At 44.7% G+C, this 72,089-nt stretch overlaps 2 protein-coding genes across 2 annotated transcripts; both read left to right on the top strand.

Moving 5' to 3' along the window:
- Positions 1-31,873: 31,873 nt before the first annotated feature.
- LOC101758631 (putative disease resistance RPP13-like protein 3) lies at positions 31,874-36,349 on the top strand. Its single transcript, XM_022829088.1, has 2 exons — positions 31,874-33,116; positions 35,252-36,349. The coding sequence occupies exons 1-2, from the start codon at positions 32,293-32,295 to the stop codon at positions 36,258-36,260; spliced, it is 1,833 nt and encodes a 610-aa protein (XP_022684823.1). The 5' UTR covers positions 31,874-32,292; the 3' UTR covers positions 36,261-36,349.
- Positions 36,350-58,663: 22,314 nt separating this feature from the next.
- Positions 58,664-65,984, top strand: LOC101757810 (putative disease resistance RPP13-like protein 3). The gene is made up of 5 exons (XM_022829507.1): positions 58,664-59,520; positions 62,020-64,003; positions 64,685-64,960; positions 65,432-65,498; positions 65,590-65,984. The coding sequence occupies exons 1-4, from the start codon at positions 58,664-58,666 to the stop codon at positions 65,474-65,476; spliced, it is 3,162 nt and encodes a 1,053-aa protein (XP_022685242.1). The 3' UTR covers positions 65,477-65,498; positions 65,590-65,984.
- Positions 65,985-72,089: the final 6,105 nt, after the last annotated feature.

The following is a 72,089-nucleotide window of genomic DNA, read 5'->3' as shown; positions in this document are numbered from 1 at the left end:
GACCAACCTATCTGATGTGGAGCCATACATGATGTAAGTTCTCAACAAACTTGTTTTGAACTCACCATTCTTTTGCCTAATCGCATATTTCTCATTGCTACAGGCAATTTCATCGTCAATTCTGGCGTAAATCAAGGCAACCGTACCCGCACGAAGCTGAGACTCTTCTCAGAGAGGGTGCAGGAAATGGAATGCCCAATTTCATTTCTTGGTTCAAACAGAAGGTACAATCCAATTTTATCGCCAATTCTCGTACATACGATTAATATAACGAACCGCCCTGCTTGAACTTGCAGGGCCGAACCGAAGCGTCTATGAATGTCGAGTTGAGACAGGTTGCCGATGGCTGTGACTATAGGGTTAGGTCGTTTGCCGGTTATGACGTCAACGGATATCGTTTTCACACAACAAGGCACGAGCAGAGTCGGCCCAATCAAAGAACCACAAATACCGGAGTTTTCACGCCAGGCTTTGATGGGGTCAAGTACTATGGAAGAATTGAATAAATATACGAACTAACTTTTCATGGTTGCAAACCTCTTAATCCAGTCATATTCAAATGCCATTGGTTTGATCCATCTATCATGAGACGGGCCCCTAATCTTGGGCTAGTCGAAATTCGACAATCATCCATGTTACCAGGAGACGATGTCTATATTGTGGCTCAACAAGCCACGCAAGTTTATTATTTGTCATACCCGTGCCAAACCGACAGCCGTCTTAAGGGTTGGGATGTTGTGTACAAGGTATCGCCACACGGTAAACTACCTATACCAAACAATGAAGATTACAATATAGACCCCAACATGTACGAAGGAGAGTTATTCCAAGAAGATGGGCTCGAAGGGAGTTTTGTGATAGATTTAACCGAAGCGATCGGAATGGAAGTAGACAACGAAAGGGTTGCTGAAGAGGACGCTGGAGACAAGGTTCAGAATGTGAACGACTTAGAATTACTTCAATGATTTTAGTTAGCCAATGACAGTGATGATGACATTCCTCCTTCGGAGCACGGGCTTGACTATATCGACACGCGTGATAGTGATGATGAGACTTATGATCCAGCTAATCCCGATCATGATGATTATTTCTAGTACATGTATGAGTCGTACTAATTTTTTTATAATTTACATATCTTTCTAATTATGTTTTGTTTATCTATGCTGATTGATTTACTCTTTTTAATTGTAGGTCATTGAGCAATGGTGGGCGGTATGAGGAAGCTCACGGCAATTTGCGAGAGACTGGCTGCTACAGGGACTGGTTTAGGGTCAGGGTCACGTTCAGGGAGCAGTCGACGGAGGCGTGGAGGTAGACCTTGACGCAGGGTTGAGGAGGAAGAGGAGGAGGAGGAGGTCCAGAGGCCTCAAGGGAAGGGTAAAGCGGCGAGGCCCCTGTCGCCTGAGGAGGAGGAGGAGGAGGAGGAGCTACCTTCCGCACACGCCTCTGGTGACGACGAGCAGGAGGAGGAGGAGGAGGAGGAGTAGCAGGAGCAGGAGGGGGATGGGGAGGCAGGAGATGCCCAGTCCAAGATATGGTTGCGAGGTCCCTCATCCCTCCCGAAGCATCCGATACCTGAGCATTTACGCCCGTTGATTAAACCGAGTGGGATCAAGTAAGTAACTTTAAATATTCTCAATAATGTTCTTATGTTGAAAGTTAAAAAACTAATAATTTATATTAATCACTTGTGCAGGAGTTGGATTAAGCTCAGTGGGGGTGGCCACAACCATAAGGCCAACGGGATCCTTGGCCTTTTGTGCAAGCTTCACTTCCCTGGCTTGGTGGTGTACGTCGGACAGCAGCAGCCGGCCTACACGTGGGACCACTACGTCACCGCCCCCGACGTCCCTGATCGTCAATAGAGGAGATTCCCCAACATAGCGGAGCGGGTGAAGGCCGAGCTGTGGGTAAGTACTCCTCGCACTACATTGCTCAATACATCACCTACGTTTGACATTCTTGAAATAATAACTGTATACATCGCGTCTATATGCAAGATTTCTATAGATGCCAGGAGGGATTCGAGGCCAAGGCGAAGGCCGTCTCTGATCTAGCCGCCAAGAAGCTCATGAAGGACATGCATTACGAGGCGCGCATCAAGGCCATCATCGAATTCTACGCTCAATACAGACGGATGAAGGTTAGAAAAGAGGAGGCAAGGACAATGAACCTGACCAAGGATCAATTCATGAGGGTAAGTAAAGAACGTTGATACTTACTTTATTTAAGATTAATTAGGCTCAATTTCCTTTTTCATATGTCACACGCTTGATGATGTAGGTGCCTCCATGGTGGTGCCGTGCGCATATCCGGTGCTGGGAGGTGATGGTGGACGTGTGGTTGGAGCCCGGGTGGTTGGAGAACCACCTTTCTTGCCGGCAGCAGCGTTTGCAGATGCCGACTGCACCACACCATCAAGGCAGCCTAAGCCTTGATGAATATAGAGAAAAATGGTTACGCGACTTCAATTCTTTATTCTAACGTTCAATTCTGCATAATTCCTAATAATTTTGTATTTTTTTCCGCAGTCGTCGTCACATGATGGCCGACCTTGCTCCCAGCTCAAGGCATGGGTCCTCTCCAAAAAGGGCAAGGCGACGGCCAATATCGATTTCGACCCGGATGACCTGTCCGAGGCGTACAGCCATCCTAGCATACACAGTCGCGTCACCGAGTATACAACGATGGCTAGGAAGGTTCACGGGCTAGACTTTCATCCGAGCTCCGAGGACATTGATGGAGAAATCGTAATGAGGGTGGGAGGAGGCAAGAAGCATGGCCGATATTGGATTGGCGACGGTGTAATCGACACGGCCTCTACTCCCACTCTCTCCCAGATCCGAGCAAGGAGCACGAACTCGAGCCCGGTGATACGGCCATGACCAACCACTGCACAGTTCCAGATGGAGGCTCTCCAGGTTCTTTCTCTTCCATTCATCGTTCATTCGTTGTTATACTTTAGCTTTGTATTATAACATTGCAATGAAATATTGTATGCCCAGGTGGAAGCAGCAAGGAACCAACAAGAGGAGATGGCGGCGCAGATGGAGGAGATGCGGCGGAGGATGGAGGAAGAAAATTAGATGAGGATGGACCAGATGTTCCGGTACATGCAGAATTTTACTTCGAGCATGGGTCAATCTTTGCCTCTGCCACCGATGTTGTTCCCTCCGCCTCAGCCACCCACAGCTACTCCTGTGAGTCACTTGACACATTGTGCTTAAGATTGAATACTTTAATTTTAACAACTTTAGATGTTAGCTCAGAATGTCCTATCCTATGTGCAGAATCAATCGGCGGCTTCGAATAAGGAAGATCAAGATTTGTCACAGTGGTACCACCTCCACGGAACTAGACTTAGTTGTGAACTTGGATAAAACTTAGTTGTGACTTGAACTTGGATTTATGGCTTGTTTCATGCTTATGTTGGACTATGCCTGTGATGTTTATGAATAATGCTTGTAATGGTGGTTGTGAATTATACCTGTGATTGTTTATTACAAATGCATGTGATGATGTGTATTGTGAATTGAGAGGGGTCCGTTATACGTGACAAAACGGGTAAAAAAGGGGAGTATTGTCCACTTTGCCGAGTGTTACACTTGGCAAAGAAGGGTTTTGCCGAGTGTTTTGGCTTTAACACTCGGCAAAGGGGGCAGTTGTACCACCATGGCACTCGGCAAAGCTCCACGTATTTGCCGAGTGCCGAGGCTCTGGCACTCGACAAAGCTCTACGTATTTGCCGTGTGCCTCAAGGCTGACACTTGGCAAAGATGCATGTTTTTGCCGAGTGTCTCCTGTCTGGCACTCGGCAAACGTGCCGTTAACCTGGACGCCGTCACCGCCGTTGTCGCCGAGTGTTAATTTTCACCGAGTGTGTTTCTGGCCGTCGGCAAAATGTTTGCCGAGTGCACGAGGTTTGACACTCGGCAAACATCTGTTTGTCGACACAAAATTTGCCATGTGCTGTATGCCAAGTGTTACACTCGGCAAATAGTTTGCCGAGTATTTTTGGGTCTGCCACTCGGCAACTTTACTGTTTCCTGTAGTGGTGCATGTTATACATTGCTGAAAAGGATATGAAATCTATTTTTCAATGCAACAAACGTAGTATCAATTGGATTTCCTAATAAAGTATTATGGCTGAATTACTGAAGACTGCGCAGAAGGCAAGAAGACACGTGAGAACTCAAATAGACTTCATGAACGCAGGAACCAGTTGAACTTCCAAGTCCCATTGTGGTGGCATGCGCCCATAACTGATCTAGGAGGGTTGTTCCTAGTATAAGTACCACCCATGTACTGCTCAAACATTTGGGTTTTACTTAGATTACATCTGCACACTTTGCCTATGAGATTTCGCCTCTGTACCGGACCGACTAGGCTGCTACTTTGGTTTGTGATACCCCAACTTGCAATTTCAGATTGCCTTTACTGTTCTTGCTTGTGTTCTCGATTCACTTGCAGGAATTAGCCATCTTGGCAAGGTCTTCGGGTTACTTGCTCGGCTGATAACCATTGGAGCTATAGTGTTGTGATTGCAAGGGTATTGATCTATTCGGTCGGAGCCCTGGATCATCTATGTCAAAATCTCCACAATCGACTTATCATCTACCTATTGTTAGAAATAGCTGTTGATACCAATTGTTAGAAATTAGCTCTCCGCAATGACGAGCAGCCCGCTAATCTCCACAAACTTGCACAATCAAAGATGACAATGGAGACACGATCTTTGTTAACAAGGTTCAGCCGAAGCCTACTTAAACCGAGGCATGACTACGAGTGCTCCTCCCCAATACCGCAACACCGGTCACTGTGCAGTCCCGGCATCGTGCCGCCTCTCCCCTGCAAGCCTGTCGCTATGTCATCATGATTACAAAAGCAATGCTCCTCTCATATTTATGAGGAGACTCGGATTATAGAGTATAACACGGACTCTATCATATATTGCTAAATACAACTCAAGTTCCATCATAACCGGACTCGTACAATTTTTTGACACAACATCTAATAAACTCCACCTTGGTGAATATTCCGGCATCTTGAAGCTGTCATGCACAAACCTCCATGTACACCGGACTTGAATTATCACATTTGCCACTCTCACAAGAGCTGCCAAAGAAACATTGCTCTCCATTCAATTCCCAACTTCGTGACTCCACCTGCAACTGTTCATCCTTCTCTTCTATCACCACAATCTCTACCAAGCAAAATTAGATTCATCTCCAGCCAAATAGCAACTAAATCTAATACCTTGCTCAAGCTGACAGCACAAATGATACGGAGAACCTCACAGTCGCTACCGAGTCACATATCGAAATTACCACACTAGCATTGCTCTTCCATCACTGCTGCCGAAACTTCTTCACACCCTTCGATTCATGCTTCAGCAACCCGTACGTACATCTCGAATCAATCCACACCTTTGCTAATTTGGAAGCACTCAAACTCCTATATGCAAACCTTTATTTTGAGATCGCATCGCATGTCATCATGCCATAGAGAACAACAACCCCATCAGCCGTCATGCTCCTATATATATCATCATCGCTGATCCTGTCGTCACCATTGACCCACGGTCTGATTGGCTTGTTGCCGCCAGTCTCTCCGCCGTGCACCACGGTATGTTCGCCCTCCAGGTGAACTGTCCGCCAGCCATCCTCAACTATCCGCTATGTGCCCTGCGAACTGTTCGGCACAGTCTATCCATCATAGATAGACCATCGATGAGCTGCTCCATAGCTCGACCATGTCAGCCTATCACTGACCCGTCACTCCTAAGCACTTGAATGGAATTTAAAGAAGTAACTTGAAAATTGAATCATGAAACAGGAATAAAATCATGAACATGAATTTCATAGACACGTGATCAAAGTACAATAGCTCAGAAAACAGCCGACAAGCAAGAGACAAGTTCGTCATGCACTTGACTTAACCTTGACGAGAACCTGGTGTATCACGCTCGGCTTTAGAGCTCCCCAAACCTGCGGAGCAAAACCACGCTTAGGAACTAGTCCAAATTGATCAAAAGTCTAAATACTTGAAGAGATTGCTTGCCTAAACCCCAAGTCGCCTCTTCACTGATATTCGGAAATTTCGACTAAATTAATGCAGGACCTACTGTTTTGATCATAACTTTTGATCTGGTTAACCAAATGCAGCAAATAAATACACCTTGGATATCTACAAGGAATTTGCAACAACTTTTCTATGGACAAGCTGGACGAATTATGGCCTAGCATGGACGAACACAACTAAACAGATTCCTGCGCGCAGTTTTTTCCCAACAAGACAGCATCACAGTTTTGGACATATCTCCGAAACTGCTTATCCGATTGGAGTGAAACAGGTGCCATTAGAAACCGCTAATCGTATCCACAAAATAATGAAATCTATACAGATTAAATGATTAATGCCAGAATTTGAATTAACACTGCTGTCCAGAAATTCAGTTTATCGATTACGAAAATCAGTGGCAAATCGAACTCCCTAAACCATCTACAAGCATCAGTGGACTAACTGAGAAGATCTGGATTTGAGAGGAGATTAATTAATTTCTTTTCTCCTTCCTAAGCCCTGGCTGCCCCCTGTCCTCTCTCTCCCCTTCGTGCTCCCTGTCTCTGTCCCTGTCCTGCTACTCGTCAGGCACCCAGCAGCAACTGCATGCATGGTCCCAGCACCAGCAGATCACGCACGGCACAAGCGGCAACACCAGCACATCAACAGCAAAGGGAATCACCTACTTACCAAAGGCTAAGGCTATCCGCACCGCTGAGGCGGCATCCACACCTGTAAAAAGAGGATGGCCCACGTGACAGGTGTTTTTTACTGCTCCGTAAAGCAAATGGCTGCCCTTGGTGGACCTCTATCCCAAACTCGATTCAACCAGCACCCTCTCTCTCCCCATCCTTCCCGCGCATTTGGAGCGGATAGCGTTCGCCTGCGCAGCCTGTGAGTTTGGAGGCGCACTGTAGTGAACGGAGCGGTAGCGCTTGAGATACAGGGTTGCAGTGCAGGAGTCGGGCCCCTATATTTCCAGTTCCGTTCCACTTACAGGCTAGCAGTGCGGATAGCCTAAGCCGGTGCTACGGGACAACAACGGAGTGCGGATTGGCATGGAAAAACAGCAGCAAACCGCGGATGATGGAGCAGCAACCCACAGTTGACAACCGCAGGGAGGAACTTGTCACACCCGGTTTTAAAACAAAACCGAGTGCTAGCTATATAGTGATATTATTAGTGAATAATAGCAATAATATCAATATCATGTAAAGGAAAAACAAATAAAGAGTTACGAGACTATCAGATATACACAGCTTAAACACTGGAAACGGAGGCTCCAAACTTCACAGGCAGTCAACTGGGGTTCCGTACGCCTTGAACTCAGCATCATCTTCTCAACAACTTTATAACAGCTTCTTCTTCTGAGCAACGTTGGTTATAGCAAGGGTGAGCACACGTTGTACTCAGCAAGTGTGTGAAAAGTATGAATGCAAGGCTTAAACAAGAAAAGGTTGACTGGTTGACTGCATTAAGCATTTTTAGTTGGTCAAATTTTATTAGCACCTAATTATTAAGTATAAGTATATACCAACCCACATTTAACATTAACATAAACATAAGCCATAAGCATATGGCACAACTATAACCACGATTTAAGTCCATCTTCAAGTATATTAATCATGTGAGGGTTCAGGGCGCTCTTGACCGTGAGCACGACTGATCAATTAGTTTTTCACTCTGCAGAGGTTGCACATCTTTACCCACAAGTCGTGTAAAGTTCAAAGAACTTTGGACCCAACCATACTGTGCTGATCAGGCACTCATCACACTACTGCATAGGGACACTACAAGACCTTTCCAAAGATTTGCTAGTAAGTGGTAACCCGCTAAGATTTCCGGATCAGTAGCAGGGCATAAAGCTCCCTAGTGGGCATAGTGTCTTAGCAAAACCCACTTCCCAACAAGACAGGTCTATACCCCATCTGCCACTACCCCTCTTGCCCTTTCGGTTAGGGCTAAAGAGCGTACTAAAGGTTAGGGCTCAATTCTAAGATTACGCAAACGTAAGGAACGCTTGAAATGAAACTATGGTTGAATAGATAAAGCTATCGAGAGATTTGAATTGTAAAAGAAAAGCCAAGAGCTACATGCTTCATTTATTTTAGTTGAGAAAAACAATGTAAAGATATTTTAGAGAAATACCCTTAGTTGAAATTAATCAAGTAATATTTATATTTTCCATAGAAAAGATGATGTAAAACTTAGTCCAATTTTATTTATAAATATTTTAAGTACAATTTATGTAAATTAACATTTGAGTTTAGAAAAAGCATGTAAAAGCATCTAAGCGTAAATTTATATTTCGAGTTCAACTAAGCAGATTATATTACAAACATATTTGTATTTATATTAGTCAAATTAACATTTAATAATGAAAATCGAGATATAACCTTTGTAGCTTTTATTTAGAAGGAAAATTGAATTTAATTTATGAAAAACCGAGGTATCTCTCTAATTAGCTTTTAATTGGGAGAATTATTTAGATAAAGCATTAATCATATTAACTTTAGTTTATGAAAAACCAACATATAACCTATTTGGCTTTTATTTAGAGAAGCATATGAAGTAAGCATTAATCAAATCGATGTTTATTATGAAAAGTGGTGTATAACTCTAAGTAGATTTTATTTAGAGAAGAAACACGTTTATCAGGCATTAATCAAATTAATACCAAATTTATTTTTAAAAACATGCATGAAGAAAAACATCACCACTAACGTATAATTTATGTTATCGTGAACCTGACGCAACTTGAACGAGGTTAAACGGAGCTTAAACGTAGAATCTACGAGCTAAACAAGGTTGCAAGGACCTAGTCGTGATTAACCGTAGAGTTCAGGGCAAGCAAGGAAGATTCCCGAGACACATGAAATAGTGCTCGCGAATAGATCTATGCTCAGGGTTTTTTCTTTGAAAGCTTGGGTGGCTCTACGGCCTTTCATTACCATCACCAGATTCCACTAAATTGCGGATCACTTGCACATTTATAGAATCGGGAAGAGGGCCAGTCCATATGCATGACTATTCCGAACCCCAAAATAAACCCAATCTTGCAAGCTCGTGCGCAGACGAGTTAGTACAACGTGGAATAAGAGAAACAGCTAAACACACAAACTCATTAGCTAACAGGTTTTGGATATCCCTGAAAATCACTCCACAGTGGGCACGATCATGAGCATCACATGTAATAGCTTCCTTTAGAACACCTGAGTCAACCTCCAGCTGCACATGGGAGATGCCATACAATTCTGCTGTCTCCAATGCCTTGAGGCAGCCAACTGCTTTCGCCATTAACGCGTCACGAAGCAGACCAGCGTTGCCTGCACCTGCCAGCACGTGTGCACCTGTGTAATCTCTGATAATGAAGCCCCAGGCGCTATGCTTAGTTGCCTTCACAAAAGCTCCATCAGTATTGATTTTCAGGACACCTTGGGGAGGTCTGAGCCATCTCGGTTGTAGCCTAGCAGTCGGTTTGATTTTTATCGTTGGCAATTCCAGCAGCCTCACCATCTCTAAGACTGAGTGACAAACATTATGTATATTTTGAATTAGATTTCCAGCATTTACCTTGTTTCTTACATCCCACCACTTCCACAGCAAGAGGCTAACCTTACATGCCAAGCTTTGTTCAAGTTGCAGCACATTCCAAACAAAATCCTTCGCTGATTTGCTCAGGGTTAGATCTGCAAAAGATGATGGTTTGGGCTCAGTTGCAAGAACCTAATAGATCCAGGGGCTTATCTACAAGTTTGCCAAGACACAAAGAAAAGAAAAAACATTACAGGTTTCTCCACGGGGCTAGACGCAAAACCGGCGGCCTTCTTCTTCCTCTCGTCGGTGTCTCTGGCCAGTTCAAATCGGCAGCGCTCCAGCGAGGTGGAGGCTCCGGTGGGTGGCGCAAGGGAGAGAGGAGGTCAAGGGCATTGGCGGACGCACGGGGGGGGGGGGGGGGGGGGCTGGGGGGCTGCAGCCCCCCCTGGGCTGAAATTTTTTTTAACAGGTTTTCTTTTAGGCAAAAGCCCAGCCCAAAATAAATAACTATTGGCCTACATACTGCCCAGCACAACCATTTATTTGGTATTTTTCTATACTTATTATCATACTATTGGCCTACATACTTATTATCATAATAATTATTGGTTCAAGTGGTGTGAATTCTTGAAGATGCAAGACTCCATGTATTTGATATTTTTCTATACTTATTATCATAATTCTATGTATCTTTGCCTTTGAGCACTCTGAATCAATCTTAGCTATATCTATTAGTGTACTGGGTTGAGCGAGAAAAAAAAATTTGACCTATGATTTAGCCCCCCTCGTGGTCCGTTTCTGGGTCCGCCAATGGTCAAGGGGATAGCACGCAGGTGCTTACTGGCGGCGGAGAGGTGTGGTAGCTGTTGGAATTTGGCCGGCGGCGAAATAACATGGCGAACGACTTCCTTAAGCCGCGGCGGAGCTCCAGTGGACGGCCAGCGCCAGGAACCGGTGGCGAACCTGCGACTTGGCGAGGGAATCCGCAGGTGCTGCTGGCTCGCTCCAGTTAAGGAAGGAGGCGGCGAACGGATGAAAACTGGCGACGCCGGCTTGGAAGGCAGGGCATGCAGGAGCTCGGGCGACGCCTCAAATAGGCGCAGGGCTGCGCTGCCTTGGGCGCGCACGCCAAGGAAGGCCGGTGGCCAGGAGCTCCGGCGTACGGGACCCGATAGGCCTTGGCCGGGCCAAGCAGGCTGGCTGGGCGGGCTGGAGAGGGTCGGACCCCAAGGTCTCGGCCCAAAGGATAGGGTTTATTATTTCTTTTCTAGAATTCATTTCCCGTGTAACGATAAATCTAGATAAATTAATTAAGCCAAAAAAATACTCTAAAAATCCTAAAAATTGCAGGAAAAATTCTAGAGATATTTTGGAACATGAGGAGTCCGAATAAAATACTTGAGCTCATGAAAAAGATCCTAGAGTTTTCCAAAAATTGGAGTTAGCTCTAGGAAAAAGGAGAATAAATTATAGAAAAACTAGAAAATTCTCAAAAGTGTCTGGAAATCGTCTAAACGCATTTTTAAAACTTTTGCACTCAAGAAACATCAAGATGCATCGGCATGAATACACAGACACAAAACAACCTTATTTAATTTAGAAAAACAAACAATTATTTTTTCTATACTAAATTTCCTGTAAAGAAAAGTAAATGTTGGTAAAAATTTTAAAATTATGAAAAAATTATTGTTTATTTATTCTTTTTTACCACATCCTGAAATTTGAAATTTTCATGGTGTTACAGAACTGCAGGGACTCGTGGCAGCAATAAGGCAGACTAGAGTTGAGGACCAAGCAGCCGAGCAGGACTCCGAGAAGGGGGTGGCGGCACTGGAACAGGAGTCGGGGGAAAATTGAGTCGGATAAAAGGAAGAAAGCAGGAAACCTAACTCATATCCGATGGCTTAGAATTATCGACATCCCACAAGTTCACACGATATGCTAATGTGACATGTGAGTAGTCGAATGGATTCGTTTCGCCGAGCTCTACGTATCCACGGTCTCCGATCATCTATCAGGACTATGGTTCAAAAAGTCAACTTCTTGCCTACACACTAATTGATTGGTCAACACTAAGAACCGGTACGACCAATGCCTAGGAATTCTACCTTTGATTAGTAATGACTGAAACTAAGCCTGTCAATCCTGACAAATATGTACTCTAGAGTAATGATTCTTTTTTATTCGCACCAAAAGGTTGTTTACTAACAATCTAAAAACTAAAAAAATCTAGTAGTTCAGTGGTTGATGATAGATAAGATTCTACGCTGTTGATGTCCGTTTGAGCATAACTACTTTCTGTTGATATCCACGTTGCATGTAGCCATGTACGCATGCAGTCTGCAATAGTATAAACTTCACTTGACATACCTTGCTCTTCATATTGTGATATATTTTTGTATGGCTCTTTGAAACCCTGACCCAGCCGGAGTTCTCGTTGTGGTTGTGTTCGTGGCCCTTCGGCGTATGCTCGAAGCCGTGGTTGCATGGGATCAAATCAGTGGCGGATCCAGAAATTTTCTAGAGCCTAGGCGAACATTGCAATTAGCAACTGATAGTTTGGTTTGGTTTTGAAACTAAAATCATCATTGAGTAGACTCAGATTTGCACTCCTAACCTGCTCTTGAATTTTGGGAGCATAGTCATAGATTTGCTTCCTACCCGTCGATCAAGTATAACCATTCAGTAAAAACCAAGTGCAAGAAAAAATAAGTATTCAGTTTGTTTGTCTGAGTTTCTGCATGATGCATGCAAACGTGAGTTGGTGCTCGCCATCGCTTCGTCTTTTCGTCTCGTGGTTTCTTTGCTGTCGTGACCGTGGCAAGTACCTCTCCTCTTTGCGTACAAATACCCCTTCTCAGGAACCGACCTACTCAAGCCCTGGTAGTCGATGAGTTTGCACCCTGAAGTAGATGGCATAACTAATGCTCTGGTCACTTGGTAGATAGGGAGAATCTAGTTCCCCATTCAAGTACCCTCTCTACCCTCGTATCATCTCTCTCTCTCTTTTATTCATGGTCACTCCACTCCATCCGGATGTATTGCTAGCTATTGCAAATTATAATATAAATTAAATTAAACACACAAGATTAATGACCATGTGAACCGGATACTAACGTATTTATTTTATATGGCGAATAAAGTATTTATTCGAGTCATGATGATATCCTAGACTTGAGATACCAATCCACTAGTGTATGATTTGATATGACTTTAAATCTACAAATAATTATTAAAGTGACTCACCAAATCCAAATCTTAGATACCAAAAATACTTTTGCAAACTAGTGCATACAGGAGACATGAAGTTTGATACGACACATTTATTCCAGACGAGGTATTCTTCTATAAAAGCACCTTCTCCGCCTCGCAAGAAGGAAACTAGGGAAGGGTACAAATATTCCTTGTTGTACATCAAGACCAGCATGGGAGGGATTGCATTCCTGATGGCTAGTTCCTTCTCTGTTCTTCTGATCATTTCTTCTCTCTCTCCGTCCTGCCATGCGTCATGTACGTTCCCTTACTTTGAATCCCACAGCTTTTCAGATTTCAATATTATACTGACAAAATTAAATCCTGTTTAGCTGATAATACATTGTATATGTAGGCATCGGCCGCCTGTGTCCACCTTGCATCAAGCCTCCGAGTTACAGAGACTGTAACAAACATTACTGCCAGATTCTTTGCCAAATGATGCGTATGCCGTCGGATCATGCCTACTGCCGAAATCTTTTAGTTCATTGGACGTGCTGCTGCCCACAGCCTTAACTGATGCAACAATGCAGCCATCCTGTTTGATGGAAATTAAATAAAATTTGTTTGTCAGTTTGGAAGTGCCTGTCCCAATCTATAATATACAGCGTTTTAACATTTGTTTTGCACTCAGAATTTTATTACCCACCTGGGATCTAAATTGTCTGATCAGCAAAAGCCTATATGTAACCATGAGGCCCGGAGGCCTGGCGTGACGCTAAAAGCAATCTTATGATAATACATGTGTTTCTACATGTGGTGCCACATGTGATTTTCATTGTTTTTCTCACTCGCCCTCCATTTTCTTGATCGCACATAATCACCCCCGGATTCTTTCTTTCCTCCACCTCCCTTGCATTTGCAAGTGCCGCTGCGCAACCCCGTCGTGCTACGTGTCTGGCCGTCGAGGCGTGTTTGCTTGCAGGAGCCATCGCCACATGCCGTCGCCGCCTGCCACCGCCGAACCGGGACACCGGAGCTTCGCGTGCCGCAGTGGCTGTCCCGCGGATACACTACAGGGTTTTTCCCCTAATGCCACGCCGCAACACCACTAATTTGGTAGCAATAGGAGATCCTATTCCAACCTTTTCGTAAAATAGTTGCAATATACGTCTATAATGCAACGTACTAAATGTGTTGCAATATTTGTGATTAGTCGTTGCAACATGTATTTGCTACTGCAACTAATTTAAAATTGTGTTGCAATTAGTTTCCATTATTGCCATGGCGCATTGGAGTTGCATTAGTATTGATTTCCGTAGCAATTACTTAGTGTTATTGCAACTATTTTGGATTTGGTTGCTTTTGCTTGTAACTATTGCCATGGTTGTTCTAAGTTGCAATAATCTTCCATGGTGTTGCAATTGCTAGGTGGTTATTGCAATAAGAATTTTGAATGGATGTGTTGGCGCTAGAAATCGGTCAACCGGATCCCCAGCGTCTGACACACGACCCGGGAGAATCTGCTTAGCTCCTGTTCAGGTAATTGCCCTGGTGCGGTTCGCGCGGCGTGCCAGCCAATCTGACCTGTTGATTGGCAAGGAAGAATACGTGTCAGATTCGGAAGTCGCGATCGGCTAAATTTCCGATCTCAAGAGAGCTTATCAGCGAATCAGCCGATTTGCCGTAATAAAGAAATCGGCTATGAAGCAGCCGATTACTGTAGCCGTGTAGACAAAAACTACTGGAGTAATCAACACAATGCTATAGTAACAACACCAGGAATAGATCTAATCGGCTACGTGTAAAATAAGTAAATGAAATAGCAAAATATAAGGAAAGCTGAAACTGCCGATTTCTAGCTGGATAACTGATGATAAAACTAGAAAAACAGGTGAAACCTATGATTCTAGTAAATATCGATAACTAGTGAATAAATCTAAACGAAACAACAGCGATGCGCCCGAAGTTAAGGCTTAGAATTTACTCGGTAAACGGAACATACAAGATCGGCTGGAGATCAAGTTGATGCAGCCCTGCCAACCCGTACGAACTCGTGAAAAAGGAGAAAGTATTTGGCGAGGTCACCTGCTTGAAAGTAAGTACGAAGAAATAGTAACTTGTTTGTATTGAGTAGTTGATGTTTACAGATCTACAAAGGTAGCTATTTATAGCCCCGTACAGATGACTTCTTAACCGTCTAGAACTCTATCTCTAATTCAAATAGAAAACGAATATTTACAAGTACGATTCGTACTCGGTTGGTTATTATACGCTTCATGGGCTGATCTCCCCTTCATCCTTCTATTCCTTTCCAAGCCCATACCGGCCCAATTATTCCAACCTCCTAATGGGCCGATTCCTCATCGGCAAAAGGTAACCGATCGGGATCTTGGCGTGTCCGATCCGAACCCCAAGGGTTAAGCGAGGCAGAAGTCATCGACCGATCCCGCACTGTAGCATTTGGCCGATTTTGGACTGTAGCGCCAACCAACCGATCTCGAACTGTAGCGCCATTCGGCCGATTTCCAACCGTACCTTCCCATTTCCTCTTCTCCTGACGCCGATTTCACTCGTGACAAAATCTGGCGTCAACACATGCCCCCCAGTTTCGGAGTAAAACATAGTCTTTTACTTCGAAATTCTTTTCAACTTCTCCCCCGAAACAGCCGCAATGAAAATATCCTTCCGTTTCGCGGTCTTCAACCTGATGATTGCAATCTTTTCGAAACAGGCGCCCACGACAACCACTACTCCCGAAAAAACTCGAAACGCCGGCGCGGTAAAAATTCCATTTTTACCCCTCTTCAGGCGCCCTTTAAATAGCAGTTCACCCCGTACTTCACCTTCGAGCTCACATCCTTCTTCCTCAGCGCGCGCGCCTTCTTCTTCCCTCAGCACTTTCCCTTAGCGCCGAAGCTTCCCAGCGCCATCCTCCTGTTGCTTCTTCTCTTCCAATGGCGGCCCCTTCGGGCAGCTCTCCAGCGCGCGATGCTTCGGGAATGGCGCCTCCGGCGGTAGTGGCGACAGCAATCGCTCCATCGTCAGAAGAAGGAGCCTCATCGGAAATCCCAATGGCGATTCCCATCGCGGCCTCATCTTCCGTAGCTGCACCGGCGGTCACGCCAACTACTAGGAACTTCATTCCAGAGGTTATTACCGAATCCTTCCTCTATCGGCAATGTATTTACTTTAGATCTATTTCTTACTTTTGCACCCCCCCTTTCCTTTTTAGGCGGTTAGACATCGCATCACCATCCACCTTTCGGGAAATCCTGGCCTTATCTATCTCGGACCCATGGGGAACCCAGATCCAATAGAGCTTATCAATTTAGAAACCCACAGAATCCCCTTCAAACAATCCAGCATGGACCTGGATCACTGGTTGGGTACTTTTAGGTCCTGGCCGAATGAAACCCCAGGTTGGAGGGAATGGTACCAACGGATAGCCGAACCGAAAAGGGTCCAATGGGATGAACTTAAAATCGGCCAGTGCATCAACTTGTCTTTGTCCCAGATGGAGCGAAATGAACCGTTGGTGATGGCGGCCTCTTATTTTTGGTCTGATGCTCTCAATGCTTTCTTGTTTGGGCATGGACCTATGACTCCCACACTGGCCGATGTGGTTCTGTTGACCGGCCTTGACATTTCCTCCCCGGACACACCTTTCCGCCTCTTAGCCGCAACGTCACATCGGCTGGACACAAGAGGAATCGGCGGGTGGAAAGGGTTCATCAGATGCAACAAAAGAGCTGGGTCTATCGAGAATAGGGAGCACACGGCCTTTTTAATGATGTGGTTAGAAAAACATCTCTTTTGCAGAAGAGCCGCCGGCCCATCAATCAACACCCAGGCTTTAGCCGAAGCGCTATCGGCAGGAACTCCTGTTCCCCTTGGAAAACACTTGCTAGGAGCGGTCTACCACATGCTCTACCAAATCGGCATCAAACTCTCCAAGGGGGAGCCGATTGGAAATCCAGGCAGACCCTGGTGGTTCGTCAATTTGTGGTTGAACCTTTATATGAGCAAGATCACTCAGCAGAGGGTGGAACACATGATGTTCCCTAACATAGAATCGGCAGAAGATCCTACTGCTCATCGCCGATGCACATCTTTTGGTGAAGCGGCGTCGGCCTTCCCGGGTTGCCTGTACTCTGCTACAAAAGTGGCCGAGTATTTTCGATGCTTTTACAACGGCTTTAACGAAGATGCAACCGTCTGGTTCCCTTATCAGCAGGATGACCCAATCTTCGAACTCCCGACTTGCTTCGACTCGACCACTGGCCGATTCGACGAAGAGCTCAACGATGAGTTAATCAAGCCAGGAATCCTGCCAGCCAACTTCTTTTCCGGGAAAGATGCCCCCACGTACGAGTTCTACAATCCCTCTGCTACAGCACGCCAATTCGGCATGGGTCAGCTGCCGATTCAGGTATATTTTGCTGGCCGAGTCAAATTCAGAGATGGGCTCACAATAGGTCTGGACTACAGTCGGGTACGAGACCGGATCCCGGACTCCACCACTATTGACCTGAACAACTGGATAGTAGCCCCCTTTGCTGTCCAGCCATTCAAACTTTGGTGGGCTGAATGGAAACAATTCCTCTTCTGCAACTCGGCATCGGCATACTGCAACCTTCTAGATCCAGCCAACATCGACCCGAACGCCAAGGTATTTTCCTTAGCCGATTTTCACTCTTTTTTCAACGTAATTGAACACTAACGCTTTGCTTCATTTCTTCAGTCTGAGAATCGTACTCCTCCAACACACAGCCAGAGTGGTCGGCTAATAGAGGGTCATCATCCATACACCTCCTACCCTCTCATCGGCTATGACGCTCCATCCGTGGACGTGATTGCTGGCCGATCGAAACAAGCACAGAAGAGAGTTACTAAGAAGACCAGCCGTCGAGTCCGAGCCCGTATAGAATCGGCGGATCCTCCCATGCTTGTATCGGCAGAGACTTCGGCCACGCCACCCCCTCAGGCTACCAGGGATATCGACACTCAAGTCGTCGCACAAGCTGGGGCAGCCGCCGCGTCATTGTTGTTAGAGGCCGTTCAGGTAAACTTATGGTTTAATCCTCCCGATTGTCATTTCGATATTAATCCTTCTTATCTTAGACTGCACAGAGTACTCCCATGGACACACAACAATCGGCAGCAACCCAATCGGCCATCGACGCGCCCCCGCTTCCATCCGTTGAGGTACAACACTATTTCACCGACTCCCCTAGTACTTGAATAATATGCTTACTCAACCTTTTGACACAGGTCATCGATACGCCAAGCGCTCCTCAACCACTGGTTCCCTCTCAGGAAGCCGGTCCAAGCACCGCGCCGGTCATCGTGGAGTCCTCCTCTTCTGATGAACCTATGGTACAGGCCCCTGAGTAGGGAACAACGGCTTCCCGAATGCAACTTGAAGAGATTCGCTTCAAAGTGGTATGACATCTTTCAGCTTTATTTAGCCAATTTGCTATCACCGTCAGCCGATTTATTTTTTCTTCTTTATTATTTCCAGGAACAGGACACCCCCGACAATAGCCTCTTCTCTTTCGCGGTCGCCCTCTCTGACGACGAAGAAGTCGCTTCTCGCCAGGTCGCCTTGAGCTCCATCCCTGATGATGTCCGAGCCAAGCTTACTAGCATCCGATCCCTTCTCCAAGGAGACATTGGCCGATTGGTAGAAGATGCCTCACCGATTCGGCAACTTTTCGGCGACATCAGCGGACGAGTGCCAGAAGAAGCGGAGGAAGCCTTAGCGCCGGCTGCATTCATCGAGTCCATGAGGATCCCGGTCTTCAGAGCCCTTCGTCACATGGCCGATCATGCCAAGTTAACCAAGACCCGTGAAGAAGAGGACGCGTACAAACGTCAGGCTCAAGAGGTACACCAACGTATTCATTTTCTAGAGGACTCCCGCCCAGGGATCGTCGGTGAGATAGACCGCCTCAAACGCCGAAGGGCAGAACTTGCCAAAGAAATGGAGCAGGTGACCAAGGCAATCAGTGCCGAAGAGAAAAGGCTTCAAGAACTCCCTTCTGTCATTGCCGATTTAAAACAAGAGAGGCAGCACTTGGCCCATGAAGCCCTGAAGCTCCACCGTAGCGCGTCAGAAGTCCCTGGATCGGCGGATGAAGACCAACGGGTCTTGGACTCTGTCGATCAGATCCGGCATCGGGCGATTGCGGCTATTGATGCCCTTCTGGGCAATCTGTAAAGGCACTAACCTCTTTGTACGAACCTTTAATAACTGCTTTGACCGTCCTTCGCGACGCTCCTTCTATTTATTGCCCTTCTTACTTCCGATGGGATGCACCCTTACCAAATAACCACGCCTCTTTCTCTTATAGATGCCGGCCTAGGCTCCCCCTTCTGAGAGCACCGGTTGGACTTCGGCTTTATTTTCTCAACCCGTTCTTGTCGGCGCGACTTTCTGTCATGTCTTCGTCGTCTTCCTCTTTCTCTGTTAACCAGGTGAAAACCTTATCCTTCTCCTCTGTCTAACTCTTTTGCAGGAGATCACTTTTTTTAATCTTCTTTCCTCAGCCTCGACGCCTTAGCCCCGGTCTTGAGCGCGCCATCGAAGTTATACACTCTGATGAACTATTGACGTCGGAGGATAAGGACTTAATCAGGGCTCATCGTGACGAACTCCAAGAACACGTCTCTGCTGACGCCCGTCGGGTCTTGGACTTTCTGGACGGCAACGCTCGTCGGCAACCTCCAGCCGACAGGAGCCATCCGCTCCCTGCAAGAATCGCCCTTGAAGATACGGCGACGGGAACTTCGCGCCCGACCATGGACCGGAGCCATTCTCTCCCCTGTCAAGTTGAAGCGGAGGCTTCGATGAAAGAGACAGAAGAAGAATATCTCCGTCGTATGATAGAGTTAGGTCGGGCTGAGAGAGAGCGTAAGAAAAAGAATGGTCAGGCTCCAAAAGAGATGGACGAAGAGTACATCCGTCTCATGATAGCATTAGGTCAGGCTGAGAGAGAGCGCAAGAAGAAGAATGGTTAATTATTATTTTTTATTCTAAGGGCGACTTGTACTTTGTCGGCCATGTACCCCACCGTCCGCACCGAATGAATACATCGGTCGATCTGGACGATTACCTATTTTTTCTAGATGAACCATTTTGTATCGGTTGTGCCCCATTGATAGATCGGCTGCGCATTGTTGTACTGTGGCTACTCCTTTATGCTCCAACCCATATACTAGGGTAGTACCTTTTTAAGTACCTTCCGTTCAGAGCCCTAGTAAACTCTTCTCCCTCGATTGTTTCCAAAATATAGGCATTTCCTAGAGCACATCTGCCGATTTTATACGGCCCTTCCCATGTAGGAGACCATTTTCCGAATTTAGGATCTTTCGACCCAATCGGCAACACTTACTTCCAAACCAGGTCCCCGGGGGAAAATTGTTTGACCTTGACCTTCTTATCGTACCACCTGGCTACTTTCTTTTTATTTTCTTCAATTCTTATCAAGGCTCTTAACCGCTGGCCGGCCAAGTCATCGAGTTCCCTTTTCATGAGTGATGAGTAGTCGTCGGCCGTTAACTGGTCCTGGAGCGAAATGCGTCTCGATCCTGCCCTCGACTCCCACGGTAGTACCGCATCGTGACCGTACACCAACTGACAAGGGGATAACTTGGTGGCCCCATGACAAGCCATCTTGTACGCCCATAAGGCCTCAGTTAAACATAGGTGCCATTTCTTTGGCTGCTCCTCAATTTTCCTTTTGATTAACTTAATTATCCCTTTGTTGGAGGATTTGGCCTGGCCATTGGCTTGGGCGTAATACGGAGAGGAATTTAACAATTTGACCCCCATATCGGTTGTAAATTCTTCGAATTCCCCCGATGTGAACATTGTTCCCTGATCGGTTGTAATAGTCTGGGGGATGCCGAATCGGTAGACGATATGATCCCTTACGAAGTCGGCCATGATAGCCGATGTTACGGCTCTTAACGGAATTGCTTCCACCCATTTGGTAAAGTAATCGGTAGCCACCAGAATAAACTTGTGCCCTTTACTTGATGGTGGGTAGATTTGGCCGATAAGGTCTATTCCCCATCCTCTGAACGGCCACGGCTTGATAATGGGATTCATGGCCGATGCGGGCGCACGTTGGACATTCCCGAATTTCTGACAATCTTGGCATCCCTTATAATATTTGAAGCAATCTTCGAGGATCGTTGGCCAGTAGTACCCATTATTCCTGATCATCCATTTCATCTTATGTGCCGATTGGTGGGCGCCACACACCCCTTCATGGATTTCTCCCATCAGAGTCTTAGCCTCCTCAGTTCCCAAACACTTGAGTAGGACTCCGTCAATTGTTCGGTAGAATAAGTCGTCTTCAAGCAGTACGTATTTAGTAGCATGAAAACGCACCCGTCGTTCCACTTTCTTGGACGGATCTTTCAAGTAGTCGGCGATTTCTCTCCGCCAGTCATCAGCCGCGAGTTCCAGAGCCATAGCGCCTAGGATTGGCCGATATCCAGATGCGTGCTGGGCGAGCTTGTTGGCATCCTCGTTGTGGTCCCTTGGGATGTGCTCGATTACTGCCGACTTAAATTCTTTTAAGAGCTGCAGACAATCTTCGTAATAAATCCTTAATACATCATCCTTGCATTCGGACCTCCCAGTTAATTGATCCACAATAAGCATGGAATCTCCGAAGACTTCGACAGAATCGGCCTTGACTTCTCTTAGTAGTTGTAAGCCCTTCAATACAGCCCGGTATTCCGCTTGATTGTTAGTAGCGGTAGCTTCTATCGGCAGAGAAAAATCATAGCTTGCCCCCCGAGGCGATATGAGAACGATGCCGATTCCTGATCCGACCCCACATGATGACCCATCAAAGTATAAAGTCCAAGGCGCCGGCTCTACGAGGGTAATCTCTGGTCCGCAGTGTTGGGCGACGAAATCGGCCATGTCCTGACCCTTGACGGCTTTTGCCGATTCATACCGCAGGTCAAACTCTAACAAAGCTAAGATCCATTTGCCGATTCGACCTTTCAAGATCGGCAGTGATAGCATGTATTTTACTACGTCGTCTTTGCATACGACTACGCATTCTGCCGACAGTAAATAGTGCCTGAGTTTGGTGCATGAGAAGTAAAGACATAGGCACAACCGCTCCACCGGAGGATATCTTGTTTCAGCGTCCAGAAGTCTTCTACTGACATAATAAATCACTCGTTCCTTGCCTTCGAATTCCTGGACTAGAGCTGACCCAATAGCCTTTTCATCGGCTGATAAGTATAATTTAAATAGCTTACCAGTCTGAGGAGGAACCAATACCGGTGGTGAAACCAAGTACTGCTTGATATCTTCCAAAGCTTTGCGTTGCTCCTCCCCCCATATGAACTCCTGGTCAGGCTTCAACTTCAACAGTGGTGTGAACGCATGAATCTGCCCAGACAGATTAGATATGAATCCTCTGATGAAATTCACTTTGCCGATTAGAGACTGCAATTCAGTTTTATTCTGCGGGGCCACGACTTTGTTGATAGCCGTTATGTTTTTCCGATTGATTTCTATTCCCCGTTCATCCACCATGAATCCTAAGAACTGTCCGGCGGATACGCCGAAGGCACATTTATTGGGGTTCATTTTCAGCCCATGTTTCTTGGTGCACTCTAGCACTCTTTGTAAATCAGCCAGATGCTCTTCGTATCCTTTGGACTTAACCACGACGTCGTCGATATAGATTTCTACCAGAATGCCGATGAGTTTGTGAAATATGTAATTCATGGCTCTCTGATACGTGGCGCCGGCGTTCTTCAAGCCAAAAGTCATCACCACCCACTCGAATAAACCAAGGTGCCCCGGGCATCTGAAGGCCATTTTGGGTATATCCTCTTCGTCCATTAGTATTTGATTGTATCCGGTGTTTCCGTCCATGAAGCTAATAACCTTGTGTCCCGCGGCAGCGTCTATCAGTACATCGGCCGTTGGCATGGGGTACCCGTCCATCGGTGTGGCCTGATTAAGATTCCTGAAATCAGCACACACACGTAACTTTCCGTTCTTCTTGTACACTGGTACAATGTTGGAGATCCACTCGGCATAACGGCATTGCCGAATAAATTTCGCTTCGATTAGCCGAGTTATTTCGGCTTTTATGTCTGGTAGAATTTTAGGATTGCAACGTCGTGCGGGCTGTTGGTATGGCCGATACCCTGGTTTTATGGGTAGCCGATGTTCGACAATAGATTAATCTAAACCGGGCATCTCATGATACTCCCAAGCAAAACAATCCTTAAATTCTCTTAACAAATTTGTCAATTTACATTTGTATGCTGGGTCTAAATTTGCACTAATATAGGTCGGCCTTGGTTTGGTACCATCGCCTAAGTCTATCATCTCCAATGAATCGGCCGACGTGAACCCGTGCCCTAGCTTCCCATCTTCTCGGGCGAACTGATCCATTTATTCTGAGTCTTCGGAGCTGACTGCTCGGATCGGCTGTAAGCCAAAATCGAACACCTTCAGGAAATCGGTATCCCATACTCTGCCGGATATGCACTTGACGGTTTCACAGCTCCACTGCTACGTGTCGGCTGCCGCAATGCTGTATGCGGAATCGGCATTGACTACCTCGATGTTGTCGCCCACCCATTGTATGAGACATTGATGCATCGTCGATGGGATGCAGCAATTTGCGTGTATCCAGTCCCGACCGAGTAACATATTGTAGGATCCCTTGCCATTAATAATAAAGAAGGTAGTGGGAAGGGTCTTACTGCCGATGGTGAGGTCGACGCAGAGGGCGCCGCGAGCAGGAGACACGTTGCCTTCGAAGTCTTTGAGCATCATATCAGTCTTGGTCAAGTCATCATCACTTTTTCCAAGCTTCCGGAGCACGACATATGGCATGATATTGACTGCAGCTCCTCCATCTACCATTAATCTGGTGAGGGGGCGACCGTTGACATGCCCTTTGAGGAACAATGCCTTCAGGTGTTGTCGTTCGTCGTCTTCGGGTTTCTCGAACGTGGCTATCATAGGCTCCAAAGCCAACTGTGCCATCTGTTCTTCTATTGCCGACACATCCTGTCGGTCGGCAGGAGTCATAAACTCCATCGGCAGTATGAAAACCATGCCAATATTGGCTGCCGATTCATCATCCGCCGATTCGTCGCCCCCTCTGTCGTTTCTTTTGGGGCGCCATACCCGAGGCCTACCTTCCTTCTTGTCCGTCGTGCTCTGTTGTTCCTCCTCCTGCTGTTCCCACTGTCGGAGACGTTGGATCCTTCTTTTTTGAGATTTGGTCAATCCATCGGGACACCATCTGGGGTTTACTGGTTTGGACCTTGGCCTGGCGCGCTCCCATTCCGGCTCACGTCCTAACGGGTTTTCGTCTGTCACCCGAGCATCGGCCATCTCTTCAAGCCGACTGTGAACGTTGGCCCTGTTTTCTGACCGGTCATGTCGATCATTCCTGCCCCCCTGCCTGTCATGGCATCTATCTTCCGACCGGCCATGTTGGTCACTTCTGCCCCCCAGCCGATCACGCACGGGAGGGCGCTGATCGTCTTGGTCGCGCTAGTTCCTGCTGATCGGTTCTGGTCTTCCGTCTCTGGAGCGAGACCTGTTGAACGGCCGATTGCCACGATACGGGCCGTTGCATTCTGGGCAATTATCGGCCGAAGGTAGCCTGAGGTTGCTTTCCCAACAGTGGATGAAGAACGGGCACCTCCAGTGATCTTCGTGCCGCCGCACCACTTCTTCCCGGGATCTTGAGCGTTCATACTGACGCTGATATTTCTGGAGCAGCAACTGGGAAGTAATGCGTGGCTCTTCTGATTTGCCATCATCGTCCTCCATCCGCCGCTTCCCCTTAACGTCTTTAGGCGTTGCTTGATTTCTTGGGTCTACGGCACCACTCTTTTTAGCCGATTCGGATGTCAGCACCTTTGTTTGGAGCGAGTTCTTCCCTGTATCAACCATGTTAGTGGGGAAGGGGTGCTGGTCGATCTTCATCGGCTTGGCTGATTTTGTTGGTACTTCAAATTTAAGTCTGCCTTACTCAATGGCCGACTGTATCTGCTGCCTGAAGATTTTGCACTCATTAGTATCATGAGACGTGGCGTTGTGCCACTTGCAATATTTCATCTTTTTTAGCTGATTGGCAGAAGGTATTGTATGATATGGCGAGAGCTTGATCTGCCCTTCTTGGAGGAGAAGGTCGAAGATTTTATCAGCCTTAGTCGTGTTAAAACCGAATGCCTCTGGCTCCTTTTTGCCGAACGGGCATGATATCGGCTTCTTTCCTTTGACCCACTCCGCAAGACCGACCTCAGCATCTTCTTCGGCTTCAACCTCTTCCAAGAACGCTACTTTCTTCTGGAAGTTCCTCCGTGGATCGAAAGAACGTACCTCTTGTCCAGATAATCGGTGGACGATTTAGCTTAAGCTCTCAAACTCCTGTGATGCGTATTTTTCTTTGATGTGGGGCAGGAGACCTTGAAAGGCTATATCAGCCAGTTGTGCGTCGTTTAGAGCCAAAGAGTAGCATTTGTTCCTGACTTCCCGAAACCTCTGTACATATGAGGATATCGGCTCGTCGCTTCTCTGCCTGAGGCTGGTCAAATCGGACAGCTTCATCTCATGCACCCCAGCGTAGAAGTATTTGTGAAACTGCCTTTCCAAATCGGCCCACGTGACAATCAAGTTCGGCGGCAATGTCGTGAACCACTGGAAGGCCGACCCAGACAGAGATGATGAGAACAGCCGCACCCGTAGAGCGTCTTGCGTAGCTGCCTCTCCGCATTGGATGATGAATCTATTCACGTGCTCCACGGTTGAAGTATCATCCATCCCCGAGAACTTGGTGAAGTCAGGAACTTTATACCGATGGGGAAACGACAGTAGGTCGTATGTAGACGGGTATGGTGTTCTATAGGTGTAAGTTTGTACCTTCGTCTTCAAGCCGAATTGTTCCTGAATCACCTCTGCAATACGGGCCGACCAATCTGGCTGTTGCTGGTGAACCGTTGGCTGAGGTATTGGCACGTGTTGGTATACCGGAGGTGGAATAGCCTGATGCTAAGTGAAAGCAGGTGGTATCTGAGTGAAAGCCGGCTGTGTATTAAAGGTCGGCTGTTTGAATGAGCCACTCGTTTCATCATACAGTACGAGCTCTGCTGTTTTGTTCATCTCTGGTGTGACAGGCTGGTATGGCGGCATGGTTGGCCGAGTGGCCGCCTGGAAAGATGCCTGGAATTGTGGGCTTCCCTGATTGGCCGATTGATTCTGACCGGCCGCAGCTGATGGTGCCCCCCAAGGTGATGGGCTAACCGGAGGGAACGGCGCAGAGGACAGCTGGACGGGGTGTGGCTGAAGGTGTTGTGTGCCACCATACCCCATAGGAACCGATGATGATGAAGCACCTGAACCCCCGACAGCAAATTGGATCGGCTGAGAAGCCGAATTCAAATAAACCTTGTCTAGTGGAATCGGCTGGGTGTAAGCCGGTCCCTTATATCCTTGAGGTACCCCGGTAGCGAAGGAGCTGACTACGGCGGTGTACACCGTATTTGCGAGCACCGGGGACTGATCAATGAAGGCATGATAAACGGACTGTTGGACCATCTCGGCCATCTTGTCCGAGTCCTCGGAGATCGTGATCTGGCGGGGAGCTGGAAATGGAGATTTTTTGATGGTTTCCCCGCTTCTGGAGTGACTGAAGGACTGCAAGCATGCCTTCCAGTATAGTGCTGTCTGCTTCTCTAGCTCTTCCTTCTGGTCGTCCTTGAGATCTGCTTCCGTCACTTCGATGACGTTGTCTTCGGAGACTTCAGCAGCTTTCGACATGGTGGCGGTTGTATGAGTCCCACCGGGCGTGCCAAAAGTGTGTTGGCGCTAGAAATCGGTCAACCGGATCCCCAGTGTCTGACACACGACCCGGGAGAATCTGCTTAGCTCCTGTTCGGGTAATTGCCCTGGTGCGGTTCGCGTGGCGTGCCAGCCAATCTGACCTGTTGATTGGCAAGGAAGAATACGTGTCAGATTCGGAAGTCGCGATCGGCTAAATTTCCGATCTCGAGAGAGCTTATCAGCGAATCAGCCGATTTGCCGTAATAAAGAAATCGGCTATGAAGCAGCCGATTACTGTAGCCGTGTAGACAAAAACTACTGGAGTAATCAACACAATGCTATAGTAACAACACCAGGAATAGATCTAATCAGCTACGTGTAAAATAAGTAAATGAAATAGCAAAATATAAGGAAAGCCGAAACTGCCGATTCCTAGCTGGATAACTGATGATAAAATTAGAAAAACAGGTGAAACCTATGATTCTAGTAAATATCGATAACTAGTGAATAAATCTAAATGAAACAACAGTGATGCGCCCGAAGTTAAGGCTTAGAATTTACTCGGTAAACGGAACTTACAAGATCGGCTGGAGATCAAGTTGATGCAGCCCTGCCAACCCGTACGAACTCGTGAAAAAGGAGAAAGTATTTGGCGAGGTCGCCTGCTTGAAAGTAAGTACGAAGAAATAGTAACTTGTTTGTATTGAGTAGTTGATGTTTACAGATCTACAAAGGTAGCTATTTATAGCCCCGTACAGATGACTTCTTAACCGTCTAGAACTCTATCTCTAATTCAAATAGAAAATGAATATTTACAAGTACGATTCGTACTCGGTTGGTTATTATACGCTTCATGGGCTGATCTCCCCTTCATCCTTCTATTCCTTTCCAAGCCCATACCGGCCCAATTATTCCAACCTCCTAATGGGCCGATTCCTCATCGGCAAAAGGTAACCGATCGGGATCTTGGCGTGTCCGATCCGAACCCCAAGGGTTAAGCGAGGCAGAAGTCATCGACCGATCCCGCACTGTAGCATTTGGCCGATCTTGGACTGTAGCGCCAACCAACCGATCTCGAACTGTAGCGCCATTCGGCCGATTTCCAACCGTACCTTCCCATTTCCTCTTCTCCTGACGCCGATTTCACTCGTGACAAAATCTAGCGTCAACAGGATGCAATAGCATGGTCCTATTGCCACGGTTTTCTAGGGTTGTAATAATCTTCTGTAGTGTTACAATTGTTAGGCACTTATTGCAACTACAATCCTAAATGGACGTAATATCATGTTACTATTGCCACGGTTTTTTGTGCTGCTATAGACTAATGTATTTAGTGGGTCTTTTTTTTGTCTAGGAACCAGCAGCATACGTGAGCGTCATGTTGATTAGAGATGCGCGTGGCTCTCCCCATCGATCGATCATCATCATCTGGATCGGTTGTGTGTGTCCAACAACCTTGGGCCAACGCCCTAGGTGTATCGTCTCCTGGAAAACCAGTCAAGCCTGGCCCTGGGTTGAGCTGTGCGGCCGCACTAGGCCCTCGGGGTCAAAGGGCCCAACCCCATATATCATCTACTAGATATATCATCTACTAGATATGTGCCCATACATTGCACGGGGTCATAAAATTTTCCCACGCCTATAGCGACCTACGTATAATACTACAAGAAATCTGTTAATCTGTGATGAATTTTCTATGACATTTACAGAAAATGTCATAGATTTGCCAATGATCCATTCGGGCTCCAATTTGGGCCCAGTTTTTGTGACGACATGTGAATTTTCATCACAGATCTGCAAATGGCCCGTTCAGGCTCAAATTCAGGTCCAGTTTCTGTGACGAACATCGGTAACCATCATATGTTGAAAATAAAAATTGTTACGGATTTGAAGCTACAATTTTAACAAAACAAATGTGTCACTTACTTTAAAGAAAATAAGATGCATTGCTATTTTTCTTATAAAACACGGGTGTTATGCTAGGTAGGGAAAAAGAAAAAAAAATAAGAAAAATGAGCTTCCATCTATCCAGAAAAAAAAAGATCTCGGGTATTAGATTTGTTTTAAAGTAAAAATGAGAAAAAACCAAAAATAAAAAAATAGTGGGAAAGGGATCAAAACCTCTGATCTCTAGGAAGAGAGGAACAAGTCTTCACCGTTGAGCTATTGTTGCACTTGTGGTTGTTGTGGGTATTTTCTCAATTTTGTTTATTTCTTGTGTGGCATGCATAAGACAATTAATCCAAAAAAGTGGAGGTGAGGAGGATGTAAACCTGCAACCTGTCACTAAAGATGAGCATGCCTTGCCACCACACCATGGTTGCATTTGTGATTTTTTTTTGGCATGTTTCCTTATACAAACAATCCAATCATTTGAAATTCAAAGCCGAAAAAAATATGGACTGGGCTGCACGCTTGCGCCTCGTCCGAGCATGGCCTAGCTCTCACTCGGTCCGCTTCCTCCCCTGCGGACCAGCAAGCAGGCCACGTGAAAAGGGCTGCTCCGCGTGAGCTGGACTGCTTCGCCTGGTGCACGGCCCAGCTCTCGCTCGACCCGCTTCCTCCCCTGCAAACCAGCAAGCAGGCCACGCGTCGCATGGCCTAGCCCTCGCTCAGTCCGCTTCCTCCCCTGCGGACCAGCAAGCAGGCCACGTGAAAAGGGCCGCTCCGCGTGAGCTGGCCTGCTTCACCTGGTGCACGGCCGAGCTCTCGCTCGACCCGCTTCCTCCCCTGCAAAACAGCAAGCAGGCTGGTACTTGCCTTGTAATACATGCACTCAATCGGCTCGTCAGCAGGGCCCTGGTAGCAGACGGGGCTGTCACTGCAAAAGGTGAGGCACACCGTGGAGAGGTAGAGCGTGCCGATGACGGGCCCCGAGGAGGTGGAGATGTAGCTGGCGCAAGCCTTGAGGAGCTGCTACCCGGGCATGGCGCCGAACGTCTGATAGAAGACCCGGTCGTGGCCGCCCTCAGCGTACACCTTGGTCCCCTGTGACAGCCGTGCCACCGCCGCAACCGTCATGTTGGGTGCCGTCCGCACTGTCCAAGGAAGGAAGCAGCAGGTCACGCATCGGAGGGAGGGGCGGATCCGGTGTGGAGAGGTCTGGAACAGGTGGATCCGACATGTGGAGCTTCAGAGGCGGTGGATCCGGCATGTGGAGCTTCGGGGGTGGCCGCCGGCGTGGAGGGGGGAGAAGTGAGCGGTGGGGGCTTGTGAGGGGGAGAGTGGTGGTGGGGGTAGGAGGGCGCGGCTGCCGGCGTGGGGTGGGGATAGCGAGCGGAGGGGGTGTGCGAGGGAAGACTGGCGGTGGGGGTAGGAGGGCGCAGGGTGAGGGTGCAGGGGGTAATGGGTGTCCACAGAAGATTTTAGTTGGTTTTAGGAGGAGGTAGGAGAGCTAGAAAATTTTAGTCATCTAAAATATTGTGGTCACCTTTTAATCAGGGTGTTTAAATTTTTAGTCACCATTTAATCGAGATTTTTGTCCTGAAAAGGAACAAACACCCCTAATGAATGGCGGCATGCTTTGACACGGTGGGAAGCTCCCGGATTCATCCTCCCTCGACATCTCCGACATTTGGAGCTGCCACGTATTGAATTCTAAAGTTTGCCAATGTGGATCCACTCCTCCTATCTTGCAAGCCTCACCACCTTGTCACTGAAGGTCCAATATTTAAACTGCAGTGATATGAGAACCCTTGGGAGGTTGCCAGAACTCTACTCCCTCAAATTGAACCTTCATTCCAATCTACAATTGTATGGAGGTGACGGCTACTTCCAGAAGCTGTGGTATTTCTCTCTGTACTGTCACCTAATCATGTTTAGGAGGGACAAGTCCGGAGCACCAGTTATGCCAAGCCTAGAAACTCTTAAACTGGACCTCCGTGTTCGGGAATCCATGGATACTTGCTTTCCGCCTAGGTCAGGACATATCAGTCTCTCCTAATATTTAGGGATTCAGATTTATTTTAAACTCTCATAGGAGGTAACCGGAGTACATTGGCACGCACCCTCGCTTCGTCAGGCTTTCTTTGCGGAAAGATAAAGTTATTTCAAAGGCTTGGTGTTGTCCTTCGGCAAGCATCTCCAGCGCTGGGCAAGTTTTGCTTCAAGTTGATGTCATGTATGAGGGTAACTCCTGCATGATAATTGTTCGAAGGACGTTAGGTTAGACACTCCCTCAAACGATTTCAGCCGGATGGGATCGTTACCCCTTGGGAAAGAATATACTGGACTATTGTCACGAAGTCCTTCATCTCCTCCGACGAGTGAGGCGACCTCGCAACTGCCTCCTCCGGCAGGCGGGGCGGTGGTGCCCGCAGCTCAGCTAGCTCGTGAGTCGTGATGCACCGCCGACGCTAATCGCTACGTACAGCTGGAAGCTTATCCCATACGGAGGGACTCACGAGCTGGAAGCTTCTCCGCTGAGAGAGAGATAATAAACGTGGAAAATGGATTGTCTTTGACTCACGCGAAAGGACAAGAACAGTGAACCTGCTTTCAATCAGTGAAGGCTTGGAAGCCACAATAATCAAGAGCAGTGAGCAGAACTGTAGAAGTAGACCGACCATGCAAGCAGCTAGATCGATCATGTGGCAGCATTTAGTTTATTTTAGAAACCAGCTTTTGGGAACTGTGGGAAGAGGAGGGTTTTTTATCCTCCCAATAATTTTTGGCAGTACCCAAAATCAATTATTTTGCACTTTATTTTTTAGGCATTCTTGGAGATGCTAGGTAACCGCAGAACCTTAGCATGCGTGGTGGGCCGGGTGAAGAGAGTCCGAGAGGACCGCGATGCCTTGGCACGCACTCGCTTGGTCAGGCTTTCTTTTCGGAAAGATCAAATTATTTCAAAGGCTTGGTGTTGTCCTCCGGCAAGCATCTCCAGCGCTGGGCAAGTTTTGCTTGAAGCTGATGTCATGTATGAGGGTAACTCCTGCATGATTATTGTCTAAAACTTTGCATTTTTAGTCATGACCCTTCTTACGGCGAAGTAACAATAGCGTGGCGTGGAGCAGATGACCACTATGACCTGTTAACACAATAGACTAGACCAGCTCTTCGCAGGCACGTGGTGCGCCGGGTGAATGAAGCCGGAGAGGTTGATGCCATGGCGTGGAGCGGCCGTCGCTTTATTCGTCAGAGGCATCCTAATGGTCCATGACACGCACTCGCTTCCGCTTTCAACATGATTAATGCACAGTGTGTTTGCAGTTGGCCCAAGAGCCAAGTCAATATTCGCCACCAGCAGGTTTTAGTCTTGTGTCTCCACGGCGTCTTCCACCCCAAGTCACCAGGAGCAAGCTATCATTTGGCTTCTGCCACTTGTTTCTCCCGTTGTTCCTTGAAGCTCCCACCTCCATCCAGCTCCATCTCCGCCGGTACCTTGCTCCTCCACCATCACCTCCAAGTCCATCGATCCCTTCTTTTCTCCACGGCAGCCGAGGGGTGCCTCCCATCACAGTTGCCATCACCTTCCATTACTCGCCATCGATCCCTTCTCTTCTCCACAGCAGAGCTCAGATGTATTACTGCAGCAGTATCAAACTCTAATTAAACCCCATCTGGTTCGCTCGGTGCGGTGGTCTGTTTTTGCCTGGGGAACTCGCTCAGCTTAAAAGGCGAGGAACAGGAGTCTACCTCAGAGATTTAGCTGACAAGGCAGGCTGATCATGAACTTCGGAACGGGGGCAATCAGTGCCCTCATCCCCAAGCTTTGCGAGCTCCTAAAAGATGAGTATGACCTACAGAAGAGCGTGAAGGGAAGAATCAAGTTCCTCAGGTCTGAGCTCGAGAGCATGCAGGCTGCCCTCAAGAAGGTGTCCGGCATACCTGCACAGCAGCTTGATGAGAACACCAGACTTTGGGCCAGGGATGTCCGGGAGCTGTCCTACGACATCGAGGACAGTATCGACAGATTCCTATTGCGTGTGGAGAGCACGAAGCCAGGGAAACCACACGGGATCAAAGAGTTGGTTGAAAGGATCTTCGGCTCACTTTCCAATATCAAGAGACGCCACAAAATGGCCACCGACATCAAGGACTTCGAGTGCCTCGTCAAGGTGGTGAAGGAACGGCACGACAGGTACAATGTTAACAGCACTGTTGCTAGTCCTGTGGTAACACCTGTTGATCCCCGCCTACACTCTCTTTACAAAAAGGTGACTGAGCTTATTGGTATCGACGAGACAAGTGCTGAGCTCATAAACTTACTTAATAATGGGGATGACATGTCAAAGAAACACCTCAAGATCGTCTCTGTTGTTGGAGTTGGGGGATTAGGTAAGACAACTCTTGCCAAAGCAGTGTATGAGAAGCTTAAAGTGGAATTCGAGTGTTGTGCTTTTGTTTCGGTGGGTCAATATCCAGATGTGAAGAAAGTTCTCAAGGATATTCTCCTTGAGCTTGACAAGGAAAAGTATAAGGACATCCACAACTTAAAAAGGGATGAAAAACAACTGATTGACTTGATCTTGGAGTTCCTTGACAACAAGAGGTATTAACTACACATCAATTATACTTGTCTGATACTCATTCAATTATGGTAGTTATATAATAAGTAAACAAAAAAGCTGTAGGCTTTTAAAGCAACAAATTCTTTGCAAGCTATACCTGCCTTTTTACGCCTACTGCATATGTCGGTGTTTAGCATTCTGCAATGGTCCACCTCTTTTCAAATTGACTGAGTTACTTTCCGATTGCATTAAATTAAAGTGCCAGTATATCTTTCTGCGAGTCACTTAAAATTAGGATTTTATGTGAACAATGCTGTTTTTTCCAGTTCTTTGGTGGTAGTTGGTTCCTAAACAGGTGCCCAATGTTCTCCTCAAAACTAAGAATGTAATAGAAATAATAATAATTATATTTGTAGGAATTCACAAATAAAATTAATCTAATCTTGTGTATTAATGGTAAATTTTAATGCATACTTCAACTCATAACTAAACTAAAGTTTAGCATACAACAAAATTTTAATGTATAGTGCCACATCATTCTTCCCCGGTCATAGGAATAGTTTATATTGGTGCATGGCTGTGGCTGGAATTGTCTTGAACTTGAGATGACCCTAAATTGTGTTAAACTCATCAGCGTGCTGTTCACCCTTCATTCTTGGGTCCAAGCTAGATGCCCTGGTGTATTTGTAATTGGACCTTTTATCTCTCTCTTGATACATAATACACAGCTCTTCGGTGTATTTCAGACGAAATCAAAATATTTTTTGATTCTCAGATGTGAGTTGTTTTAAGTAAACTAAATAATTGTTCTAGGTTTTAAATGCTACAAATTCTGTGCAACCTATATATGCCCTTTTACCTCAACTACACATTACTTTGTTTTTCATGATACAATGGTTTACCTCTTCCTGAATTGATCGAGTTATTTATTGATTGCTTTGTCCATGTAGAATTTATCAATTGCTTTATGGATCAAATTGTTTTTTTATGTGCTTGCATATCTTTCAGTGAGGCACTTAAAATTAGGATTTAGGTGACTAATGCATAATGTTTTGAATTTTGAGATGAAAACGTAACTTAATCCTATCTGTCTACATTATTTTCATGTTAGTTGGTTCTTCAACATGTGCTTAAAGTTCTCCACCTTTAATTCCTTTAAAAATAATTAATTTGGGACAAATATGAGTTGCAACTAATAATGTAAAAAATTAATATATAAATAAATTTGTACAAAATCAGAAAATAAATTACTCTGATCTTCTGTATTAATGGCAATTCTTATCTCACACAACAAGTCCAAAAGTAAATTGCACTTCAGCACAAATAAAATTTAACATATCATGTCATATTGTCTTCCCATTCATAGGAGTTGTTTGCATCGGTGCATGAGTGTGGTTCCACTTGTCTTGAGAGATAAGTTGACCTACATTACATGTGCGGGTTATATTTGATTGTTTGATTGATACTTGAGTTGACCCTGATTGAACTAGCGAGTTGCTCACCTACCTTTTCCTTGAAACAAGATTGTATTTCTTATTTTACAAGTATTGAATCAGAATATATTAAATCAATCCATTTTTGTAAATTAGTAAAACATTAATACGTTCAATAACACTTAATAGTCCTGAAAATTGGATTTTGGGAAGAGCGCGTATATTCAATTCAGACGGAAAAAATTATACTCATGGTCTTCAGACTGTTGGGTAACCTCAAAGGAAGTTTGGAGGATAAGAATGTTTCATTTGCGTTTTGGTATATTGAAACATGAGGTATAACCCCGTGTTTCATATCTATGCAATTTGGATAAATTGTAACATGCAGTCAGACCCTGTGTTTCCAATTCCTTTGAGAATTCAATGCATTTTCTCTCTCTTTTCTCTCTCTTTTTAGTAAGATATTTGTCATCCTTGGAGAAAGATACCAAAAGGTACCTGAGCTATCCTAGCAATAAACATATAACTAAAAATGATGTAGTTTTCTTGTAAAGAGAGCAACAAAACTCTTCATATGTAGTCTTATTCAATATGATTCAAGAAGCAAGGCATCTTCTCCATATAGTTCCAAGATTGCTAATTGAATATTTTTTTCTAGTTCTATATATATTGCATGCTTCTTGCTTGCATTTATGCTCGAGATGATTTATTAACTCATGTCGAATGCTATGTTGTGTTGATAGGTACTTTATTGTTATTGATGACGTATGGAGCATTCAATATTGGGAAATAATCAGATTGGCTTTGGTTGAAACCAACCTTGGATGTAGAATAATCACAACTACTCGTATATTTGACGTTGCGAAAGGAGCTGGAGATGTTTATGAGCTACATGCACTTTCTTATGAAAACTCCAGAAAGTTATTTTATTCGAGGATTATAAGTGGTCAAGGAATATGTCGACATGATGAAATGGATGATGTACATGAGAAAATATTGAAGAAATGTGGTGGCATACCACTAGCTATCATTGCAATGGCCAGTTTATTGGCAGGTAAACAAAGGGATCAATGGTTTGATGTGTATGGTTCTATAAGTTTCAGTCGTAATGGTAACCTGCATGTGGAGAACACTATGAAGATATTGGCTTTCAGCTACTATGACATGCCTTTTCATCTAAAAACATGTTTACTGTACCTAAATGTATTTCCGGAAGACTATATTATCGATAAAGATCGATTGATATGGATGTGGATAGCTGAAGGTTTTGTCCATGCGAAACAACAAGGAGCTGGTAAACAATTTGAACTTGGAGAGGCATACTTCAATGAGCTCATGAACAGAAGCATGATACAGCCACTGGAAAACAAATTGGAGCATGGTATGATACGTGGTTGTCGTCTTCATGATATGGTGCTTGGTCTGATCCGTTCTTTGTCATGTGAAGAAAATTTTGTTACTATATTTCACAATGAGCAGAACGCTTTTTCAGAACGGCAAGTCCGCAGATTATCCTTCCAAAGGAGAACAGTAGGAAACATCCCTAGGGTTGAGATGGGAATGCCACGCATACGGTCACTTGTAGTGTATTGGTGTAGTTCTTTTCAGGTGGTTCCACTGTCGAGGTTCACTGTTTTACGAGTGCTTGCTTTGGAGGATTGCCCGGACATTAAAGCCTCTCATCTGAAGCATCTTGGGGATTTGCATCAGTTGAGATACCTGGGGTTAAAAGATACGGGTATTTCTTGTTAGAATGTAATTGGGCTCGTGGGCCTGTCCACCGTGACTCCCCACCTAGCCTATATATGTAAACTGACTATGCCTGAGTAATACATCGAGTATTCCACTCTTTCATGGTATCATACGAGGCTACGATCCGTATCCTCCGTTTCCGCACAGCTAACCCTAGCCGCCGCTAATCCTCACGATTGGCTGCTCCAGGCCGCTGCAGGGCACGTTGCTCGCCGGCCTCCCTTCCTTGCACGTGTGTCCTCTCGCCGTGCCGCCGTCGCAGGGCTTCTCCGCTCGCCGGCCACCGTTCTTCTCCCGCGCGTGATCGCTCGGGAGTCCACGATCCAATCGGCGTCTGCGCGTGATCGCCTCCATCTGCCTCACGCGATCTGATCGACGTCTGCCCGTGACTACGTCCGCGTGATCTACGTCGCGGGTCATCCACGTGATCCGGTCGCCAGCGACGCCCGTCCCTGCCTCTACGCCGACCGCGACCCAGTCTCATGGCAGAGACCGCAGCCAAGCGTACCGCTCGCGAACAGCGCGAACAGCGCGAACGCGATGCCGAGGACGCCCGCAGTTGCCAAGCTGAGGCCGCCCGCACCGCCGCCCTCGACGCCTATGAGGCCAAGCACGCCGACGTCCACGCCGCCGCCATTGCCGTCCTCAACATCAAGGTGCTCGTGCCAGTGGTCCTCGACCGCGTCGCCAACAACTACACCCGTTGGCGTGCCCTCTTCCTCGTCGTCTTGGGCAAATATGCCCTCACCGATCACGTCCTCAACGATGTCGTCAACGCCGATCGGCCGGCGTGGGTGCAGATGGACTGCACCGTCCTCACATGGATCTACGGGACGATCAACGCCGACCTCCAGCAGTCCGCCATGCTGAAGAACCCAAACGCCCGCATCGCCTGGCTCCACCTCGAGGACGAGTTCCTCGGCCAGCGCGAGTCGCATGCGCTGCTGCTGTCCGCCGAGTTCCGCACGGTGAAGCAAGGGTCGACGTCCATTACGGACTTCTGCCGTCGCCTCGAGACGATGGCCGCCACCCTACGCGACTTCGGCGATCCCGTCGGCGACCGAACCCTCGTCCTCACGCTGCTCCGAGGTCTCAGCGCCAAGTTCCGCCCCATGGTGACGAACATCAAGCTGCGCCAGCCGTTCCCGACCTTCGCGGAGGCACGCACGCTTCTGCTTCTTGAGGAGATTGATCTCAACGACGTCACCGCCGACACCGAACCACCACCTGCCCCCGCGCCGTCGGCCCTCGTCACCGACTCGTCCGGCCCCGTCGCCCGCGCCCCCTCCACCCGTGGCAGCGGCGGCCAGGGCAGCTCTGGTGGTGGCCAGGGCAACCGCCGACAGCGCCGCGGCCGTGGTGGCAAGCAGCAGCAGAACCAGCAGGCCGGTGCACCTGCTGCCAGCGGCTCCCGTCCGCCTCCCCTCCTCTACAACACTTGGGGAGGTATGGTTCAGTTTTGGCCGCACCAGCAGCCCTCCAGCAGTGCTCCCGGCGGGCCGTTTCGTCCACCACAGGCAGCGCTCGCGGCTGTGCCGCAGCCCCAGCTGCAGCCCAACCTGGCGCCGTATGGCTACGGCGTCGGTCCACCGCCCGGGTTCGGCTACGCTCCGCCCCCACCGCAGCAGCCGGCATGGACTCCCATGCAGGGAGGGTCTTTCGACACGTCCTCCCTTGCCAGCAACTTCAGCACCATGTCGCTAACTCCACCCGGACCAAGCGAATGGTACGTCGACTCCGGCGTCGGTGCTCACATGGTCAACAACGCTGGTATAATTTCATCCTCTCACCCTCCCTTGTCATCCAGTCCTTCATCTATCATTGTTGGTAATGGGGCTTCGCTTCCTGTTACTTCCGTCGGATCACACTCCTTTTTTACCACACGACGTCCCCTAGTTCTTTCTAATGTTTTAGTTTCACCTGACATTATTAAGAATCTAATTTCCGTTCGTCGTTTTACCACCGATAACAACTGTTCCATCGAATTTGATCCATTCGGCCTTTCTGTGAAGGATTTACAGACACGGAGCGTGATCGCCAGGTGCAATAGCACGGGAGATCTTTACCCGTTCTTTTCGCCGGCACCACCCAGCACCACCGCCACCGCCCTCACTGCTGCCGCGCCTTCCACCACCCTTTGGCATCGCCGCCTTGGTCATGTCGGTCCTGAAGCTTTGTCCAAGCTCCTTAGTTCCAATGCTATCACATGTAATAAGCGCCATGACACTCATGTTTGCCACGCTTGTCAGCTTGGTCGCCATGTGCGCCTCCCTTTTAGCTTGTCAAACTCTCGTGCACTTCGCCCATTTGATTTAATACATTGTGATCTTTGGACATCTCCTATTGTTAGTGTGTCTGGCTACAAATATTATCTTGTTATTCTTGATGATTGCACACACTATAGCTGGACATTCCCTTTACGCCTCAAGTCCGACACCTTTACCGTTCTCACTAATTTTTTCTCATATGCGCGCACACAATTTGACTCCACTATCAAGGCAGTTCAGTGCGATAACGGCCGTGAATTTGATCATTCCTCGGCCCGCACGTTCTTCCTCACTCACGGGGTTGCCTTTCGGATGTCGTGCCCATACACCTCTCAGCAGAACGGGCGGGCTGAGCGCGCTCTTCACACCATCAATAATATCGTGCGCTCTCTTCTGTTCCAGGCCAGTCTTCCTCCGGTTTATTGGGCGGATTCCCTTCACACTGCTACCTATCTCCTCAACCGCCACCCTACAAAAACCTTAGACGGCCGAACACCATACTTCGCACTATACGGCACTCAGCCCTCCTACACCCACCTTCGTGTTTTCGGCTGTGCCTGCTATCCCAACCTGTCATCTACAGCTCCACATAAATTATCACCACGTTCCTCCTTGTGCGTCTTCCTGGGGTATTCTTCTGATCACAAAGGCTATCGGTGTCTTGACCTTCATTCTAATCGGATCATCATCTCCCGACACGTTGTCTTTGATGAGACAGTGTTTCCTTTCGCCGATATGTCCACCTCGCCCCAGGATCCCACCGCACTTGATTTTTTGGATAACACTGATGATTTCTCTTTACCCAATGGGTCAAGAGCTGTGCATGCAGGCACCCATAGCAGCAGCCGTGCGATTGCACCCAGCCCACCGCCGGCTGGTGCATCGGCACCCATGCAGGCGCCCGCCCGCGCTGCTCCCAGCAGCAGCGGTGCTGTCCCCGGCGTCCCCAGCAGCAGCGGCACTGCCCCCGGCGCTCCCAGCAGCAGCACTGCTGCCCCAGCCGCACACAGCAGCCGTGCTGCTACCACCGGCGCGCCCAGCCGGGCCTCTTCTGGGCCAACCGGTGCTGCTGCCCCTGCGGATTCCACATCCCAGGTTGTTGCCAGCGGCGCCGGTCGCACTACAGCCACGGCGCCCCAGGCAATCACTCCTATCACTAATGCGCACAGCATGCGCACTCGTGGCAAGGATGGTACTCGTCATCCCGTCGACCGCCTGAACCTTCACATGGCGACCCTCTCTCCGGTGCCCACCTCTGTTCGCGCGGCTCTGGCGGACCCTGAGTGGCGCCTTGCTATGCAGGCGGAGTTCGATGCCCTGCAAGCAAATGACACATGGTCACTGGTGCCTCGACCACGCGGCGTCAACCTTGTCACAGGCAAATGGATATTTCGCCACAAATTCAAGTCCGATGGCTCTCTCGACCGCTACAAGGCTCGGTGGGTCTTGCGTGGCTTCACACAGCGTCCGGGAATTGACTATGATGAAACTTTCAGTCCAGTGGTCAAGCCAGCAACCATTCGCGCAGTACTGACTTTGGCGCTCTCTCGCTCATGGCCCATCCATCAGCTCGATGTGAAGAATGCCTTTCTCCATGGCACTTTGTCTGAGACAGTCTACTGTGCTCAGCCAGCTGGTTTTGTCGACTCCTCCAGACCAGATTATGTGTGCCGCCTAAACAAGTCTCTGTATGGGTTGAAGCAAGCACCGCGCGCCTGGCATCGTCGCTTTGCCTCTCATATCACCTCTCTTGGTTTCACTGAAGCAAAGTCCGACACTTCCTTGTTCATATATTGCCGAGGCTCAGAGATGGCTTTCTTGCTACTATATGTTGATGATATTGTTCTGACGGCTTCCTCCATGGTTTTTCTTCAGCGGATCATTACAGCTCTCCGCCAAGAATTCTCTATGACCGACATGGGGTCCCTGCATCACTTCCTGGGAATCAGTGTTCAGCGCCACCAGGACAGTCTGTTTCTCTCACAGCGTCAGTATATGTTGGATATTCTGGAGCGTGCCGGTATGACTAACTGCAAGCCTTGCAGTACTCCTGTTGATACTCATGCCAAGCTTTCTGCTGATGGTGTCACCGTCGCCGACCCCACTCACTATCGCAGTATTGCTAGAGCCCTTCAGTATCTCACCTTCACCCGTCCTGACATTGCTTATGCTGTTCAGCAGGTCTGCCTCTATATGCATGACCCTCGGGAGCCGCATCTTGGCGCTATGAAACGCATTCTCCGCTACCTTCAGGGCACTTTGGATCTTGGTCTTCATCTTCACCGGACCTCACCAGCTGATCTCACAGTCTACACGGATGCTGATTGGGTGGGATGTCCTGACACGCGCAAATCCACATCTGGGTATGCGGTGTTTCTCGGGGACAATCTCATCTCCTGGTCGTCCAAACGTCAGCCAACGGTGTCCAGGTCCAGTGCTGAGGCGGAGTATCGGGCTGTGGCCAACGGTGTTGCTGAAGCCTGCTGGTTGCGACAACTTCTGCAAGAGCTTCACCACCCTCTTCGCCGCGCCACTGTGGTATATTGTGACAATGTCAGTGCCGTCTACCTCTCCACCAACCCGGTCCAGCATCAGCGAACCAAGCATGTTGAGATTGATTTGCACTTCGTCAGAGAACGAGTTGCCCTCGGTGAAGTTCGTGTCCTGCACGTTCCCACTACGTCCCAGTACGCCGATGTCTTCACCAAAGGATTGCCGACGTCCGTCTTCTCCGAGTTTAGGTCCAGTCTTAATGTTCGTGGTGTTCCCAGTTCAGACTGTGGGGGAGTGTTAGAATGTAATTGGGCTCGTGGGCCTGTCCACCGTGACTCCCCACCTAGCCTATATATGTAAACTGACTATGCCTGAGTAATACATCGAGTATTCCACTCTTTCATTTCTGAGCTTCCCGAAGAAATAGGTGCCCTAAAGTTTCTGGAAACATTGGACTTAAGTGGCAATACACATCTGAGAGAGTTGCCGTTGAGCATCGGCTTGATAGAACGACTTCTGTGCTTGCGTGCTACTGATTTGTATATGGAACCCCAGGTGGGGATTATTGGGAAACTAACGTCTTTGGTGGAGCTGCAGATAAGAGCTGTCCCTGATGACAGCGAATCAGCATGCAAATATTTTTCCGAGCTGGGCAACCTGAGGGAACTGAGGGTGCTCAAGATTGACAATTTTATACATGAGCTGCACGCGAATGCAGTGGATGCTTTGTTGGAGTCTGTACGCAATATGGAGAAGCTCCATCATCTCCAGACTAATGAATGGGGGCATGCTTTGACACAGCGGGAAGCTCCAGGATTCGTCCTCCCTCGACATCTCCGACATTTGGAGTAAATTGCATGGCCGGTCCTTAAACTTTCTCGGGTGTGTCACCCTAGTCCCTAAACTTGCAAATTGCAAATTTAGCTCCCTAAACTTAGCTTCAGGTGTTATCCCAGTCCCCGAACTCATAAATTGTAGATTTGGTTTCCTAAACTTAGCTTCGGGTGTCATCTAGATCCATATACTTTGAAAATGCAAATAACTTCCCTGAGCTCAAGCATGCGTATGGCATTCACCAAAGGTGAAAATAGAAGGTAAAATTTGGAAATTAAACTAGGATTTGTCTATGCGGTTTCGAAGCTAGGGATGATTGTTTGAGGTCCTGGGAGTATATCAAAAGTACCTAGAGCCCGGCATCATCCACAGAATAGCAGTGCCTCAGGTCCAGCTCAATTAGCCTAGTGCAACCAACAGAGATGGAGGTGATCCACGAATTGTAGTGGTGCACTATTAGAGAAAAACTATACACAATTAGTGTCTCTTAATTACCCTAATCATTAATAGGGCAATCAATGAGGTTAATGTCATTAAGATGGGAGCAGAGGTTGCAATTTATGCTAGTCGCTTCTCATTTTAGCACCAAAACAGCTTTTGAGAAACAATAGATTTAATTTTTTCTTGTTAATTAACATGTATTTTTAAAGTATATGAATCTAAATGACACCCGAAGCTAAGTTTAGAGATTCAAGTACGCAATTTGCGAGTTCGGGGACCGGGATGACACCCGAAGATAAGTTTAGGAAGCGAAATATGCAATTTACGAGTTCAGGGAGTAGGGTGACACACCCAAGAAAGTTTAAGGACCCGCCATGCACTTTACTCTAGTGACCAAAGTGTGTAGTAAAAGATGTTTTGACAATATCTTCCTCTTTCATTCTGATCTGATGATAGCCAGACCTGAGGTCTATGTTAGAAAATACTTTGGCTCCAAATAGTTCATCTAACAAATCTTCTATAATTGGTATAGGATACTTATTCTTGATAGTGTTTGAGTTGAGTTCCCTATAGTCAACACACATACCTTTTTCTTCACCAAGATCATAGGAGAAGAGTATAGACTGATACTGGGCCTAATCATTTGAGAGTTGAGCATGTGTTTGATCAGTACCTCCATGGTATTTTTCTGGTGAAAGGGCAACCTGTATGGCCTCTGATTCACTGTCCTTGATTCATCCAACAAAGTCATAGCATGATCCACTGATCTTTTGGGGGGAAGGTTCTTTGGTTCCTGAAATATATCATCATATTCTTTCAAAAGTGTTGTCACCTCAGGATGTTTATGCAGCTAATATACTGTTGTGTCTTATGTTTGTCCACTATTCAAAACCAGAACAACTCGAATAGCTTTTTTTCTTGGGTAGTTTGCAAAGCTTCTTTGTACTAATGAGCACATTCTTGTGTGGCAACGTTTCATCAAAAAATGTGACTATGTGTTTGCCTTCTTTGGTGATTGAAAACTCTCTTGTTTTCAGATTAAGGCCAACTTGGACTGTGGTGTATATATAATCTGCTCCCAAGATAAGATCATATCCTTGAACCTCCAACAATCTGAAGTCAGAAGTAAAATAATGGTCCTGAATACTGTAAGGATAGTTCAAACATGTAGTTTTGTTAAGCATTTTTGTCCCATTTGCTGTAGCTACTTGCACAATGGATACAGTTGAAATAGCATTGTTGGTCTTGATTGCAAATTTTGCACCGATGAAAGAGGCATCACTACCATTATCTACTAATGCAGTGGCCCAATGCTTTCTTATCTGCAATTTCAGTGCGAAAATGTTCGTGGGATGAGCTGTACCAGATAAGGCATGAATGGACAATTGCATTACTGGGATTTGTTGAGCATCAAAATATTCCCTCTCTTCTGCAACAGTAGTGTCTTAAACCATAACTATTTCTTCCTTTCCTTCAGCATTCTCCATTACAATGATAGAGTAAACTTGTTTGCCTTTGCATACTTTGGCATGACCAAGGACCCATGCTTCCTTGCACTTAAAGCATTTATCAGCTGCCCTAAGTTCTGCAATGTTGTTGGCTTCTTTAGGTTCAGGAGACTTTGCTTCCTTCTGCCAAGGTCTCTGTTGTTTAAGAGTAGTATTGAAAATTGGAAATTTTCTAGGTAGTGAGTTAGCCTGCTTCAAACATTTTGCAAACCAAAAAGCTTTAGCTAATGATGTTGGTTTGTGGCATGGAAAGTGATGTTGGATTTGTTCTCTCAGCCCTGAGAAAAACTGCAAGCGAAGTACTCATCCTACAAAGATGGATTATCCCTTTTTACAAATCCCATAACTCTTCAAATTGGCTATATAGTCTATTCCAGTGCCTGTTTATTTCAGTGCGTGGAATTAGCCTATTGCTTCATAGGTTGAGACTTCATTGAGTCTGTCTCTAATCATTCTGCAAAACTTGTGCCATGGAACTGCTGTGGGAGTACAACCAGTGCTTCTCCACCAGAATTTTGCTTTGCTTACAACATACATCACAACAATTTGAATTCTTTCCTCATTTGGTTCTCCCACCAACTCAAAATATTTTTCAGACTTCGTTATCCAACCATCAAGATCTGTACCATAAAATTCAGGAAAAGATAACATTGGGCCTCTACCAATTTTTCTCTGTTGGAATTGCAACTATTGTTCAAATTGGTTTTGCTTGCTTCCATTCACTTGCTAGTGGAGGTACTTTGGTGGGGCTCTAGCTTCTTGATGGTGGGAGCTCTGGTTAGCTTGTTGTTTTAGCTAAGAATGCTTCATATTGCAACTGATCTTGCTTTGGATCATAATTTTCATTGGCCTGAATGAAAACTCCTCCAATCCTTTTTTTATTCCAAGGATAGTCATCAAATTCACTGTCAAAAGTTTCCCCCTACTGAGCCATTATGGACCAAGCATTACTTTCTGTGTTATGAAATTGAGCTCTGCTAACTGCTGGAGGTGCATGAAACAGGTGTTGGGCTCTCATGCCACTGTCACCCATATGAATGGATTTGTTGGCCATATGAACTTGCGGAGGAGAGGGATGGATAGGTTCCACTACAAGGAGTTTACCATTGAAGTTGGAACATTTATCTTTAGTTAGTGATGGGTCTTCTTCACCAGTGAGTTTGTTAAGACTTGCTAAAATCTTGTCCAGGATGATTCCAATGCCTTGTTCTGATCTTCTTGCTTCTGGATAAAATTCTCCACTGTTGTTTCAATCTTTCAAACTCATCAGCAGTGGCATAAACCACTTCACCAGATTTTTCATTGTTCACCATATTCTCCAAAACTTGTGAATTCGGTTTGAGCAGAGCTCTCCCCTTCAGATCCACAAGCTGTTCTACTGACGCCTGAGACTCGGAATCAACTGAGGAATTTTACATAGGAACTTGTCATGAAACCCAAATTGACAATGTCTCCCTCCAACACTACTGCAACTTGAATTGATGCAGCACACAAAATTTTACACATAGATAATTGCTCTGCAACCTTAGCTGGTACTGAAACAAGTGGAAGATTTGGGGAATTTAGGGGTTGTTTCCTCAAATCCGGGTGGGGGTGGGGATTTTTATACAAGTGAGCTGCAACCATCTCTCACCTTGCCAATAAGATAGGAAATGATGAACTGGTTGTGGAAGTTAAAAATTTTTGCCAAAGGAAATGTGGCTCTAGATACCAATTGTGAGGAGCGACAAAACGAACTGGAAATCGAACAAGAATTGAATGAACTACGGAAGAAAACAACATGAACTCGACAACGATTGGTGGGAATAGAAATTGTAGTTAACTAAATCAGGAAGATAAGGGTTCAGTACCGATACAGGTCGCCGATGATGCGATGGTGAAGGAACTACAGCTACTTTCCTAACCTAGGTTTACAAGTTCATCTCCTTCGGTAACCCTTATAGATGATGTCCCCCAAGATAAATAACAGGCTCAAGAAGTAAAGTAAAAGCATGTTTACAGCAGGCATTTACTATTACATGTCTGAAAAGGGGTAAGAACATAGTGTAGCTGCGTGAATCGATGACGGGTGTCAGGTGGCTGACAGATGGCATCGCTGAAGTCACTGGACCATTTTGAAGGGTGCTGAATTGCTCTATCTTGCTTAACTGATGAACTGAAAGAGGAAATGCAATTGTTCCTGACACTCCTCTCCTCCTCCTCCTCCTCCTCCCTCCCCCCCTCCTTGTCCTGAGTTTCATCTCACGTGGTGTTGTTAGGGTTCCTGAGTTCTTCTCAGATCTCAGCAGTAGAGAGGAGGGGATCAAGGATGGCTGCTGAGGGAAGGGAAGATTGCTGGAGCCTGTCTAGGATCTGGTGGAAGGTGAATCGACGAAGGGAAGATTGATGGGTGCAACAGTAGGGGCAGGTCAATATTCTTATTGTCTTTCACTCATTGACGGATGGTATGGAATCACATGGTGGAGGTAGATTGGTATTTGGTCATTGTTGATCCTGCTATTATGTGTCAATTTGTGCAAATTTGGTGAATCTGATTAGTAGTTCTTTTAAAAAGATCGACTCATTGGGTGGTATGATCAATTAGGCTATAATTTGAAGTAGGAATGAAGTAAATTCCTTTAGAATGTTTTTTATATTATGTGCATTTATTACATGTGATCTCTTTTTGTTCAGTCATAGGTAAATTAGGCATCGATTCATTGTACGATTCTACTAAAATTAAAGAAAATAAAAAAATTCCCAAATTTTCATTTATATTGGAAAAATGACATATGCCTTTGTAATCTTGATTGGCCCTATACATACCAAGAGCAGATCATTTGGGAAAGCAAGAAAGAAGTTAGTTGTTCCTATATCATGTTCGTGTTCATGTTCATGTTCATCTGCTACTCTGGGGAGCCTGGCAGTCCCAAGAGCTCGAGCTCCCAAATCCATGTAGCCACAACTTGCTGTGATTTGTTTCTGTAGCTACCATAACTAACTTAACTTTCTACCATCAACTTGGTTGAAGAAAAACAATTATCATATATGTGCAGAAAAAGGCTTGGTTATCCGTTATTCATGTGCCTTGTAACTTTTCAACATTTTCCTAAATTTGTTAGGTACTTTCATTCACTGAAATGTTCTTTCAAGTTTCAGAACATGTTGACAACACACTTCCTCATTTGTCTGAAGCGCTGTGTGTAAAGCTTCCTTATTCTAGTTTCCATTTTAGTAGAAGTCAGAATTGTTTCCCCTAAAGCTTCAGTTTTTATTCTATCAAGTCATGTCATAGACCAAACAACCTTTTTTTCCCAATGCTTCTGGACATGACAACATATTTTTTTCTCATTCTTTGCTTCTGGTGATATTCACTAATTTGGACAAAAATATTTGTATTGCAGGGTGTTCTTATGCTCAATATCGTACTAATTTGGACAATTAGATCTATTTTTTCCCAATCAGTTCTTATCGATCTGCAATCTTAACCAAACATTGTCACTATAAATTGTTTGCGACTACATTAATGTTGGGGTTCTGCTTAAATGTGCATCACTCTCTTCTAGTTGCAACTGTATTTATATGTGATTGTGTTACCAAAGTGCCATTGAGCCTTGAACTAGCTTAGCTTATGAACTGTGACTCGCATGTCAATCTAGTTCTGCATAATTAGTCAGTTTTTCCTTCCTATTGCACCAATCAGACCATTTTGAATTCACATCCTTGCTGTCCTGTTATATCAGAGCTTGTTCTGTTTTTTAGCACTCTTATATTCTTCCATTGGCTGGTCAGCTTGCACACAGCAGCTGTTAGATCAGTTGTACCATTTATGATGTGTCTTTGCTTTGTTGGCCAGTCAATAATTTCCCTATCTGACTGAATATATCCTTGTATTCTGAATGCTTGATATATTGTTATTTCCTTGGTTCTACTGTCTAGTACATCTTGCTCTTTCATTTCTGCTATTTATTAATTTACTGTAGAGATGCATGCCACCTAAACTTTGTGGTGTGCAGGAGAGGTTTTGCATGGAGAACATTCAATATGACAAGTTATTCTGATGGGTTTTGCTAAGGTACTCCCAAATGAACATGTGCCATAGATCTATTGACATATTACCTCTTAGGAGGTAATAGATTTAATGTTTATCAAATATATTTTTAAATCTGAAAATAGGGAAATATCTTCTAATAGATCTAACTTCTATGCAATCAAATCTAAAATTTCTTTTTTTTTCTTTAACGTGACAGTTTTTCTTTAACGTGACAGTGGCTACCTACTGCTCCTTTTTTCCCCTCTCACGTTGATAATGGTCTGTTCCGTTTCAAAAAAAAAAGTAGAAGAAGAATAACGTGGATCTAGTCTAGTAAAAAAAAGAGTGTGACATATTGTATTCCATTAAATGTGACATCGGATGAACGCCTAGCCGCCTGGTTGTGTTGCGTCGAAGAGCCGCCTGGTTGTGTTGCGTCGAAAAGCCGCCTGGTTGTTGTTCAGCAGCGCCGCCGTCTGGTCGTTTAGCGCCGGTGCTGCCCCATGCACTGCATCCATCCTCTCTTTCTCTCTTCTCTCACTAGTAGAGAATTGGCCTTTAGTCCCTGTTGGTAGGGTGCATATCTCCCAAAAATCCATCCGGGATAAACCAACTGGGACAAAAGGGGGGGTCTTTAGTCCCGGGTCTTTTAACCGGGAGTAAAGGTCACCAACCGGGACTAAAGGGCCTGCCACACCAGGCGCGGGACAGGCCCTTTAGTCCCGGTTGGTCAAAGCAACCGGGAGTAAAGGGCGCCCCTTTAGTCCCGGTTGGGTTTCCCAACCGGGAGTAAAGGATTACCCTTTAGTCCCGGCTGGATTCCAATCGGGACTAAATGGCGCCCTGCATGGCACCTACCTGGCACCTGAATTTTTCATGCATGCATCACGTACGTAGTACCGTGGCCCTTTTGTTAACCTTTAGTAGTTGAGATTTTTTTAGAATGAAATCAACTAGTATTTAAACGAATGGGATTTGTAATTATACAATTACTATATATATACACAATTCTTATACACAATTCATATACACAATTCAACTAGTACAAATCGATCATAATTAGCGTGTATTATATATACAAATAAATCAAAGTATCTATCTGCAATCTTCCCGTCGAGGTGTTGCTGATCGGAGTGTCTAATTGTCGTCCATCGTAATAAAATTCTCCTTTTGGATCTACCACCTCGTCCATTAGGAATCCAATGAGACCTTCACATATTGCCGCTACTCTTTCTTCGTTCAAGAGTCCTTGTTGAATATTTAACATCTATAATTTGGAAATTTGTGAATGTTACATGAACAAATACATATAAGGAGCTAGAAAATAATTAACTAGTAATAGTTTTATTTTACGTACTTTAAAGTTGTGCGGCGTCATCTTTAGTCCCTTGGGTCCCATAAAACTGTGCATGTGCTCACAGATGTAGTAGCCACATAGATTATTCCCGGGTTCCTGTCTTAAGCACTTCAGTGCGGAAAAAATAAGTTATGAAATATTCTTGATATACAATGTAATAAATGTGCAGACTTCATACGTACCGGGAAGTCTGTGTTCCATGTAAGTTTTTCTTTGAATGGACCTTTGTGTGTCCTTATGAATTGTTTCCATGCGCTGCGGATTAGAATAATGAATGATATAGTGTAACAGGGATAAAATTTAGGAAACAAACTTTTGCATAGAGATAAAGGTCCAGAATTATTACATGCCTAGCATGTCTTGCATTTCTTGGTACTCCACCGGATCTTTCCTCAACGAATCGAAGATAGTGACGTGGCTTCTTTCAGGCTCAATTATAATAAGGATCCAGTGGAAGCTGCGTGCGTAAAATGTTCATGTATATTAGAGCTAACTAACATGTCGAGATAAGGAAAAAGACATCGAAAGTAGACGGTATACACACACTTACTTGAAGTTGTATGGAAGTAGTATGAAATCCTTGAATGTTTGTTTGTCTAGGAAATTGTATACTTCCACCAAGGTTTTTTCCGGCGCTAATTATATCTGTTGTTGGTTAACTACAGATGGATCCATGAAGCCTATATGTAGGTACGCCTCTCGGCGGCATGTCTGAATTAGCATCCTACATGAAATGGAAGACGAAGTTAGTACGGTGACGCACGCCAAAATTTATATGTAGAGATAAACGGACACTTACAGAACCCAAGCGCTGATCCGAATGACGTCCAGGGCATCATGATGGTACACTTCATATATATCCTTGAAGTCTAGCCACAACACTTTCTCGCCTTCGCTGTGAAAATCTATCGGTTTTACCTTCAGGCCGAGCATCTCCCTCGAGTCGGCGGATGCCATCATGTACCATTGATGGAATGCGTACATCTTTGTTGATAGCTTCCCTACCAATGAAGGCTTTACTAGAGGTTTGCCTAGCTCATAAGGCTATCTCGGCTTAGGGGGCGGTGCAATTGGCGTCTCAACTTGCCCTAGCCATTCATCAAGTCCCAGACCTGTTTCTTGCATGAACTTCAATACTTCTGCTTGTTGATGCAAGGGCATTGCTTTTACCCGTTGAGCGTCTTTTTTTGATAAATGGCTGAGGTCGGGGACAGCACCGCTGGAAGATGACTTTCCTTTCCTTTTATCCTTTTCATCAGCCTTTACTAAAGCCCGTTCATAGTTTGATAAGAGTGGTATCCTTTTCTTGGCTCCTTCTTCCATCCTGATAAAAAAGTATAAATCTCTTCGATTTACTGGCGGTGGCTCCATCTCCCTTGCTTTTTTTCTTCGACTTGTTTCTTGAACCACTCACTGGCCTCTCGTTGGATTTCTGCCCACTGTTCCGCATGAGACATTGCCTCCCAGCGTTCCTTACGAGTCACTTCAGGATCCTTTGTTTTCTTCTTTCTTTGTCTTTGCTTGGGAGGCAGTGCTCGTGACTTCTTTAGTGGTGGTGCAGGTTCCTTCATGGGGGCCGCTCTTGGTGCCGAGGACAGTGATCGGGGAGGGGTGTTGTTATTGTCGTCGTCACTCCCACCACCAAGATATGGTGGAGATGGAGACCTTGATATAGATGGAAGGGATGGTCTTGGAGCAGGTTGTGCACGAGATGATGGTCTCGAGGTATGAGGAGAAGGTCATTGCTGGGGATCTACGGGGAGCGGTCTTGAGCTCTGAGGAGATGGCTCCGTGCCGGGAATAATGATGTAGCATTTTCGCCATAGAATGATCCCATGAAGCGCATCTGCCAGTGTCTTTTCCCCGTCGCCTCCCGGGAGGTCGAGCTCTAGACCTTCATATTGGCTATCAACTATTTGCTCTATGCGGACGCTGGCGTAGCCAGGTGGAATCTCCATGCCATGACTGCTCTACCCCACCAGGGTTGCTAACGCACTCCCGTACGCTACCTGTACATATAGCAGAAGTAAACAAGTTGAACTCCGATCTCGAGGCGTGGATCAATTGACAAGATTGCATAAATATTATGTATAAGTATACCTTAATAGTGAGGTTGCCAACCGGTGCATGCAGCTCACATGAGGTGCGCTGCGTGATGGCATCCACGGGGAACCGTTGCTCCTCCACGGGTAACCTGGGCGTCTGCGCATCGGGGACCCCTGTAGAAGCACAACTGCTCAAGAGGCGTTGAGAAGGGTTGGCATTGTTAGGATTCAGCAATGCTCCAGATTGGGCCAACTCCGCAACTGCGTGGGCCACTCGACGATTGATTTCCTCCATCATTCTTTATTCTTGTGCCTGCACTTTGGATTCTAGCATCTGCCGCCAGCTCTCCTCGATCTGTTCCTTTCTTCGCTTCCGGCTTCTGTACGAGACGTTGTCGCCTTGGAAAGCAAACTTCCACAGAATGACCCTGAACCCTCGGCAACGTCCTGGGTGCTCCGGATTACTGAGGGCCAATGTGAGCTCATCATTTTCTCGGTCCACCTTCAACCTCCCAGCCTTAGAATCTTCAATGTTCTTCACAAGATGTTCGGCCTTCTCACGTATTGTGTCATTGAAAATCAACGTCCCATCCTCTTGGCTCAGGGAGCCTCCATGAGCGTAGTACCAATTTTTTGATCGTTCGGGCCATTCAATAGTTGCAGGTATGATTCCCCGTTCGATCAGATCTTGTTCCATCTTCCTCCACTTGGGAATTGCTGAGCCATACCCACCTCGCCCCAGATGATGATGGTAGCCCTTCTGACTAGCATTTGTTGTGTTGGTCATGATCTTTTTCACACCGTCTTCACTCCTCTTATATTCAATAAATGCATCCCAGTGGTCCCTAGTTTTTGGTGTCGTACCTAGTTTTTTATGGCCCTACTGGCAATCTAGGTACAACAATTTTTTGTGATCATCTATCATGCACTGCAACTTTGCTGCTTCCTTCTCAGTTTCGGAATCTCTGTATGCATCTCGTATCACCTGACCAAGGTCATCAGTAGGGCCATTTTCTGCAAACTCATCTTCATCAACCTCACCCATTGTAGTACCTGCAAAAGCTTGGCCTGCAACCCAGTCCGGAATAGTGTCATCTTCCTCCTCCTCCTCGCCATCTTCCATTACGACCCCTCGTTCACCGTGCTTGGTCCAAACCAAATAGTTAGGCATGAAACCGTATCTAAACAAGTAGCTGTGAATAATCCCCTAGGAATCCTTTGAATACTCCTTCTTGTTATTGCATTGGAAGCATTGACAACATACGAACCCATTCTCTGACTTGTTCGCTTTGGCCACTTCGAGAAAATAATGCAAGCCATCAATAAACACCTTGCTCCGCCTATCTGCATTATACATCCATTGCCGATCCATCTGCATCGTATTACGCATGAAAATGGATTACACTTGACAATGGATTACGCGTGAAAATTGATTAAAGATCCAAACAACATGGTACAATACAACAACATGAAGATCCAAATACACATATTTAAATTAAAGATCCAAACAACATGATACAATACAACAAGACATCCATTGGTTATTATCTAGGAGGACTTTAAGCATCCTTGGACGGTGAAGACAAAGGTTCCGCTGACCCAACCTCATCCTTTGGTTTATTTGTGCCGCCTGAAACGGTAGTACTAAGTGGACGTGAAACACCCGGGACTGAGGGTGGAGCATAACGACCACCAAAAGGAGGTTCCTGACCCGCAGCAACAGTTTCTTCATGACGTTGCTGCAAATAACGAAGCATTGCTTTTTCCAGCGCGCTCTTTTTCTTCGGCTTATGCTGAGGGCCAACTATGATTTTCCCCTTGCCGAAATAGGAACCACGATCGCCCCCACCATCGCCACTTCCTCCAGTAGCAGAAGCCATCTATGTACAAAAATTATTACCTTAACACTGCATAAGTTGTTGAACTTGAAGACCATGATCATCTCGCGAGCATGTCCTCAACTGGGCGGCACCGCACTTCGTCATGAAAGAGGTTCAATTCTACGGAAAAGGGGACACGGTCACGATGTCCGTATCCACTCTTTCTCGTAGAATCGAACCTCCTTCTTGACATACGTTGCTGCTCGGCAGAGAACATCCTCGGAGAGATGAACACGGTATGCAAGTTCAACAAGTATGGATTTGAAAAACCTTATTGAATTTGATAAGTTCAATAAGTAGCAGAAGTCATCTATGTACAAAAATTCTTTCCTTACCACTGCAAAAGTTGTTGAACTTGAAGACCGTGATCATCTCGCGAGCATGTTCTCAACTGGGCGGCACCGCACTTCATCATCAAAGAGGTTAGATGCTACGAAATAGGGGACACGGTCACGATGTTCTTATCCACTCTTTCTCGTAGAATCGAACCTCCTTCTTGACATACGTTGCTGCTCGGCGGAACATCATCGCAGAGATGAACACAGTATGCAAGTTCAACAAGTATGGATTTGAAAAACCATATTGAATTTGATAAGATAAACCGTCTAGACAAGATAGCATCATTCTTAAACCACTGCAAGAATGCATACTATATATGACACATCAATCTCCCTCACATTCTAGCTCAAAAGACCTCTACATTTTCTACTTCATCACATTCTAGCAAATAATCTTTCCATCTCCAAAGCATAAATCAAAGCATAACACGAGGATGAAGTAGCAAACCTTCACAACACTTGTGTTGGCTGAGTGAAATTCCCACGAAAATGAGGGAAAAAACTTCGGGCAGCACCTCCCTTGCTTCGGCACCATCGGAGAGTAGGTGAAGCTCAGCTCTCTCTGTCAATGTGTTGGACTGGCTCGGGCTGGAGGAGGAAGAAAGTCCTCTGTCTTGGTATATAATGGGGATGAGTTTTTATCCCGGTTAAAAACTCCAACCGGGATAAAAGGAACACCCTTTTATCCCGGTTGGAAGCTCCAACAGGGACTAAACTTTTTGTCCCGGTTGGAACCTCCAACCGGGATAAAATGGTGCCGCCACCGACAGCCCGCGACTAGCCGTTGCAACCGGGACTAAAGGGGGGCCTTTAGTCCCGGTTGCAATTACTAACCGGGACTAACTCTCCCCTCCATTTTTGCCTACCGTGGCGCACCCCCTTTTGTCCCGGGCCAACTTTAAACCGGGACAAAAGGGGGCGCATCGAAAGCCAATTCTCTACTAGTGTCTGCCCACCCAGATTGCCACATTCATATACTAGCATCATTCCGTTAGCTACTGGTTGTACTAGTAGCAGCACTCTCACATTATTTTTCGTTTGGAGAGAGAGAGATCACAGAGAGAGAGGGGGGAAGGAGAAGATGGAAATGACTGTCACCGTTTCCGAAGGCCGCGGTGCGTGACGTGAGGGACGAGCGGTTAATGAAGATGCGTAAGGCACAGCTGATTACTGGGATTTTTCTCTTTTTCTGATTTTCGTTTTAATCTATTCTAAAAATCAGTGATTGGTTTGTGGTCTTACCTCCTGGAAGGTAACGGGAGTACCTTAGCATTCCCCTATTCTGATTAAAATACCAGATTGTACTTTTTTTAATTCTCTTGACTAACTAGTGTTCTAAATCTCTGATTTAAAGGTTTCATCGGGCAAGTCTCTGACAATGGTGGTATGAAGAAAATGTCATGTGCTTCACCATCTGATATTGTGTAGTGTAATTAATAGCCATCAATTCTTATGCATCATCCAAGGCAAGAAGTTCTGTATGATAACTCTTTGGAAGCAATGTTATGCACAGTTGACTTCCAGCCATGGAATTTTTTTTCAGTTTGTGGTCAAATAACTAGCTGTAGACATATGGTGTACCGTAGCAATTTTTTTGGATAGAGAAAACCATAGCTTTGAATTTACAAGTGATCACATAATGTTGGTGTAGGATTTTTAAAATTTAGTGATAGGGCAATGATTTAATTATTTTTTATCAAATATCTCTTAATTTTCCTAGTTTTTTCTGATTTTTAGGAACCATTTGTGCTTCTATGGATTTCTAGCACCTTGCTTACCGACAGCGACAGGGAATGTAAAGCCAAGCGGGAATTCCTTCCCAGGGAAAGTAATTGCCACCTAAATCCCCCTTGGCGGTCTCCTTCCCTGGGTTACTTCTCTTTCGCTTCCAAAGGAGCTCTCAAAGGGTAGCTCGCTCGATCTGGTGAGCGACGAGGAGACAAGAGCGAGGTCAAGGGGAGGGCCGCCACAGGGTTGCGGGGAGGAGCGCTGCTGCGGAGTCACACGGAGGAGCCCTGCTACTGCGGAACGCGGTACCCGTTCCTCGATCCCTTCGGACCGGGAACTTAGAATGTATCGATCCAGGTTCCGCATACCCGTTTCTCAATCCCTTCGTATCGGGAACTCTGTGACACTAAGTTCGACCTAGGGTCACCGGGGGTCGGTAGGGTCACGAACCTTTTACTACTCTTTGTTTCGGGATCGCCTCGCTCTGATCCATGACCTGGTTTAAGAAGCGGAGCGAGCTCGCGAAAGGGTTAACCCGAACCCCTTTCATGCCTAGAAGAATACTAATTTTATTTTTGCCATTAGTTGAGCGATGGCACGGATATTAAGAACGTGACACGTCAATTTTACCATCGGTGACGAGGCAGGTGCAAATGGGCCTTCGATAACGGTACGGTGCTCGCTGGGCTTGTACGGATGGATCGACACGGATGAAGCTTTTCTGTGTACGCTGCACAATCGTAAAGTATTGAAATAATATTTGTGCAGTGTTTTTGCAATACTTTACAATTAAAACTTGTGTTCGTGCTTCAAATTTTTACAGAAATTAATTGATTTTTTAACATGACACAATATGACATTGAGCTATTTTGTTTCCAATTACTATGGCTATTTTAACATGTGTGTTCCACGTCGGAGTCTATATTTTTGTTGTGATTTTAGCACCCATGAATCTAGAAAGAAAAAAGAAATTCCCAGCCCGAGCCAAAGTCCTTGGGTTGCTGGCTGCCTTTTGCCCTCGGCTCGTTGAGCTCACAAGCTGCTCGCGAGCCAGCTCGAGTTGGCTCATTATTTTAAACGAGCAAAACTGCCAGCTCGGCTCGTTAACAAAATGTAACAAGCCGATCCAGATCGAACCAAGCCATACTAACGAGTTGCGAGCATTTTGTCCAGCCCTACTGGTAGGTTTCATTTGCCTCGTTTGCCGGCACTATGCTCACAGCCTCTCACAAATGCTTGAAAATGGAAAGATTATACTTGTTGCCTTGATCTCTTCACAGTTCTCAGTCTGGGGCCATTAGATTTGGTATATCCATTAGATCCTTCAGGCTTGCTATGACTTGGACCTTGTTGGATTAAATCTATTCTGAACGCGCGCATAATTTGATTAGTATGGAGGATGCCAGCTGATTGGACTTTGACTATATGTCCAGCTTGGCTCCAATAATGCTATCCACAACTTGCTTGTGGTCTCAAGACTGGGGTGCACGTTCCATTTCATCTGCGAACTGATACTTTCAAATTGGGTCATTTTAGTATTTTTAGGTTCATAGATTTTGCTATCTATCTAGATATATATTATATCTAGATAAATAGTAAAATTTATATCTAGATACATAGCAAAATCTATGAACCTATAAATGCTAAAATAACTTACAATTTTGGGACGGAGGGAGTAGTACCTATATTTATATATGTTATAACTAATGAAAAATTACTGCTGTACCTTACTGGAGTACGTGCTAGACACGTTTTATAGTCATGGATATGACAGAGTTGTGTGCGTTGAAAAGAACAAAATTAGTGCATAAATGGGCGTGTTGAGCTAGCCTAAGAAATAAAAGTGGAGGATATAAAATATATACATGTTGAGCAATATGTATTTAGAAACTAAGTGTGAAAACTACGGCTTGTGTTTCAACATACCTTACTTCTTTATCAAATCCAGGCAAGTGCACCGCAGAGACCTTTCAACAATGGATGGAGGTGCAGGCCACGAACGAAGTTGTGACCCGTACAATATAATCTAAAAATTTCAAAACTTGTGTTCATCGGGACAAGAGTGTTTGTGTCCATCATGTCCTCACATTAAGAATAAACTAGTCTTATCCTTTCTTGGTTGACTTTGAGAAAAATGCATAGGCAAAAGTGGTGGATCCGCACTGGCTTGAGTAATAAACTACGCCAAGTTGCTAATTGTTCTCTTTTCTTGCAAAGATATAGTGCAATATAAATCATCACATTACCAGATTTTTCAATGATAAAAAGATTAACGACTAATATAACAATTTGATCTTACTAAAAGTTTCATTGTAAAAATATTAACCGCTACAACGATTTAATTTGATGTTGTTCAATTTCTTTAAAAGATTAAGCATCTTAAGGGGGTTTGTAATTTAACTTCATCATGTAACAAATTCTGCTTGATTGGTTCTACCTAAGATCTCAAATCTAAGTGCATTTAATTAGTGTTGTTTCTTGGTACCAAGATTTTCTTTTAAAATCGTCATCATCTAATAAATCGTATAAAATTTGTAGTACGCGATTAATGATAATAGGTTCACCATGAAACTTACTTTTATAATTTATACATTTTATTTTCATAGATATTACAAGATAAATCGCCATAATGGGGACTATAGACATATATGACTAAAGTAGAGTAGTTTGCTTGATCATATTTGTATGATTATAAGAACCGATGCACATTATGTTCTTTGTCAGGAGCACACATGGTCAGCGGTCAACTAAGAGACTTTACATCAAGATCGAAGCAAGCCAGTTGAGCATTTATTTTAACGCCACTATTGGTCAACTATGACCATACAGTATGTCTAGTTTTTTACGCCCCTTTGGTAGAGTTTCAGCTCCTAGGAGCTCCACCAAAACAGCTTTGACTTCAGCTTCTCCGGTGGAGTGATTTCTCCAGTGGAGTTGAAAAATATTTAGCAAAACGACTTCTCAATGGCAATGTAGGTAATTTTATGATCAATTAATACTTGGAGAGGGAGGAGAAGCTAGTGATGCCATTTTTTTCTCCTCCTCTTTAGAACCCCTTTGGTAGAGCTCCAGCTTCGGCTTCTCCTGCGGCTCCAGATGAAGTCCTACCGCTTGGTCAAAAACAGCTCCACCCCTAGAGCACTAGAGGAGCCGTAGCCGTTTGGAGAAACCGGAGCAAAAAAATAGCTCCTCTGGCCCCTCCCCATTTTAGGAGGAGCTAGAGGCCAACCAAAGGGGACCTTAGTGTAAGCTGTTTTGTGCCTTCTTCCCGACTTCGGTGGTGAAGCTATTTTAAAGTTACCCCTTTTGTAAGACTTCACCAAAAACCAGTGGAGAAACTCTTTAAGAAGCCCTACCAAAGTGTCCCTTAGTATCTCAAGCAGCTTCTATGCGAAAATTAAGACGAGAACCAAGCTGGCCAGTAGCAGCCCCTCACCTGTATATGAGACAGAATTAGCTCACCACACAGAGAGAGAGAGAGAGGGAGGGAGGGAGGGGTCATGGAGTTCAGTACAGGGGCATTGGGCGTTCTCGTCCCCAAGCTGAGAGCACTCCTGCGAGAGGAGTACAATCTTCAAAAGAGCGTGAATGGAAGGATCAATTACCTCATGGCTGAGCTTGAGAGCATGCATGGGGACCTCGAGAAGGTTTCTAGTGTACCAATGTTTAAGCTGGACAAGAAGGTGATCGTTTGGGCAAGGTATGTCCAAGAGATCTCTTACGACATTGATGATAATGTTGACAATATCCTGGTCCAGGTTGAGGGGATGGATTCAGCCAAGAAGCACAACAATATTACCAGGTTCATCGACTGGAGCCTCAACTTGTTGTCCAGGGCTAGGATCCGTGCCAAGTTGCTGTCCAACGTACAGATCCGCCACGAAACAGCTGTTGACTTGATGGAAATCTTGGGCTATGTTAAGGAAGTGAAGGAACGTTGTGATATGTACAATGTTGACAGCATCTTTATTGGGCCTGCAGCAGCGTCCATTGATCCTCGCAATGATGGTCTGTACAGAAAAGCCACCGCCCTTGTTGGCATCAATGAGACCAGGGACAAGCTAATTGAAGTATTGTCCATAACGGGTGATGTGTCGAACAGAAGCTACAAGGGAGTCTCTATTTTTGGATCTGGGGGATTAGGCAAGACAACCCTTGCCAGAAAAGTGTATGAGAAGCTCAGAGTGGAATTCGATTGTTGTGCTTTTGTTTCAGTGGGTAACAATCCTGACATAAATAGAATTTTCAAGGATGTTCTCTTTGAACTTGATCAGAAGAAATATGAGAATATTTATAACACAGCAAGGGATGAAAAGCAGCTCATTGATTTGCTACGCAGATTTCTTGAAGACAAGAGGTACTCACCATAAACCCATGCTATATATAAATTAACAATTTTGAGAAATCTCCCCCTATTGGCATGCTTATTTCTATATACTAATCCATCAAACCGTGCTCCCACGCTGGCTAGTATTTTTAGGTGACATAAATATTAGTGGTTTTTTTTAATTTCATCAGGGTGAATAATCAATCAAATTTGATACTTTTGGTTAATTTTCTAACACTTATGGCATCATAAGAAGGATAACAAAAATTTCGCAACACACTATAATAAATAATATATTAATGAGTGGTTGTCATGATTGGGAAGCGAGATCAATACAGTTTGAAGATCACCTTAAGGTTTTTGAATCGCAACTTGTTCAACTGCATCAGCAAGACGGTGCTGGATAAAGTTTAGCTATTTTCTGCATAAAAGATATAGTATACAAACATGGAACTTTACAACCATTCGAGAAGAACAACGATCTTGAGAGATAGATTCAAGAGGAATATAAAAATTAAGCTATTTTTCTTTAGAAAAGTTATGGTATCCAACAAACGATCTGGTACACAAACAACGATCATATAAAACAGATGAGTTAATTGCACCCACCATACAACAACTTTTCAGGTGGGTATAAATTGGTCCAACAACTTGTAAAATACTCAATCTAATACAATAACTTGTCAGGTGGGTGCAGATTGGTCCAACAACTTGTAAAATGCTCAATTTAGTGCAATAACTTAGCAAATTGATGCATCTACAGTCCAAACGTTACAATGAGAATGTAATAAGCAAAGTAGATGGGCATGTGAATTCTATTCCATTCAATAATTCTTATTTTTTGTCAATAAAAGTAGTTGATCGTGACATGTCTATTGCTTTTCAATTGTGTACATAACTAATTTGTTCATTAGTTAAAATTCAATAAAATTTTAGAAGTACACCATTGGTATTACTGAAATACTAAAGTCCACAAGAGAGACTGCGACCTTAGGTTTCTTCGGTACTTGTGCTCATGTATTCAACAACCGTAGAGAAGCATGTATGTTTTGAGTTTCACTCAGTTTTACTTTATGAACAGGTACATGTAGCTTTAAAAAATATTTATGCCAAACTTCTAAAAAGGTATTGTTAGTATGCATTAATATATTGGTTTTCTTAGCTAAACAAAAATGCATATAATCAAAATGTAAAACATTGAGGATGAACTTATCAATATTGATATGAATTTAAATATTTCTAATTAAAATTAAATTATTGTATAAAAAATAATTAATACGAAGACATAACATTAATTTTATAAACAATGAAGGTTCTAGTCCTAGCTAAATACGTTACTCTTGCGACATGAATATCAATGGTAAAAAATGCTCAATAACTTATTCAGACGTGAATATCCTCTGGCCCGTCATTAGCAAATATATTGCTTGTTACAACATTTGAACTACAGATGTACCGATTTACTAATTTAATTACACTAATTTGAGCATTTTACAAGTTCTTGGACCAATCTGCACCCATCTGACAAGTTATTGTACTAGATTGAGCATTTTAAAAATTATTGTACCACTCTGCACCCATCTGATAAGTTGTTGTATTGTGAGTGCAATTTACTCAAAACAGATTCGGTATGAATAACAATTCGAGAAGAATTTTGTACCTTTCAGTTGGTGAAAGTACGTAGCAGCAGTCCAAAACAACAAACCGATGGCTTGAGTTGGCGTCTGACTTTCTACTTGATAGGAGTAATACAAAAGCATCGGGATTTTTTAAGAACGGCAGTTCTTTTTTATATATACATAGATGTACACGTGGTGTATCTTGTTTGTTAGTTGGATTAGCTAGCTACCGATCCTTTGGGATATATTCTCTCTCTAATTTACATAAGGAAGAGAGATTAAGGAAGAGCGAGAGATTATTTAGGGTAGATGTCACTTGTAGGATAGTTTTAGACATAATTTTTCGTAAATATTTAAATCAGGCTGGATGTGATCATTAGGATATTGGTAGACTATTATGTTTTTTAATGGAAGATGCGGGTAGACGCGGGTAGCCCACACCATTAATTATTTTGATGGAGAGGAGATGCAGTGGATGCTATTTTGGATGAGGGATGCATGTTTATTGAGATCAGTAGTAGAGGATCACGTGGATTGAGGTGGAGCCGTGGAGGCCCACGGAGGGTTAACGAATCTTATCCTCCACGTGGGATTCATAGGCTAGATGTTTTGTTCATGTTTTTAGACATTAGGATTTATTTATTTTTCCATGAGATAGCTTAACGGTGTCCTTTGTGAGCTTGCATAGATAGAGATTCAGGACTAAACTTTCTTTTCTTTATGTTAATGGCTGGATATTTCTAATTTTTGTGAGAATTTTTAGGATTTTTTTTCAAGAATGTCTGCCTTAGAACCTAGGTGGCTTCATCTGGTGGCTTCAAAAAGGAGCCTACAATTAGTAATAGTTAGATTGTAATTTCTCAAGACAGTTTTACTAACTCCCATCTATTGCAATGTCATACGTGGATAGGTACTTTATTGTTATTGATGATATTTGGGATATAAAATTTTGGGAAGCATTCAAATTTGCTTTTCTTGAGAACAATCATGGAAGTAGAATAATCTCAACCACTCGACGACTTGATGTTGCTAGAGAAGCTGGTGATGTTTACATGCTAGAACCACTTTCATACGATAATTCCAAGATGTTATTTTACACAAAGATATTCGGTGAGCTAGGAAGCTCTCCGGATGATGTGTTGGATAAAATTTTGAAGAGATGTGGTGGTGTACCGTTGGCTATCATTACGATGGCCAGTTTGTTGGCAGGCAAACCAAGGGAGAAATGGTTCGAAGTGTATACTTCTATTGGCTTCAGCGATAAAGATAATCAGTGCATGGATAATACGATGAGGATATTGTCATGTTGCTACTATGATATGCCTTTTTATCTGAGGACTTGCTTACTGTACATAAGTGTGTATCCAGCAGGTTACACCATTAACAAAGATTACTTGATATGGAAGTGGGTAGCTGAAGGTTTTGTGCCCGAAGAACATGGAATTGGGTTATTCGAGCGTGGAGAGAGGTACTTCATCGAACTCATGAATAGAAGCATGATTCAGCCAGTACAGGAAGAGAGGCAGGTAGGCTATGTGGATAGTTGTTGTGTTCATGACATGGTGCATAGTTTGATACGGTCTTTGTCATGTAAAGAGAACCTTTTTATCACCTTGGATCATGAGCAGGACACAATACCACAGAACAATATCCGCAGGATTTCGTACCAGAGGAGGAAAATTGAGGACGGCCCTCATGCTCAGATCGGTATGCCAAGCATGAGGTCATTCATTGCTTGTTGCTCTGAATTCCCTAAGATGGTCCCTATATCAAACTTTCATGCTCTGCGTGTTCTTGCTTTGGAGAAGTGCCACTTCTTGAAAAGCTATCATCTCAGGCATCTTGGAAAATTACTTCAACTAAGATACCTTGGTCTCGCAGGTACACCTATCTGTGACCTCCCGATGGAAATAATTGCCCTAAAGCTTCTACAGACACTGGACTTGGCAGAAACTGGCATCAAGCAATTGCCATCAAGCATTGGCCTGCTAACACAACTGATGCGCCTTCGAGGTATGTTCGCAACAAAAGCACCGGTGGATGGGACCATCATGAAGCTAACGTCCCTAGAGGAGCTCTGGATAGACCCTGCTGCTGCCAATGAAGACAACAAAACTACAGAGAAATTCGTTACGGAGTTGGGAAACCTCAAGAAACTGAGGGTTCTAGCTACTAATATTCCTGCAGTTCTGGATGAGAGCTTAGAGGAAGCCTTGCTGCAGTCTATACGCAATATGCCCAACCTCCATTATCTTTTCGTCCAGTTTTTATCATCGGGCATGTCTCTGAAGCTGCAAGCTCCAACTTTCGTTCCCCCAAAATATCTCCGATACTTGTGGTTGGGGGGCATCGATTTCTTCACCATGCCGGAATGGATCAATTCATCTCTTCTTCCACACCTTTGCTTCTTAAAGGTGTGTATCCAGGATGTGGACTCCCAGGACATGTTGACCCTTGGAATGTTGCCAGAGCTGTGTTGCCTCCACCTGTTCACGACATCCTTATTCGCTATCAACTATGGTGGTGGCTACTTTCAGAAGCTGAGGAGTTTATGCTTAGCCAGAGCCACGTTCTCGCGAGACAAGTGTGGAGTACCAATTCTGCCAAGCCTTGAAGATCTTCATTTCGCGATCGATATTGCGGAGATGAAGCAGGTCTGCACTTATTACGGTCAGAGCATATCAAGTTTCTTACCAACGCTGATTGCATTACGTAGCATCCCTATGCTAGTGAAAGTCCATGTCAAACTTTTCTGTGAGGGTGCTACAGCTTGGGATGTCGAGGAAATTGAGGCGGCGCTGAAGCACATTGTCCGCAGTCATGGCAACTATCCCATCCTTGAAACTCAAAGAGAGAATGAAGAACAAATGACTACATCCGACCTCGGCCAGCAGGTTTCTACTTGTCATTTCTGTGTGTGTGTTTTAATTTATACTAGCTGTGTATTTTCGTTAATTTCGGTCCTCTTTAAAGGAGAAATATGTCCTGGAATAGAACGCATGCATGCTTTTTAACGATGATAATTAATATTAGTTTAAGTATTGATTTTCTAAATGAAGGATATAATAACAATTTTGTTTTAGAAAGTAGTATTTTCATTACACTACTAATGTAAATATAAATTATTGCAAGTACATAAATATTCATGGGTCACACCGACCAAGAGAAGTCAACATATCTGAACAATAACTAATGGTGTGGGCACTTGAATCTCTATGGTAGCTGCAATTCATGTTATCATCCAATTACTAATACCACTGTTTATTTCTAACCATATTTTTATGTCGCATTTTATGATAATTGTTATTCCAAATACAATATTATTATCGAAATATCTGTCACATTGAGATTACACAAACAGTGTTATGTTCTCAGTATTTTCTTTCAAAAATAACGAAATGGTCAACATCATACTAAATTGGAAAAGGTCCATTTTAATCCCTTCACCAATCTACTGGTGTCTAAAACAACCTAGTCCGGACAAGTTACCTAAGCCAAAAAAAAGGCCCATTTGTTTTTTTTCCGTCATGCATGTCCGCTCTATGCTAATAATATTTTTACTGGTGTCTTCCCAGCCTAGAATGGACAAATACAGAGTGCTGGACTTCCATGTCCACGTGTACAACCTAAATGTTATGTGTTATGCTTTCGATTTCACAATTTTGGAGGATTTACCTTCACTGGAAAAGGTCATTGCTCGCATCAACTGCATGGATGCTACACTTGTTGAGGTGGAGGAAGCAGAGGTGGCGCTGAAGCGGGCAGTCGCAGCTCATCCCATGCATCCCACCCTTGAAATGGAAAGGTATAGTGAAGACAAAATGATGGTACCAGGTGGCGAAAATAACCAGGTGTGTAATCAACTTCTCATTGCTTTTTTAAAATTCCATTAGACTATTCCCAGTGGAAGTTTCATAAAATTTTCATTCTCATTTAATAATGCGACACATCAGCAATTTTGATGACATGGCATGCTAGTTATGAAGAGAGATGGAAGGGGTTTGATCAGGATGAAACTTTTCCAAAACTGTGAAACTAGCATTGGGGACTAGAGAGTTTCATTTCATCTCATCACGTCCAATCACATACCTCGTAATTAAATGGTATGTCTAGCCTATGAAATCGTGAAATGAAACTCTGCATTGGAAGACCATGTTTCCTTCATCTACCAAACCTCTTTTGATGACATCATTCTTGAAAACCGTGATATAAAACTACCCACTGGGAATAGCTACTGTGCTTTTTATTTATGTCGATCTGGTCACATTCTGAAAAAAAAATGGTGCTGATTTGTCCACTCTATTTATTCTCAACACCATCAGGACGATCATGGTGCTACCACACAAGACCATGAGCCGTTGGTCTGAAGAAGAAGAGGTGCAGATGCAGGTGGGGTGGTCTCCATATCTCTGTCCATCTCTAGTAACACTATCGATCAAAAGTTTTACTTACAACTGATTCGACCCTTTACCAATTACAGCAGACAGTGCTGACGTTGCCACAGAGAAATATGATAGAGGATGTCACCTCCGTTGCAGCAAAAGAAAGATGGAGAGAAAAAAAAGAGAAGGAGATCCCAATTACGGATCAGAACCATGTTCAGTATTTGTTTTATCTAAAATAATGTTCAGTATTTGTTGTGAAATTTTGAAGTCTGACGGAAGTTTCTTTTGAATCCGATCGACTCAAAAAGTTCTCACAAGAACCATTTTTTGTATTATATGTTCAGTAGTTGTTGAGGAAAAATAGTACCTATTCGGTGTCCGACCTACCTCCACGTGAGCAATGGGTGAGATGCATAATTAATGATTCGGTTTGGCTTGGTTTAGCAATTACAGTGATTTGGACCGATCTGAGTCGGTTTGGTTTGATTTCTTGAAAAGATTCACAAACATGAACTTTACTATGGCTAGTCCCCCATCCCAAAATATAGTTATGTTTAAAATGTTTCAAAAGTCAAATCTTTGTTAATTTGACCAACAATACCTCTAAAAATAATTTATTTCACATAGAAAATGTTACATATTATAATAGTTGGTTTCATGATAAATATATTAACATTATTTTGATGTTATTAGTCTTTATGATTATTTCTCTATCTCAGTCAAAGTTTAAAATGTTTGACTTTGAAAAAGTCTAAACATAGCTATATTTTGGGACGGATGGAGTATATGTGTTACCTATATCGAAATTTGTACTCTATAATTAAAATAGACTAAAATTGGTGTGTGGCACTATGTAGTGTTTTGACAAAATCGACTAAAATTTGTTTAAAATTACACAATACGATGATCAGCGTTGCACTCCACATCAAAAGAACTAAAATAATGTATTCACACCTTAAAAATTTAGTGGATGTGGTTCAAATTTGTTGAAATATCTACGAACAAAAGTCAACTACATCGTGTAGATTGGTGTGGCTGGATTTATATGTGGGTGCACATCAAAAGCTAGCCCTTGAACTAAATTATTGTGTTTACACTTTAAATTTTTTGCCAATTTGAACAAAATTCCTAGGAGATGTATGAGAACAATTAGCGGCATTGTGCAGATTAGTGTGGGCAGATCTTTGTTTGGACCCCACATTGAAAGCCAGACCTTGAAACTAAAACCTTCTGTGTACATCTTAAAATTTTAGCAAATGAACTAAAATTTGTTACAGGTATCTCAGAATAACAATTAGCTATAGTGGGCCTAAGTCAATTAAAACTTCACCTTCACACCTTAAAATTTTATGGAATATCACTAAAATTTATTAGAGTATTCTGGAAATGGCAATCAACTACTTTGTGGAGATCGGTATGGTTAGATTTACTATGAGGCTCACATTGAAAGTGGAAACCTCAAACTAAAAACTCACATTCACATAAATTTTAGAAACCAAAGTAAGAAACCGTGTAGAAGAGAGTGGTTTGGATTGGTTTGAGGTAAGGTTCCCTTTGGGCAGTGACGGACAACCCAAAAACAATGGAGCCCCCCCTTGAGTCCCCCCTCCATTTTTGAGGAGAAAGGAGGAGGAAGAAGAGGGAGGAAGAAGAAGAGCCCCCTAGGGGCCATGGCTGGCTCCGCCAATGCCAGTCGGGTGGATTTTCTTTTGAATTTGGGCCCAATAACAATTTTAAGCGTGATCAGTTTTCTGTCAAACAAGTGGGCCTCACGTTAAATAAAACCTAGTGTTCACAACTTAAAATTTTAGGCAATGTGTCTAACAATTATTGGAATTTTCTGAAAATGCAATAAAGTATTTCTGCATATCAGTATGGCTAGATCTACAGGTGCGCCTCATGTTGAAAGCGAAAAACTAGAACTAAAAACTTATGTTCAAATCTTAAATTTTAGAAATTAAAGTAAGAAACTGTATAGAAGAGAAAGGTTTGGATTGGTTTGGGGTGAAGTTGCTGTTGGGGTCGCCTAGTCTGGTTTCAGAAGCGAGAGTGGTCAATTGAATTGGTTTGGTCTTTCGTACTTATAAACACAATAGTGTGGTGTAGATTTTGGCCCATTAACAATTTTAAGCGCAAGCAGTTTTCTGTGAAACCAGTCATGTTACCCACGCAATTGTGTGGGCATATACCCTGTTATTCAAGAAAATTCGTAGCAGCAGTATTCAAAGCATACCCACGTCTATTCTATCTCCTTTAATTATGGCTCCAAATAGCACTAAGCAATAGTTTACATCTTCCCAGATGAAAAATAATAGTGCTTAGATGCCCTTATCAAATTCTTAGTGCACTCAAAGGACCTCTCTGTTTGGACCTATTCGCCATTATGACATTATGTTTTATGATGTTCTTATTAGGAACTACAACTTACTGAAAAAATAAGGTGTGTTTGTCGCTGAAACTAACTACTACCTCCATCCTAGAATATACTTACTTTTAACATTCAAATTTTGTTCCATGATATAGTTATTTTTGAGTTCCCAAATAGCTTATTTGGCATAAGAGATCTAAAATGCACTCCATGCATGCAAATCAATTATGGCATGCAGATCTGCATACGAGCTTGCCAATAGTAAACGTATCTATTCTAATGAAGGGCAATATAGACGTTTAATCTACATCTTTAATTTGTTTGAAAAACTAGGACCATCCTAAACTAGGTATAATGACATATCGTGAAGAAAGTTATTTTTTTCATAAAGGCTATGACATCGTAGATATATTTTCGAAGAAAACAGAGATTTTGTTGGACTGCTAGAGTGGATCCTACTGACACCTTATCAAGTGTGCCCCACATGCCATTTTTTTCATCTTTTGCCCTTTAGCCCTTTCTGTGGATCTGTCGTCTCACGAGATGCATTCTAAACTCCCACGTTGGTCTTAGGGGGTGTTTGGAGAGGGGTTGCTAAACTTTAGCATCCCACTTTTTAGCACCTTTTAGCACTTGGGCTCCCAAACAGGGGTGCTAAAAGGGGTGTGCTAAAGTTTAGCACCCTTATTTTCTTTAGCACACCCAAGGGGTGCTAAAAAGTGCTAATGGATGCTAAAAGTGGTCCCAAGCTCATTTTTTCCCTCCCCCCTCTCTCTCCTCTCCACTTTTCCCCAAGCCAGTCATAAATAAGGGCAATGTAGTCATTTCTCACCCAATGTGCTAAACTTTAGCACTGTATCCAAACAACCCCAAGTGCTAAACTTTAGCACTCCATTTGAGGGTGCTAAAGTTTAGCACTGTGCTAAAGTTTAGCATTGTGTATCCAAACGGGGCCTTAGATTCTCAGTGGCACCATTTGGACAGTAGTAATGCGGTATACTTCGTCAATCGCCACTTATCGCCAGTGACAACGGACCCATAAAATGCCATTTGTGGCACTGCTTGCGCAATGAAACCTGAACTGCACCGGCGTCATGATTAAAGCAGCTAAAGAACCGAAGACATTGGAGCGATCCAACTTTCGGTGACAGTGCCAAAATCAGCAGGTACAGAGGCGCCGAACAGAGGCGAAAAACATAATGGAGGTTTTGCACATGCCTGTTACCTCCCCACGCATCCGCTTCAAATAAAATAAGTTATGGTTCGCAAAAAAAAAATGTTCAACGCACTGCGCACATGACCGTTGGGGGCGGGTATCATGCATTGGCCCTTTGCGTCCTGCCCCGTTCCCCCAACTATCCCTTGTCCACCCCCATCACTGGTAAAAAACGAGGCGGAAAGTGACCTTTAGTACTGGACGTTTGATCGGTACCGCTTGTTCTAAAAAAATATTAGATACTAAATGCCGCTGTTACCGATCGGTACTAAAAGACTTTGCGCCTAAAAAATAAGGAAACAAATTAACGAATAGTCGGGAGATCCCAGCACATGTGCATCATCGCAAATCACAAGTCATGCGAATTTCACGAGTAATATGCGCATGAGCGGTCTGTGAGATTCGAATCCACGACCTTAAGCCTGATGCGAACCTTACCATCTCACCTACACAGCACATGTAATTGAGTTAGATATACTTTCCTTTTGATGTAACCCGTAGAGAGGCCTTCAGTACTAGTTAATAACACCGATCAGTACTAAATGTCAGTACCGGTCGGTGTTATTGACCGGTACTAAACGTTAGTCCACAGGGTACTGGTGTTATTGCCTGGTACTAAATTGTCCACGCCTTTTAGTACCGGGCATAACACCGACCGATACTAAATGTCACCATTTAGTACCGGATGGTATTATTGCCCGGTACTAAAAGGCCTCCGAGGACCGAAAATTTCTACCCGGTACTAATTTTGTGTTAGTACCCGACAAAAAGTTGTCCGGTACCAACATCAAGGATGAATGCTCATATTTCTAGTAGTGAGCAGTAGTCCCGATTGGGATGCCTCATAGATCTCGGTTTTCCCAACCAGGACTAATTATTGGGACTAAAGGTCTTGACTTTTAGTTCCGGTTATTCCACCCGCGACTAAAGGCACATCTTTAGTCCCGGTTGGTAAAAAAGTATTAGAAATTCTTGGGAGGCTCCCACACACGTGCACATCACAAGTCACGTGAAATATGCGCGTGCGCGGTGCTTGGGATTCGAACCCGCAACCTCTTGCCTACCCTGCACATCCGACTGAGTAAAGGATGCTATCGTTTTGCTATCCTTTTGTATTCACCCATGGTGAACTCTTCACTCACCTTTAGTCCTAGTTGGTGTTACAAATTCGGACTAAAACCCCTCAGGTCTTTAATCCTAGTTGGTAATTCCAACCGGGACTAAAGGGTTCGTCATGTGTTACGAAATTACTAAAGCCTCTTTAGTCCTAGGTCCAAAAACAGCTAATAGTTTTATTTGAGGATGGAAGGTCATTTCTGTACTGGGAGCTGCTATATAGCTTGTGGAAGCTAAGTAAATCTTGTACTCTATTTCAGAAGATTACATTCAACATTTTTTAAAAAAAAATGAACATTCAGAAAATGTAAGTTCAAAAACATGTTCAACCTATTCCGAACATATTCAAATAGTGAATTCAACATTTATCACATCTAAATCAACTTTTTGAAAACAAATTATTGTGTCTTCTCCGGCGGTGGAGGGCATGTGGCACCAGCCATGGCGGGGCACAAAGGGAGCAGGGCGCATCACGCCCGACGAGCCGCGGAGTAGCGGCGCATGGTAGCAGCAAGACCAGCAGTGGAGACCGGGGCGACGCGCGACAGCAGCAGGACCGGCGACAGGCTTCGGTTGGTGCGGCGCGTGGAGAAGGCGTGGCGGGGTGCGGGAGCGGCGGCGGTGGTGTGCACGCGTGCGTGCGGGAACCACAGCGGCGACGGGGTGCGGAAGTAATGGCGCTTGCGGAGCAGACAGGCATAGCAAAAGCCGAATCCAATGGTCATGATACCTCGCACGGATCTCCAACATCGGAAGCCTATAGTAAACGGGCTTCCGGAAGCTATATAGGTATTCCGTCCAATTGGAGTCCATAAATGCTATCTTATTGGGCCGGCCTGCAATTAAGGAGCCTGTTGTACAGTGGTGGCCTGGCCCTTCCGCTGTCTGTCTGTGAGCGGAAATCCTATTCATCTTTCGGAAAATAGATAGCTAAACATCTATAATTCAGCAATAGTTCTATAACTAGCCAACAAACTATCGCAACATTTTATATAAATTATTTTAACATTTTTTATGTAAAAAATGTTGAGCAAACAAATGTTGGTGGGTGTAAAAAAATGTTGGTGCATGTAAAAAATTGTTGAGCAAAATGTAAAAAGTTAGAGAAAAATGTTGGTATATATAAAAAATGTTAGTCAACGTTATGAAATGTTGATAACAATTAAGTTAGATTTTAAAAAAAAAAGTTGATGAATGTCATCAAATGTTGATGAATATTAAAAAAAATGTCGTAGGTGGACTTTGAAATGACTCCGGAAGATATATAGGAGCTCCCGTCTGTCAGCTGCATTGTCTTGGAGGCCTTACTTGATTGGAGGCTGATCTAGCTAGATGGGCCTTGTGAGTTGGGAGGTAGTGGTGCACCAGCTCGCCAGGCCTGCGAGATACCCAGAGAGAGACAGAGACTAAGGCCTGTAGATTGGTCCGCCCTTGCAAGTCCGTTTGTGGGCCATAACAAAGAGAGAGTTTAAGCAATGAAGTAAGGTTCCAGCCTTTTCATAGTGCGTGGCCCTATGTGCGTGTATTTGCCTCACCTCTTCACAACGCTGTCACCTCCTCCTTCAATTCTCGAGGCATTACTACTTTACTCTATTCTATATATATACTATTGACAATTATGTCAATAAAACGGCTGAAGGGTCATATCACTGTAGCGGCACCACTCATATTGGTGATAAAGTTTAAGAAGCTGTAACCACATCTTGTCCTCATTTTCTGTATACTTAATTACCAAATTGACCAGCCCTGGTTCAGTTGGTCATCTCCATCTATTAAGGATCAGCAACTTGGCGGCGGTGCGTGGAGGGCAGCGGAGGGCAACCATCACGAGGGAGGAGATGGGTCATGGCAACGAGTACGCAGGGGAGCAGAGGGCAACGACCCGTTTCGTCGAT

This window comes from Setaria italica, chromosome VIII, assembly GCF_000263155.2.
Source record: "Setaria italica strain Yugu1 chromosome VIII, Setaria_italica_v2.0, whole genome shotgun sequence".
NCBI lineage: Eukaryota > Viridiplantae > Streptophyta > Magnoliopsida > Poales > Poaceae > Setaria > Setaria italica.
Note: the sequence above shows the minus strand (reverse complement) of the source record. Positions and strands in the feature narration are given on the sequence as shown.

Excerpts from the sequence above, each read along its gene's own strand:
- LOC101757810 (XM_022829507.1), top strand. The coding sequence starts at position 58,664 with ATGGAGTTCAGTACAGGGGCATTGGGCGTTCTCGTCCCCAAGCTGAGA. Across the intron at positions 64,004-64,684 it reads CATCCGACCTCGGCCAGCAG|CCTAGAATGGACAAATACAG; the intron begins GTTTCTACTTGT and ends GTGTCTTCCCAG. Across the intron at positions 64,961-65,431 it reads CAGGTGGCGAAAATAACCAG|GACGATCATGGTGCTACCAC; the intron begins GTGTGTAATCAA and ends CAACACCATCAG.
- LOC101758631 (XM_022829088.1), top strand. The coding sequence starts at position 32,293 with ATGAACTTCGGAACGGGGGCAATCAGTGCCCTCATCCCCAAGCTTTGC. Across the intron at positions 33,117-35,251 it reads GAGTTCCTTGACAACAAGAG|GTACTTTATTGTTATTGATG; the intron begins GTATTAACTACA and ends TTGTGTTGATAG.